The sequence below is a fragment of the Quercus lobata genome, chromosome 2 (genome assembly GCF_001633185.2).
Source record: "Quercus lobata isolate SW786 chromosome 2, ValleyOak3.0 Primary Assembly, whole genome shotgun sequence".
NCBI classification, from domain to species: Eukaryota; Viridiplantae; Streptophyta; class Magnoliopsida; order Fagales; family Fagaceae; genus Quercus; species Quercus lobata.
Genome location: NC_044905.1, coordinates 1994400 through 2064581, shown reverse-complemented (window position 1 = coordinate 2064581; position 70182 = coordinate 1994400). Strand labels below are relative to the sequence as shown.

The window sequence follows — 70182 nt, the reverse complement described above, 5'->3', positions numbered from 1 at the left end:
TGTAATTGTAGCACCCAAATAATCATCCTAGAGAAAATCTCCAATTTATCTTCCTTGTGTATCTTGAACAAAAGAAAAATCACCTTTTCTTTTTTCCCTCAGTGCCGCACAAAGTACTAATATTTTTCCTTTAGTCGGCTTCAAATCTGTATTTCACTTAAGGTGTGCATGGGTCGAGTTGGGTCTGGATAAGGGGATTTTTTGACCTAATCCACCATGGTGGGTCAAAAAAATTCAACCCAACCCAACCCAACCCACATGGGTCGGGTTGAACCCATGGGTTGGACAAATTTTTTATTATTATTATTATTAAATTGAATAAAAAAAAATAAATATAAATATAAATATATTAAAAAAACCCAAAGATTAATATCAATATAACTCCTTAAAAGCAAACAACACTAATGACGAAACAATAATAGTAATTTACTAGGGTTTGTGTGAACTAATTGGTTTTTATATAGGATAAAAAGAGATAGTATTTTAAAAAATTTATTAATTATATAATATATTTTAAATATATATATATATATATATATATATTAAATATATGGGTGGGTCGGATTGGGTTTGGAACTTTATAACCCAAACCCAAACCCAACCTGACCTGCTATCAAAAAATTTTTTGTAACCCAACTCAATCCACTAAGCCCTAAAAACCGACCCAACCCGGTGGGTTGGGTTGGGTCGGATCGGGTCGGTTTTGGTGGGTTGGCTGCACACCCCTAGTTTCACTCTTCAACCTCTCTCTAAATCTCTCTCTATATCTCTATATATGTGAAATACACGTCCCAAGCTTTATATAAAAGCTTTCAAGCCACCTGACACTCCTATTATAATTAGGAATAGGAGTCTTTGACTTCTTGTGCAACACATACACCTATTTCTAATGGAAAATAGGATTCCTTCAATGCTCAAATACAAGTCCTATATGTGCTAGACTTCAAGCTGTCGTGCATCTCTTAACAATCTCCCCCTTTAGCCCTTTGAGGAAAGAGATCTTCATCCCAACTCTTTAGTTAGACTTCATGCCGGCCGTTTCGACACAAAACTCAAGCTTTTCTTTAGTCACAACCAACTCATAAGTCTTATTCTTGTGCAAAGAATTCATCTCTTCTTACATAGCCTTCATCCAGCTCTGCTTGTCCTCATGAGACTCTACTTCTTGAAAGCATTCTGATTCCCCCTCATCAGTAAGCAAAATGTACTCAAAAGAGGGATATTTAGTTAATGGAAGATGCTCCCTAGTGGACCTCCTCACTTGAGGTTCTTCCATCTCTGGTGGAATAGGGTGCTCACCCTGTTCAACATCTTCAATATCTTGAGCATCATTACAATCAACTCTTGCTGTCTCATCACCATCAACTGCTATTGGTTCATCACCAAGATTCTCATCTTGCACCTCTTCCCTAGTTGTGACATGATTGGAGGAAGAATAGGCAGGTGTAAGGTCAGGAACACCTACAATAGCATCCTTTGTCTTTTTAGTTTTCTCAAGGTCTGCCAAATTTTTATTTTCATAAAAAACCACATCTCGACTTCTAATCATCTTCTTTTTCTCAGGATCCCATAACTTATAGCCAAATTCTGCATCTCTATATCCAACAAATATACAAGGAGTGGCTTTGCTATTAAGCTTCAATCTTTGTCCCTTAGGCACATGTGCAAAAGCCTTGCACCCAAATACCTTCAAGTGAGAGTAAGAAACATCTTTCCCACTCCAAACTCTCTCTAGAATATCAAACTCCAATGGAGTTATGGAGACCAATTAATTAGGTAGCACGCAGTTTGAACAGATTCACACTAGAATGACTTAGGCAGATTAGCCATTTTCAGCATACATCTGACTTTCTCAACAATAATGCAGTTCATCTTTTCTGCCACATCATTTTGCTGTGGGGTACTGGGAACTATCTTCTCATGTCTAATACATTTCTCGGAGTAGTAACTCTCGAGCTCATTAGACCTATATTCACCTCTGTTGTCAGTACGGAGACACTTCAAAGGCTTCCCTTTCTCTCTTTCCGCCATGACATGGAATTTCTTGAAGTGCTCATATACCTGGTATTTAGTTTTCAAAAAAATACACCCACACCTTTCGTGAAGCATCATCAATAATAGTAACAAAATATTTATTGCCACCTAAGGACTCCACATCAATGAGACCACATACATCAAAATAAACAAGATCTAACACATTGGACTTTCTAGTAGAAGGAATGCGAAAAGACACTCTATGTTGTTTTCCAAATAAACAATTATCACAAGGTTTAAGTGACATACCTTTGGCAAAAGGAATGAGAAACTTCTTTGCCAAAATCTACAACCCCTTTTCACTCGTGTAAGCTAGCTACCTATGCCATAAGTTAGGCGTAGAATCTTCCTGAGTTGCACTAACAACATCTTTGCACACCTTTACTTGTGTCTTGTAAAGTGTACAACAAATCTTCCCTCTAGCAAGCACCAATGATCTTCTGGAGAGTCTCCATTTACCATCTCCAAAATAGTTTCCATAGCCTTCTTTATCCATAATATGAGTAGAAATTAGATTCAAACGCATATCAGGCACATGTCGCACATCCTTCAATGCCAAGGCATATCCAATGTTAGTCTCAACACAAACATCTCCAATTCCCATAATGTTAGCATAACTGTTATTGCCCATCTTCACTCTCCCAAAGTCTCCTGCTTTGTATGAAGTAAAGAGCTCCTTTCTTGGAGTGACATGGCAGGAAGAGGTTGAGTCAATCACCCATTCAACATAAGGATGTGAAACATTGCAACATTCATCATCTCCTATAGAGAGCACCACATCTTCAATTGTCGAGATAGCAATGGTATTCTATTCCTTCGCCTTATTCTGGTTTTTCTCATCTTTCTGTTTATTCTTCCAAGCCTTGTAGTTTCTTCTTATGTGATCTTCTTTGTCACAGTAGAAACACTTGAATTTTCCTTTTGATTCTGACTGACTTCTGGATTTATCACCTCTCTTAGAATTTCTAGTCTCACTCCTCCCCCTATTCTCTATGACAAGAGCTTGTGCATTAATTATCCTTGCCCATGTATTTTCTTCTTGTTTCTTCATTGAACAAGCTATCCTTGACCATTGCAAGTTGTAGCACACCATTTGGAGCAAAGTTACTAAGTGACACCACCAAAGTCTCCCAACTATTAGGGAAGGAACTCAGAAGTAATAAAACTTGAAGCTCATAATCAATTATCAGCTTCATTGTAACCATCTAATTCACCAAGTCTTGGAACTCACTCAAATGCTCGGCAACAAATCTCCCTTCCTTAAGCTTCAAATTCACAACCTTTCTTGCCATAAAAGCTTTATTTTGATCTGTCTTTCTTTCATAGAGACCCTTCAATTTCTCCCAAAGAGCTTCTGCATTAGTCTCTTGAGATACATGATGAAACACACTCACATCGATGCATTGTCTAATACATCCAATGGTTTTTCTATTTAACTTCGCACACTCTTTATTAGACATCTCGCTTGGCTTAGCAATATCACCCTCAATAGGATCATGCAAATCCTTACAGTAAAGGACATCCTCCATCATCGGCTTCCAAATCGAATAATTTAATACCGAGAGTTTAATCATAGTGCTCATATTCATATTCATATTCATATTTTCCATTAAATTCAACACAAGACAATCACGTCCAACAACCAATGCTCTGATACCACTTGTTGGGATAAATTTTCGTCTATGTGTGAATTAAATTAAATATATCCCAAGCAATAAAGAAAATAGAAATCTACGGAAGCGATAAAAAAATCAACCAACAAGAACACCAAGAAATTACATGAAAAACCCTCTAATGTAGAGGGAAAAACCACAGGGCAAATCCAATCAATCCACTATAATAAAATAGAGATTACAACACTCAAGTTATACCCAAAACCTGAGTTCACAATAAATTGCGAAAATACAATAATACATCTAGGAACAAATACAACCTCACAATAAAACCCGGCAGCAAGATATTCCACTCTGAATAGTTCAATAATACATCAAGGTGCTGTGCACCTCCCAACACCAATTTGAAGGAATATTATATTAGATTCAACATCAACTTATACCAAAAATCCCTGCTGTTGAAACTGCTTTGGCTGTATATGATAGGCTAAAAACATATTGACCCCTAGTGATTAATTAATTGATTAATTATCCAAATTTATTAATTAATCAAATTAACATGCAAAGTGTGTGGTAGCACAAACAAATCACCAATTAAACTAAGTGCAGCAGAAATTAAATTGACACAGTAATTTGTTTACGAATGGGGAAAACCAACACGGCTAAAACCCCATTGGGTAATTTTAAGGCCACCATTCCCGAGAATCCACTATTATCAAAACAAACGGTTACAATTTCTCCTACAGTTGAACCCTTACCCCAATACTCAATTGGACTTGTTTTGTAGTGATAATCTCTCCTTGTAATGCATGGCTCCCAATACGTGACTAACCAACTGCGCAAATCCCAGTACACGACTTCAATCACTAACTAGAGAAGGTTGTTGGCTGCAAAGTTTTTCAGTTCATCACACGATGAAGATCCAGAAGATGCTTAGTCACAAAACCCTACAGTACACAAACACAGCAACTTCTACACAAGAACGATGAACTAGGGCAAATTCTGTCTCCGGTCACAATTTGTTTGAACAAACTTTGCTCAACACTTGTGTCCACATTGACGGCCCTTAAAATAATCCTTTTATATGTCTAGAGTTGTGAGAAAAGACACATAGCCATCTGTCAAGCAGCTGTCGAGCTACGGGGCTGAAATAGCTCTTCAAGCTTGATAGATACTAGATGTCGAGCTGTAATGAGCTTGCACTTTTCAGCTTGAATCTTGGACAGGCTTGCATGGCTTCAACACTTGATCTTGAAGTAAACACATACTAGATCTACCCAAATACAAGTAAAGTTCGTTTTGTCAAGTGATTAACTAATTACATAAAATAGTGACATATGTTCCTAACAAGTAAATCACTTATATCCTAATAGTACGTGTTTTAAAGATTGATTAATTATGAGCGCTTGGAAAATTCCAGAGTGTAGAACTAGAACCATGCATCCTTTTAAGAATCTCTAAAAATCCCATGCCTTTTTTTTCTTATCCTTTGTATTATCTGTCTGTCCAGCATCTTTTTAAAACTAATTCAATTATTATCAGTCATTTTCTCTCTTTCTCTTATTTCTTTTTAATGTTTCAATAATTTCAAGCCAGAGAAGTAATGGAAGTATGACGTATATAGCCAGCGTGCCATTGCGTACACAGTCCATCGATGTTGATGCACAAACTTAGACAAACTCTGATGCTTTTTTGTGAATTGTATTGAGCTTTCTAATTCAGTATTTTTGTGAAGTTCTCTCCATGTGAAGTAGCAGTGACTACTAGTGTTCAAATTTCTTCACCCAAGGAAAAAAAATTTGTTCCGACAATTTTTGTAACTTACGCTAATGTTAAAATCTACATCTCTCCTTCACTTGTTGTAACAATTTATTAAAAAAATAAGTGTATTAGCTTTATATATATATATATATATATATATATATATATATTATTGTATGAATAAACATACTCTAAAAAGATACATTTTTATAATATAATGTTTGATGTATTATATTTGTATAAAAATACTCCAATATTTAACTACAATTTTATCCCATTATAATTATTTATTGTCCAAGTTGTGTCAATACCATTATCACAATATACTTAGTTTATAATTCCGTGTTTTTATTTTTAGTAAACGGATGTTATTTTTCTTGAAAACTCAACCAATAAAATTGAAATATATGTGTTTATATATATATATATATATATATATATATATATATATAGACACACACAACTCACTTAAATTTTTTTTTCAGAGAGTTTCAACCTATGACATCCACTTCTGATGATGCTCTTTATCATCAAACCAAGACACCAATCGGTTTTTGGTGTTGGCAGAGATTGAATACACACTTTTTCAATTCTGTGTTTGATGATTGAACCCCAGATCTCTTATTCATCTATCAAAGACTTTACTAATTGAACTAACTGGAACCCACAACTCACTTAATTAGTGTTCCTAAAGTAGTTGGTTTTTTATAATATCTTATGAAATTACATTAAAATTCTATAACTATGTTACTAAATTGAATACACACTTTTTCAATTCTGTGTTTGATTTTTTTTTTTTTTTTATAGCAATCATATGTTTATTTTGCTTGAAAACTCCACCAAAATTGAAAAAAAAAAAGTAGGTTAAATATATTAAGTAATTTATATATATATATTTTTTATCATTTCTTAAGAAATTATATAATATGCTTCTAAATTGGAACTAGAGAGAGAGAGAGAGAGAGAGAGAGAGAGATTATCTTGCCTATACCTTATTTTAGTCTAGAATAATTGATTGAAAACTCATAATAAACTGGTATGTATTTCTTTCTAAAAAAAAAAAAAGTATGTATTTATATTTCTTTTTTCTTTTCTTCGTTTATGTCATATATATATATATATATATAAAAAAATTAAAACCTTAAATAAAATGAAACTCATATATATTTTGTCCATGAAAGTCATATTTTTGTCCATTTCCCGCTATTTATGATATTGAGAAATCCTTGTCACTTCATGCAATTTCTTTTAAGCTCTACTAAAAACCATTTTCGTTAAATGCAAAAAAGGTTGACTGGATGCCCTTCTGTACTCCACAATGTTTACATAAATTAATTATTTTTAGAAAGAAAAATGGTTTCACTACTGCAGCACTAATGGCTATAAATATCAGTAGGATTTAACCAGTTATGAGATATAAAGTTTTCTTGTTTTAGTAAAGCCATGGCTTTCTTTTCCTCCTCTATTCTCTCCTTTTCTACTTTATTCTTGTTTATGTTGGGAATGGCTTCTGCTCAGCTATCATCCAACTTCTATTCGAGTTCTTGCCCTACGGCTCTCTCTATAATTCAAGGCGCAGTAAACACTGTAGTGTCCAAAGAGAATCCTATGGGGGCCTCGTTACTCCGCCTCCATTTCCATGATTGCTTTGTCAATGCAAGTCTTATATCATTTTTATTTTTAATTCCTATCTTTTAGCTTTCACCATTTAATTTAACCCACAACGTGTTCCAAAAGACAATATATGTATTTAACTAACATATAATAATTTGTCCTTATTTTTCATTTATTATTATTATTATCATTATCATTATTATTTTCTTAATTTAGAAATATTTTCTTTTGAAATGAGGATATCTAGAACTGTTTGAGCACCTAACTATTCCCTCGTCTATGTGTAATTTCCTCTCTCATCTCATACGCACACCCCAAGTTAGTATGAGGTGAAATTCCTTAAAGATAGTCCCAAAATACTAGCTAAAAGTTTTAAATTCAAAACTTTATAAATATCATGAGGCCTTAGGATTAAGAACTACTAAGTCAACTCATTGTATTAATCACATTTGTTGTCACAAGATTTGTACGTCTTTTTAAATAAAATTTGTAATTATTTTACTATTTTCCATTTTAATTTAAATCTACACACATACACATATATAAGGTAGTATTTTCGCTTATTGTATACCATCAATCACTAATTATTCTTTCTTTTGAGAATCCAACTCAAAAGAAAAAAAATATAACCCCATACCTATGTTCTAGACATAGTTATAACTATTTAAATTATCTATCACGTTTTGGCACTAACTTATTTTGAATAACTTTCAAAAAAAAAAAAAAAACTTATTTTGAATAAAAATGATAAATTAATGTTCTTCCAAAAACTTAATTTAGATAATCAGGGTAAATTTAATCATAATTCTAATACATTTTTTTACACATGTGGGATTTTTTTTTTCCTTATTAAATGGAACCTAACACGTGTGATTTTTAACTTTAAATAAAAAGTAGAGTAAAGATTGTGTTCAAACTTAGAACCACCCATTTTTGACACCATGATAAATTACTAATTATCATATATATATATATATATATATATATATAACCGAATATTTTTAAAAAGAAAGTATTTATCTTTAAACACGCATATAGAATTCCATTTCATTCGTTGGTAATTTTTCCACTAATCCATTCCAATGTTTTATAAACTAGTACTATATATATATATATATATATATATATATATATATATTAATAACATTATGATGTTGTAAACAGGGTTGTGATACATCTGTGCTGTTGGATGACACCGCCAATTTCACAGGAGAGAAGACCGCAGTGCCCAATGCCAACTCATTGAGAGGATATGAGGTGATTGACACCATTAAATCTCAACTTGAAAAGCAATGCCCAGGAGTTGTGTCTTGTGCTGATATTTTAGCTGTTGCAGCTCGTGATTCTGTTGTTAAGGTAAGCTATATATCATCAAAATTTCTTACTACTATCATATATTTTCATTCAAAAATGAGAAAAACTATCATTAGTAAAAACTAGTATATCATAGCTAAGATATAGCTATTAGAAATGTTAGTTTAATTATCATTTTTAATGGCCAGTTTGGATGGAGGGGGAGGGAGGAAAAGTAGAGTAGAGTTGGTCGAAAATAATTTATGGCCAACTCTACTCTAAGTTCCCACCAACCAAACTGGCCATAACTGTCCCATATAACTTCCGTTCTATTATCTTTTTGTTTGGACCGTGCAATTTCTACCCTTGAGGTAACCCTAGCAAAGATATAGATATTATATATATATATATATATATATATATATATATATATATATGGTTAAAATATAAAACTAACCCTCTAAGTTTCTTCATATTTCATTTTAGTCTTCTAATATATATATATATGTTTAAAATATAAAACTAACCCTCTAAGTTTCTTCATACTTCATTTTAGTCTTCTAACTTTGTTTTTGTTCATTTCAGTCCTCTAAGTTTCAAAATTATTCAATTAAGGCCTTTTCGTCATCTTTTGTTAAACTTTTTTGAAAAAAAAAAATTGGAAAATATTTTTCAATCATTAATTGAATTTTTTTAATTTAAAAATTTTGAAGAAAAATTTTTAAAATTTGAAAAAAAAAAATAACCACAACATATAACAAAAATTTATGGAAAAAGCCTTAATTGAATAAACTTGAAAGTTAGAGGACTGAAATGAATGAAAACAAAATTAGAGGACTGAAATGAAATCTGAAAAAACTTAAAGGGTCAAAAGATATTTATAATAGAACAGACACCATAAATTCATATTTATCATATTTATAAAATAAAAAAAATGATAAAGAATAAAAAAAAATAAAAAGATTGGCAAGCAGCTTTACATTCAAAAAAAGAAAAAAAAAATTGTAATTCTTCGTATTAAAAATTGTGACTAAAGAAATTTTTAATATTGTTAATGACTAGGCCATACCGATTAATTGGTCTATGATATATATTTTTTCCCCTTAGTTATTTACCTTTCTTATTGTTATCTTTTCTTTTGTTGGGTATGATTACTTCAGTTGGGTGGCACTACATGGACCGTTCCATTAGGCAGAAGAGATGCAGCCACAGCCAGTTCTGATGATGCCCAAAATAACCTCCCTTCCCCCTTTTCAGATCTTAGTGCTCTTAAATCTGCATTCAGCAACAAGGGTTTTACTGCTCCAGAAATGGTGACTCTCTCAGGTACCAACAAATTTAGACTTTTTTTTTTTTTTCATAATTGTTGATATAATATGTTTTAATTAGTCCATAATAAAAGTGTTGTCGAGAGTGAGTCAATCCATCCATGTAAAGTGACACTGTTGTATTTCTAGCATTGTCCCATAGTTAAAAAATAACTTTTGGGTGTGTGAATTTTCATCAAATTGTAATAAATGTACTTTTTTTTTAACTTATCTTTTGTTTTTTCCTTGTAGGAGCGCACACCATAGGTCAAGTACGATGCACTTTAATTCGGACTCGTATCTATAATGAGACTAATATAGATTCAAACTTTGCGACATCATTAAAGAAAAACTGCCCCAGTACAGGCGGAGATTCTAATTTATCTCCTCTTGACCAAACTGCTGGAGCTTTTGATAACACTTATTTCAAGGATTTAGTGAACAAAAAGGGCCTTATGCACTCAGATCAACAGCTCTTCAATGGTGGCTCCACAGATTCCCAAGTGAACACCTATAGCCAGAAATCAGCAAAGTTCTTCTCTGATTTTGGGAGTTCCATGATAAAAATGGGAAACCTCAGCCCACTTACTGGCTCAAAAGGAGAGATCAGAACCAATTGCAGGAAGACTAATTGATATTAAGAAACTTTTTTATTTATATAGTTACAATTAATTATTACACGTGGTTAAAAAATACATGTTATTGATCATGATTAGTCTCCATACTTGACCTCACAATTTTGGTTGGGACTAAAGATTAACTGTAATTGGTTGTTCTATACATGTGTTTAAAACTAAGTCCACTTTTAACTTTATAAAAGGATAAAGTTACCCAAAAAAGAATAAATAAAGTAAATTGCTCCATAATTGTCTTCTATATATGTTGGGTTTTTTTATTGCTATTTTTTTTTTCTTACAAGTGAATTTTGACTCAAAGAGATGGGGAAATGAAAATTATGGTTCAAATTAAATTTAAAATGATTCAGATTAACTGTTACAAATTTCAAGATATATTCAATCTTACACCATTTAAAATTTTGAATTACATAACATCTTGTATATTATTGAATTTATAAAATAAAATATATATACTAAAAAATGTAGAGGATCCTTTCCCAAAAAATATATTTGTTAACAAGTAATGACACATGCATTATCTATATTTAAAATAAAATTTCACATAAGTTCACTTGAGTCTAAGAGTAATAATTATACGAATGAAAATGCAATTGACTCATCTAGAGAAGATGAGTTTGGGAGGTAGCACATTGAAACTTCAAAATTATAACATATACGTACAATTTAACTGAGCCCATCCCATTCCCTTAACTCCCAAATGGACCCTTAGTGATGGCTAATTTTATGATAAATTTATTTTTGATTCAAATATGTTCAATTCTAATTGTGTGGTGTAATAAAGGTTGAAAACTAAAAAGATTATTGTGGAAGGTGTTGGTATGAAGTTTTCAGTGGAGCAAATTTGCTTGATCACTCGACCGAATTGATAGTTTGGACAGTTTCAGTAGACATTTTCGCAACTTTCAGTCTAGCTAACCTATAAAGGAAAATCATTGACTCGGGCTTTCACAACTTTTCTGTAACCAACCAACCCTAGAAACCTACACCAATTTTAATTTTAAAATACAATACGGGTGGAGCAAAAAAATTTTGTTTGGGGGCCAAGTTGTGGCACTATTATATATTTATCAAGACAACTTCCTTCTCACACACACACACACACACACACTTTTTTATTATATAAACACACACACACACACACATTTTTTATCTGTTAAATTATATATATACACACACCCAAAAAAAAAAAAAAGAGTTTAATATTTTCAATTAAAATTTTGTTTAATGGTGATCTTTCATAAAATAAAATTCATTTTTACCATTTTTATAATGAAATTCTTAAAAAGTTTCATTTTCAATACAAATTATCAAATTTTATACTAAAGTAAGTAAAAAATCTTTCAATTGAACTAATGAAAATTTCAAAAACAAGAATGATCTAAAACTTGGATGAATAAGTTAGGTTTCAAATGTATTTGAAGTTACCTTGCTCCAACCCATTATGTTGCAACTAAATAGACATTTCATATGTAGTTTTAGTGACAAGATTTTTTTAATAAGGGCAATGACTTGTTAATCATCACATAACAGGTTAAAAAAATAGATTCAAACATGTTGGTGTCAAACTTTATCAAATATTTAACAGATATAAGAGCAAATTTACAATAAAAAATAAAATTGCAAAAAATAAAGTTATATCTCTATAACTATTAGACCTTTTTTTTTTTTAAGAGCATCATTGGACTAATTTAAATATTTGAGGGGGCACACTCTTATTTTTATAGACTAAATTTTGAAAACATTAAAATAATTTTATATATATATAATTTTCAAATGGGGGGGGGGGACCATTGTACGTAGCTCTGCCTTACACAACTTTAATGATTTAGAGAGGAAGACGACTACACAAAACTAATAAAAACCTAGAGAAAGCCTTGTAGTTCTTCCTCTCTCATTGATATACCTTAGAGAGGTTTATACTTCCAAACACATAGATCACCATACTAGTGTTGGAGTTGTTTGAAATCAAAAGAGATGATATCAAATCTTCAAGAAGCCTTAAAGTGATCGAGATATCGATTTTGCTGTCAGTAAGTCAATATGTGGCAACAAGTAACTTTGAAGGCACAATGCATTATCTGCAATTGCAAGCAGAAGAGGAGAGCTTGGGTACTAAGCTTAACTATATGAATGGGAAGTCACATGAATATTGTACGTACCACAACAACCTTCAATAGTGGACTTGTTGAGTTGGATTTAGGTTTTACCCCAGAATGTTTTTACCATTTGGATTTTCACTCCGTGAATATATATATATATATATATATATGTTTGTCACTGTGTGCATGTGTTTATATATAATTGGCGTGCCTTTTCTATTTATCCATAATATAATGTGATTTAAAATTGATTAATTAACTATCAAGTTAATATGTGAATTAAGTGATTAAATTTGGTAGTTTAGCCTTGGTAGGGGTCTAAATGTGTTTTTCACTATGTATTATCAAAGAAGATGGTGGAAAATCCATTACCAAAAGTAATAGATTTAGAAATTTTCAAGGGACACGTCCCTTCTATAGATATTATTAAATGATGAGTATAAATATCTTTGTCTAATTGTAAGTTGGACTCAACATTATTAGCTTAGACTTTTGGGTTCATGAGTACTCCTAACAAATTGGTATTGGAGGAATGGTTCAACTTTTTTTTGAATGGGCATTTGGTGATTGCTGCATTTGTTGCAAATCTTGCATGCATGACACATGTTCATGTGTTAAGAGTAGATTTTTACATGTTCATGCATTGTTCATCATATATGTATAGTGTGTGCATACAAGGTGTTTGATAAAATGCCTCCATGGTATTTTTTTTAATCCATATGAGTACCAAACTTTGGGGTTTTTCATGTTTCCTCATTAAGAACATGTTTGGTTTATTGGTTGTGCATTTTACACACCTTATCCCGTATGTGCATTCCTCATGCTTTGTTCATGCATTGCATATAGCCACCTTTTGCACACACCTTTGCAACCCTTGTCATGCCTTGCTCTATATCTTATTTCCTCATCCTTAGCATATCATGTTTTACTTTATGCTTTGTAGCATTTTGTTTTTAAGGTGTTTTGCCTTTTGTTTGAGCTTCATTTTCTCATTCATCTTGTACCCCTCATGCATCTTATTCTTGTTTATATTTTCTTTTCTTTTCCTCCTTCCTCTTTGTCCATTTGTCTATTTGTGATAAAAAGGGGGAGAGTATACCGGAGTGTATCGTCATTTTTATATGACTCGTGCACATTCTCAGGGGGAGAAATTCTATCTCGGGTACATTCATAGAGGAGAAATTCCATAAGGGAGATGCATGTATCAAGGGGGGAGAAGACATCTTTTATGAGAAAACCTTGTTTTGTTTGTTTTACATTATGTTTGTTTTCTTGTTTGCTTTATGATGCTTTGAGTTATATTTTGTATCTATGCTTTGTTATTCTCATCGCGTTGTGTTTATATGTTGGACATGCATACATCCTTATGCTATTATGCTTTATTGATTGCATGTTCAGATGATCATTTGCTTTGCTATGTGATCATTGTAGTCATTTCCATATGACTGTCATGTGTTTGATGTCTAATGCGTTTTGTGCAAGTGTTTCAGGATACAGGTATTGTGTTCCAAGTTCATCACAGGTTTTAGATTTAGGTGTGAGTGAGTTTTGCCATTGTTCCCAAATTCTTGTTTAAGTTTAGAGTCTATTATAGAGTTTTTTGTCACGGAATAGCCAAAGGGGGAGATTGTTAAGTTATGGTTTTTCACATAACATTTGTGTTGTTTCACATAACATTTGTGTTGGCTTTATTCCATGACAAAAAGTGTTGTAATTGCATTATATTTTTTTTCCTTGTATTTTATGGGATTTATTGTAAGGGATGAGTGTGAAAGACTGGTGAAGAATCAAGCATGCAATGAAGATCAATACAGTTTCGCGACTAACTTGCAAAAAGCTCGTGAGTAAAAGTACCCGCGTAAAGGTCACATGTGAAGCACATGATTAGAAGCTGAAAAGTCATGCTAACCCGTCATTTTGCGAGTACTTCACGAGAAAAGCCATCTCGTAAGGTACTCGTAAAACTCTCTATTCGGCATAAATTAAGTGTGACTTCCCTACCCTTCATCCATACTATATATACTCTCATTACCTACAACATTGTGAGGAAACTATTCAAAAGAAAACCCTAGAGAGGTTTCCACAACACACCCACCCTTGCTAGAGAGAGCTATTCATACTCAATAGAGAAATTATTGTAGTCTCTTTTCCTTCCCCTCTCCTATTGTTATAATTTGAGAGGAGATTTGTACCCAAACACAACTCACTCCTATTCAGAATGTAGATAGTGATTTGGAGCTTGGGAAGCAATTGAGATTTGCCAAAAGAAGCCGATGAGGCTTAGCGGATGCAATTGGGCGGTGTTGCGAGATCCAGATAACTAGTGAAGACAAGATTTTGAGAAATTCGTTAGTAACTGAAGCTTGGAGAGCTCAAGTACATTGGATAGATTAGGTTAGAAGGTATTCTTGATATTCGTGTACTCTAACTTATTCACTAGTAGATCAATTTTGATTTGGAGGGCCGTAGAGAGGTTTTTTGCCAAGTCTTCAATTTCCTTTTCGATAACACGTTTTTGTGTTATTTTGTGTTTGCATCTCTCTTTCCTTACTCTTTGTGCTTTACATTTATTGTTTATTGTTCATGTATATGCACTAGAATAGTTCCGATTTATTGCACTTCATTTACTCTTGTTCCGCACTTAGATAAGTTAGAGTAAAATCAATTAAGCTGTAAATTAAAATTGGGGGTCTAAACAAATTAGTGTTTCACACTAATTGTGCTTTCAAAAACACTACTTAAAGCTTATGTCATAGAAGCTAACACTAGGCTATTGGAATATTATCTGCATCTTCCCAACCAAGACCCAAAATGAGTTCACTTTATTTGGGATGAACTCGCAAAGACACAAACTCAAAGACTCCCCTCCTAGACTAGCAATGCCGCCTAGGTGGGGAAGCTAATTAAGCTATGCTTTGGCAACCATTAACATATATACGTCTGCATGGTTACAATGAAGAGGTAAAGATAAGTTTCCACCAATCATCAGTAGTGAAATTTTCTAAGGTCTTACGAAGCTAATGATTCTGATAATCTCATATTCAAATGCTTTAACCTCTTGGTTGGCTTTCAACACAAAAAGATAAAATTTAAAAGAACTCCCTCCACTCCAAAAATTACTCAGTAATTACTAGAGATGCTACGAAGAGAATCCAAGATATAAAAATGGAGCATTTATTTGAACCCATCACATCCATTAATGATGTTAAAAGATGCTGGGAAGATGTTATTAAATTAAAACTCTAATAATTGACATTTAGCTCACAGAAAAGACCATCGGGTTTTATCTTGTCAACTAATTAGATTTTCTCTATTGAAACTCTCTTTCAAGAACCTCGAACCTTAACATATTGTTTGCCTTTAACAATTAAAGCAAACGGGTAAATTAAGCCAGAAGCATTTTAAGAAAAGATGATATTATATCATTGCGGAACTGCACATCACAAGAACTGCCTTAATTAGTTCACACACTCAAAAAAAAAAGAAAAAAGTCTGTAAATGTACTTCTTATAGACATCATTACATGGGGCAAGAAACAGTATGATTTCCACACTTGGGAAGATAAAGCTTAACATAATGATCAAACTTATGTTTTAGTGGGAATGGGGATAGCATTGGGCAAGTGAAATGATGATGCTGGGGACATATAGGACTTCTTAATCTGTAACTCTTGAACCTCATATCTTGCTTCTCACATATTATCCACATTTTCACTGTTCTAATTGCATGTTTTATTCCTATTCTACCATACACATTATGTTTTACTATAAAGAAGAGCGGAAACAAGACTTAGAACCAGCAACGTACCCAGCGGCAGCCAGAAATCCGAGAGGAATCATCGACTCCCAGCCAAAGATAGTTATGCTGCCAAAACAGAGCTAGTAAGAAACTAGAAAACAAGAACCCGAGATATAAGCAAGAACCCGAGTCTTCACTTGCCTCTGCAAGAACCTCTGCAATGTGAACTGAAATGGGAAACTCAGGTGCATGGGAATCAACCACATTGCCACCAAACCGGACTGCTCCGCCCCCACATCGGTTTGGCCCATAAGCTTTAGTATTGGCGTTGCAAACAAGAACAAGGGAAGTAATAAAATCGAACACGAAAACAAAACTATCCAAGAATGTTGCAAGTAAATGCCTAACATGTGGTACTGGCCCCGTATGCTTGGCCACATAGCGTTTCAAGAGCACTCGCCATACCCAACTACATCAAAATGGCCATCATGCGTTAAAATAATGGTTAAATGATTAAATTCATTGCCACAATTTGAGCTTTTCTAAAGTATTGTAGTGAGAGGAAGTGTTAGTTTTTGGGACAAGTGGTAGTTATGGCGATGAAAGTGAAAGATTAGAAAGGAAGAAAAGGGAAATGTGAGTACCAAGAAATCATAAGTGATGGCGATGATGACGGTGGAGGCGATAGAAATGGCAGCGAGGTCGAGGTCACTGAGGTGGTCGGAGAAGGATTGGGTTATGACAGTCATGGAGAACATGGCTAGCCTGCTGAAAATGGAGGGTCCAGCGATTGCCCACAATTTCTTCGACTCTAACCATGTTTGTCTAAGCAAACTACTTGCATTTAATTCTTCTTGTTGCTTTTGTTCTAAGGCTGATGTTAATAGAGGTTGTTGTTGTTGTTATTCTTCTTCTTCTCTCACACTCATGTTAATTCTGGTGACAAAATATTTGGAGCCAAAGACGTGTGTGTTTCAGGTTTCAACAAACATCAGCCCATAAGGGCTTTAGCAAGGCCAGGGTCAATACAATCAACGAAACCTTACCTTGAGGCCCATTAAGCTAATACATGGGTTGTGTTATTAGGACTCCCTGCTTACCCATTTAAACTTTCAAGACACACACACCCATTCCTCAACACCTTAGCAATTAGCATATTCTATTATTACAGCCAAAATGAAGTTTGAGTTTTGAGTGATAATAGTAACAATATATACTATTAGAGGTGGCCATTCATGTTCACGTGTTAGATTTGTGTCGTTTCAGCTAATGAATATTCAATTATATGGGTCAACACTAACTAGACACATTTATTAAACAGGTCAAGATTCCTCAACATTAATACAACTTGTTTATTAAACGGGTTAGTTGTGTCGACTCATTTATATGATTTTATTGAAGTGAAACAAAAATATACAAATTTTAGCACTAAATTATGAAAACCAAAAAAAAAAAAAAAATTTATATATAAAATTCAGAACTAATGAATAAATGCATCACAAATAATCATTTAAAATTAAAACATATCTCAATATCACAAATGATAAATTATAATATGTTAAAGAAAATAAACCACAACAACTAATAAGTTTATATACCTAGTGTAATACCCCACATACTTTTATTTGAAGTTATTATTAAATTTCTTTTAAATATAATTGATGGGCCATAGGTATTCTTTTTATTAGTAACTGTAGCCCGCTACCTCACTAATCTAACACGAACTACGGGTAAAGGAAGAGATAATCAAGGTTTTCATAGGAAGGGTTTTATCAAAGAGGTTAAGAGGTATTTTTTCTTGGAGTTTAGAGTACATACAATTGAAGAGGTAATCAGATTGTTCAAGGTATGATTTCTCACCGTTAGATATAAAGAATTAAAGAGTTAGAATTTTATCATGGAAAACTTTAATGAGGTGTAGATTGTTGAATTGGTAATTTCTTAGATTACAATTTTACACTATTTCGATTATTCTAGAATCTTAGGTTGCCACTGTTCGGACCCTAGAACAAAAGCCGAAATTGTTAAATCCATGTATAAGGCTATCGTCACTTTAGTAGGTCTATAAGAACTTTTGGGCTGTTGACTCATATAGTAACATTAATTCTAACTTGGTGGAGAAATTGCACCCGACCCCACCCATGTGCACTATTTAGCTCTCACTTTTTGTCAAAATCCAGGTTCTCTAATGGATGGAGGGATAGCTTTAATAGTCTATTGCCTAGGTGTTGACTATTTTCCAAACACAATGAACCATTTAAGGGTTCAACACGTCTACAAATATTTTTTTAAAGGATAAGAACAGATTTTAGATTTTCATACCAAAATTCTCATATTAAATCCGTAGGTCAATGAATGTTAAATTCATGAGCAGGATCATATTGGTTTTGGCTCACTGTTTGCATTGGGGTTATATATTAAATCCTAAAGTGTTGCTACTGCATTACTCATGGCAATATGAGTTTTGATTAATGCAATGGAATATTATTGGTTAGAATATCATTAGAGAAACTTTAATTTAGTGTCAAAAGTGTTATTAGTTCAGCAAAGTATAATTCTAGTGAGTCCATTTGTATAGTTCTCTAAGCTTTATATTTTGTAGAAGATATTAAGTATATTTACATGATTGATTATAGGTCCTATTTAAGAGTATTTTGAGACTATTTGGAGGGTGTTTCAGTTGGACTTTTAGAGTGATTCAAGTGCTGTAAGTAATTATGCATAATATGCACAAGTTTTATTCTTTAGGTTCTTAGAAGTTAAAGATTTTCAAAAGATATGTTTTTAAAGCTTACGTTTTCTAAAGTTTATCGAAGGCATTATTTTTACATCGTTTTAAAGAGAAACTTCAAATTTTAAATAATGTTTTGAATGTCCAAATCTCATTTAAAAGATGATTTCTAAACTAAACTATTTTCCAAAAATAATTGAGTTTTAAAGTAAGTTTTCTAAAAAGGTTCTTGTTCTTTAAGTTTGTTTAAAACCAAGTGATTTCAAAGTCATATTCTTATTTTTCAAATGGTATTTAAGACGTTTCTTTTAGCAAATTGGGTTTTCAAACTTACTCGAGAATTGTAAAAATATATATATAAACTCTTCAGGTCTTATTCATTCCCTAAGAGAGTCAAGCATCCTTTGATTTATGTTCAATTCGATATTGTGATATTCGCTATGCCTTTATATTTGAAATAATTGTTAATGTTAAGAAAATTATTTTATTTTGTTTTGTGATATGTGACTCAAAATGAATGATTTTAGAATTGATAAGATAAATGTGTAAATCTGCTCACAGGATTGTATGTGAGAATATGTGTTGATCCCTCATCAATAGGGGTTAGATGTTGGTATCCGCTCACAGAATTGTATGTGAGAATATGTGATGTGTATATGTGACACTGTGCTCTGATCAATTATGTGTATGTGTTTTCTAATGATTTTAAGATGTGATTACATATGTATTAAGTGATTCATTATATGTTTTAGAATAATTATTTTTGATATCATTGAATGAGTTTGTGAAAAATCAAAATACTCGTGCTTTGCTTGACTCTATTCCATTGTGTATTTTGTATAATTACTTACTAGATGTGTGGTTCACCCCATCAATTACTATTTTTAGATTAAAGTGTAGTTAGGAATATAGAACCTTTGGATCACTTTGTAAGGTGCAAGGCAAAGCGTGAAAGTTATAGGCGACTTCAGTATTTACTTGAAGACATATAGAATTTTAGTTACCTTTATTTTGTAATTCATGTTTTATATTTTGGAGATTATTTCCAATTTGTGGAGTTTAGACTTTTGTAAGAGGTTATTTATTAAGAGCATTGTTTCTTTGGAGTTTTAATTTATTTTAGATCAATTATGTTCATTTGACTTATATAAGTTCAGTAGGTTAGTCATGCATCCAAATCCATGTTCCATGGATTTGGGTCGTGACACTTGGGGTTTGAATGATATATTAGTAAAATATTATTTAATTAAACAGGTTAGACGGGACAAACGGGTTCCATAGGTTAGACACTAAACGGACCAGTCATGTCAACCCGAATATGACACAAACTCTTTAAGCCTCAACCCATAATCTGCTAATTTCGTGTCGAGTCGTGTCGTGTTCGCGGGTCATGTCAAATTTTGCCACCCCAATATACTAGTTTCATATTCAATTTTTAAAAAAATTATTTTCATACCGTTTTGAAATTTAAAAAACAAAAAAAAAAAAAAAAAAAAACAAAAACTTACTACAAAACAAGCCCTAAAACTCTTGATTTTTTTTTTTTTTTTTTTTTTACAACTCTCATGTAGAGGTATTGAAATTCAAATAGGAGAAGTAATCTTTTTAAAAAAAACACATAATATATATATATATATATATATATATATATTTATATATATATATGTATATATGTAAGGACAGAACTTAGGTACAGTACCTTAGGTGCTGTTCCTTAGATTCTCTTCTTAAGATTCAGCAATGTGGCTACTTAACTAAAAAACACACTTCCATGACAAAACTTAAGTACAGTACCTTAGGTACTGTTCCTTAGATTCTCTTCTTAAGATTTAGCAATGTAGCTACTTAACTAAAAAACACACTTCCATCCCATGAGAAAAAATCCATATGGCAGAATCTTGAGAGGAGAACCTAAGTAACAGCACCTAAGTATTGTACCTACGTCTTGCCCTATATATAAACCCATTTGTGTTTTTTCATTTAAAATTAATTCATTAAAAGATAGGGGTATTTGAGAGAGTTTTAGAATTTGTGTGCGGATATTTTGTTATGCAAAATGGTGCAACCCAAATATAGATTATATATTTCAAGGCTATTGATTTAATTTGTTTTGATTGGAATGTCACTTTTATTGGGATATACTACTTATACCATTTTAATTATGCACTAATTGTAATAGAAGTTGTAAAATTGTTGTGTTATATACTTCTTGGCCAGTTTTTTTTTTTTAGTAAGTTCTAGTCTTAGGGAAAGGAAAGTTCAAATTAATAACCAATGTATTATGAGGTATATATGGTTCCAAACTAATTAGTGATAATTAGAAGATTGATGTGTCCAATTTAAAGTCAAATATGGCCAAAAAAGAGTCCAATTCAAATTCTAATACTTGCCAAACATAAATCAGCCAATATCACTCCCGTGATTCTCTCATTCATAGCACATCCTTTGACTTTAGCTAATTTTTTGTAATTGTAATTTGCTGTAATTGTAATCTCTACAATTTAGGGAAGTTTGTCTATAATCTTTTAGTATTAATATAAAACAATATATGCCTTACTGGGTGTGGTTTTTCAACATAACGTAAACTTTGTATTCTCTATTCCTTTATGGTATCAGAGCTATATGTCCAATGACCTTTAAAAAAAAAACACACAATTTTTTTTTAGCTTTTCTATTTTCTTTGCTTTAGCTAATTTCAATCGAATACACCAATTCTTCAACTGGTGTCGTGGTACCCAATCATTCAAGGTTCATGTCAATTAAACTAGATGGAACCAATTATCCTCTTTGGCTTGATCAGATTGTTCCTATTTTGAAGAGCAAGAGTTTGATGGGATTTGTAGATGGTACAAATCAATGTCCTCCATAATTTAAATGTGACAAAGATGGTAAGGAGACCACCGAAGTGGATCAATCTTATATTACTTGGCATCAACAGAACCAAATAATCCTCAGTTGGATCAATAATTCTCTCTCCCCACCAATGCTATTCACAGTGGCTTGTTTCATATCAGCATATGCAACCTAGTCCTCATTGCAATGTATTTGATTAATAGACTTCTAACTCGTGTCTTAAATTATCTCATTCCATATGAAAAGCTATTTCAAAAATCTCCCACTTATGATAGTCTTCGAGTTTTTGGTTGTGCATACTTTCCTTATTTGCGACCCTATAATACAAATAAGCTGCAATTTCATTCTAAACAATATGTGTTTTTGGGTAACTCTCTTAATCATCAAGGATATCGATGTCTTGATTCAAGCACTGGTCATGTCTATTTACCCTATCATGTTATTTTTTATCAGTCTTCATTACCATTTGAAAAGACTATTAACTCTATTTCTGCAGAGAAATGCTCCCTGGAATCTTTGGTACCTACACTAGAAATGATTCAACTAACTCAGCTACATACACCACCTTCTTGTTCTAGACCTCCACCCACTTCCCCTCCTATACGTCAAACTCCTTAAATGCCTACCCCACTAGATTCTGTTTCCCTCACACAAAGCTCTCCTCCTCATATTTCTAGCAACCATCTTGTAGGTTCTTCTCCTATGGCTTCTCATCTCAGCCCCACTATACCACCTACTTCATCCCTTACAACTTCTACTCCAAATGCATCTTCCATGCCAAATCTATTTCCACCTAATCCCACATCACAAACTCTCCTAGAAAATTCCTCCCACTCCATGGACACTATAAGAAAAGATGGAATTTGAAAGCCCAATCCAAAATATGCAATGAATGTGGTATATGGTTCTCATTTGATTGAACTCACCTATTATAGCCAAGCAGTTAAACATGCGGAACGGCGTCATGCTATGGGGGTTGAATTTAATGCCTTGCAACGGAATGGCACTTGGCCATTAGTCCCTCCTCGTTCAAATATGAACATATTGCCTAATAAGTGGGTGTTTAAAATCAAGAAAAAATTTGATGGTATTATTGAGCATTATAAAGCTTATATTGTAGCAAATGGTTTTCATCAACAATAAGGTCTTGATTAAACAAATACTTTTAGTCCGATTGTGAAACACTGCACTATTTGCATTGTTCTTGTTTTAGCCATTCATAAAGATTGGCCTATCCAACAATTGGATGTTCAGAATGCATTTCTCCATGGCCTATTATATGAGGAGGTGTATATACGTCAACCTTCTGGGTTCATTGATCCTAATTATCCACACCATGTCTGCAAGCTTCATAAGTCCTTCTATGGTTTAAAACAAGCTCCTCGACAATGCTTTTAGAGATTTTTTGATTATTTAGAGGAGCTTGGTTTTTGTGAGTCTAAGGCTAATTACTCCTTCACATTCTGTAAGGGTGCTTTGATCAGTATTTTACTTATTTATGCTGATGATATTTTGATCACAGAGAATAGTTCATCTCATATTTTCAAGCTTATATAGAACCTTGGGAAACTGTTGTCTATGAAAGATTTAGGTCCTTTGCATTTTTTCCTTGTTCTTGAGGCAATATACAGCTTTGGTGGTTTGTACCTAACTCAAACAAAATATATCATGGATTTATTACATCGCACAAAGTTTCAGGATGTTAATCCTATTTCTTCTCCTGCTCACACTGAACAATAATTGAGTCTTTATGATGTAATCCCCTTCCTAACCCTATTCAATATCGAAGTGTTGTTGGGGTGTTACAATATTTGACACTCACTTGTCCGGATATCTCTTTTGCAGTAAATCAAGTGTGTCAATTCATGCATCAGCCTACAACAACTCACTGGATTGCTATGAAAAGAATATTGCGTTATTTGAAGAACACTCCTGCTCATGGTCTCTTTTATCAACCTGGTTCTTTACGTTTAGAAGCCTATTCCGATGTTGATTATGTTGAAAACCCCGATGATCATCGCTCTACTAGTGGCTATTGTATTTATCTTGTATTTAATCCCATATCTTGGAGTGCCAAGAAACACCATACTGTATCTCCCTCAAGCACTAAAGCAGAATACCGTCAATTGGCATATACTACAACTGAGATTTCATGGTTTTGATCATTGTTCAAAGATTTGGGTGTCTCTCTATCAACACTGCTTATTTGGTGTGACAATATTAGTTCTATCTCTTTAGCTTCAAACTCGGTGTTTCATGCTTGCACCAAACATTTGGAAGTAGATTACCATTATGTGCGTGATAAGGTTGTTCGCAAGGAGCTTGATGTTAGCTACATTTGTACTATAGATTAGGTGGCAGACGTTTCACCAAAGGGCTTTCTTTTGCCCGCTTCAAATTATTGACAAACAAGCTTATAATCTCTTGTCCCATTAGCTTGCGGGGGTGTGATAATTAGAAGATTGATGTGTCCAATTCAAAGTCAAATACTACTAGCAAAGAGTCCAAACATATTGATATAAAAGAGTCCAATTCAAATTCTAATACTTGCCAAACATATGTCAACCAATATCACTCCCGTGATTATCTCCTCCCTAGCACATCCCTTGACTTTAGCTTTTATATAATTGTAATTTGCTGTAATTATAATCTCTACAATTTAGGAAAGTTTGTCTATAATGTTTTAGTATTAATACAAAATGGTATACGCCTTACTAGGTGTGGTTTTTCAACCCAACATAAACTTTGTATTCTCTATTCCTTTAGTTAGTACTAACCACAACACTTTCCTTCACCTATATCTTTTGTTTCCTGTGACATTTTCTTTTTATGATATCTTTGGCCAACCATGCCACTCTCTTATGGTCATCAGAATTGTTGCCGACAATCCACTATTCGTCATTGTCAATGTTTGTCTTACATGCATATGCAATCCTTGAGCCACCGTTCTTCTATTGGTATCCTCTAGTCATTGGTGCATTGTCCTCCACCCACAATAGTCATGTTTTGGCTTCCACCATCATTAATTAATAGTTGTCATTTACTATGATCTTTCTTTTGGTATCCTCTAGTCATTGGTGCATTGTCCTCCACCCACAATAGTCATCTTTTGGCTTCCACCATCATTAATTAATAATTGTTATTTACTATGATCTTGGGCATTTCAATTCATGTCAAGCTCAACCCATTCTACATCTAATTTGGTCATTTATGGCCATTGGTTAATTTCTTTCAGGAACTTACATTCCAAACTCATGACATCTTCAAACTTTCATCTTGAATTTGAGAAGGGATATTCGAATATATTAGGATGTTATTATAACTATGTAGTCAATAGGTTTGTAGAATCCTATAAGCTACCATGGTTTTTAGGATTATCATTCTAAGGGTCTGCTTGAATACCGCTTATTGCTGAAAACTGAAAACACTGTAGTAAAATAATTTTTAAATGTATGAATAATATTGTAGGACCCAATTTTAAAGTTGTTTTTCTAGAAAAAAGCACTTGCGGGTGCCCTAAATAGTACACGGGACCCACAAAAAACGCTGGACATGACCGCTATCCAAACATACACTAAGTCTATTGTATTTCTATATGTATACCTTACATTCAATTTATTGTAAGCTACAATTCAAAATAGTTATAATGTAGCTATTGGTTTTTTATTTTATTTTTTATTATATGAACGTCGGTCATCAGACCAAGACACTTTTACTCTCTTATTTATGCCTTGTCTCTACATTATTTTATTTTCTTCTTTTTATATTAAAAAATAACTTCATATTACATAAGCCATTATTAGAAGTTCAAAGAAGTTTCTTTTCTTTCTATATCATTTTATTTTCTTCCTTTTGTTTTAACAAAAAACTTAATATTACACCACCCGCTATTAAGGCATCCAAGAAGTCAGGCATATCCTCCAGCCAAATACTTTCATTGTTTATGTTTCCCACCAATCTAGCCAATCCGCTTGCAATTCTATTACTGTTTGGCAGTGGGTTGGTGATAGCTCATTTCCTAAGTATTCATTAGTCTATTTTTTTATTTTTTATTTTTTATTTTTTTGAGGAGGCCAAAATGCTTGACAAATCTTGCAGCAGGTCTAGTTGTACTTGTACCGCCCCATCCTATAACCCTATTTATCTGTGTGGTTAAATGAGAGGGGACCATTTTCCTACTAAAATTGAGAAAAATTTTAGAAAAAGAAAGAATGAATAAATAGCACACCACCAACAAATAGATTAAATGGATGACATATACACATTTATAAACATACTTTTTTATTATTACAGCACACACATTATTATACATCATCATGCACATCATTCATTTCATGTGTTAAACGTGAATATACTTTAAAAATGTGAATATCACATATGAAATTATAGATATTGTATATATGTGCGGAGTGTATATTAACAAATGTGTAAAAATATTTTTCATTTCATTTTTGGTAAAAAAAAAAGAAATTCATTATAACTCAAGCAAATTTGTTATAATCAGAAGTATCATTTTCTCTCCCATTTGGGATTAGCCATTTGTTTCTTATTTGGTATCAAAATTGTTCACTCCTGTAATCCACTTTATCTATTTGTTACGGATGAAAAGTTTGTTGTTTGTAAGTTGAGCTGAAATAATGAAACATTTACAAAGATTTTGTTGCTTATCATTATGTAATAGTAGCCTCATCACATGCGTTTTGCATTTGCAATGACAATGAGACTCTTTTTTTTTTTTGGTCTAATGCACGTGAGATTAGGAATTAAGCAAACCGAAAATTTAAAAATAAATAAATAAATAAAAGAAATCGATGAGTCTTTAATTTTTTTTTTTTTTTAAGTTGGAACGTGGTCTTGAGGTTGAGGGAAATATCAAAGTGGATTGAAAAGTTTTTTTTTTTTTTTTTTCTTTCTTAATTTTAATTTTTGGATAAGTTTGTTTTGAAAACGTGGATTATTAAGAGAGTGTTCTATTTTGTACGCATTTTATATAAGTTGTAGATATATTTTTACCGGGTTGTCCTCAAGTTTTGTTCCTATTAAACGTAAGTTCTAAGTGTATTTCTGAACCACATAAAAGTCCACTGCAAAGAGGGAAATCCTGTTATAAATAGTGTAGATAGATAAAGAAAAAAACCTAAACCCCCAAATGGAAAACATTTTTGTTGTTGTTGTTGGTTTATTTGCTGGGCTACATATAAATGACACGAGGGCTTGACTGAATTTTCTCAAAAATAATACTTAATAACACGTACGAGGGCTTTTCCTTTTTATTTTTTTAAGAGAAAAGATGAACTTTTTATTCATTTTTGACTGGGTTATCTACTGCTAGTACACTTAGCAAGAAAATGTTTACTTCCCCAATCCATACTTCTTCTTCATCTCAATCCATTGTGCATGTCTCGCCAACTCATGTGCTGATGCCATGTTCTCTTTTCGACCTATGTGCGATAAATGCCAAAAACGAGGGCAATTTGATATAATTTATTGAGAAAATTCAATCTCGTGGGGGTTCAATAATCAACATTGCACCAACTTTTTATTTATTTATTAAATTTTAAATGGCAAGAGACAATTGCATGGCTTAGATTCAATGCATTAGCCTTATGAAGTTGAAATTTCTAGGCATGAGATCGAATAGTCTTTTAGAAAACTACAAATCACCCACTAGGCCATCGATGCAGACCTAAGATTTCAAACTAGGAGGCTGAAGTATAAGAAGAAAAAAAAATCCAAATAGATATCCATATAATACTAACAAATTATATATTAACCAAGATCAATACAAAAAATCATTATTTCTTAATACATTAAGATGCAATTATTTACTAACAAAGACAAAAAAACACAAAATAATATTGTTTCTTAAAATTTTCAACTGTGCAAAAAAAATTTATTTTCACAAACCAAAACTTATTTTTGCTACTTTAATATAGTATTTGAAATGTCTCATATAGTAGTGTTTTTGGTATTTGGCGTTCTAAATACTAAATATTTACCATTTAGAACACCTAATACTAGTACTCTAATACTGGGCTGACTGGGAATTTTTATTTTTTATTTCAAAATTTTGTTTTTGTTAAGTTTTTGAATTGGGCGGTTGCTAGTTGGGCTAGACTAATTAAAAGGGAGGGAGTCTAAGTTTTTAGAAGAATGAGGCACAACTATAGAAAAAAAAAAATATATATATATATATATATATATATAACTTTAAAAAAAAAAAATTGTTTACTTTTTTCTTTGGGTTAGGGGGGCCCAAAATTTTTTTTTTCTTTGGACCAGAGGGGGCCCGGGCCCCCTTGGCCCCCCTTGTAGGTCTGTCCTTGGATAGTAGGTGGTAAGGTTTGACAATTTGGAACGTTAACAGATTCCTACAAGCTAATTTGAAGGAATATTATCGTAGATTCAACATCATCAGCTTATACCAAAAATCCCTGTTGTTGAAGGCTGTTTTGGCTGTGCATGTTTTAAGGCGGTTGTTTTAGTGTAAAATATTTTTCGGGTGTAAAATATTTTCAGGTGTTTGACTACATTATGAAAATTATTTTTGAAAATATTTTCAAGTGTTTGTTGCATTTTGAAAATGTCATTTTTCTAGTAGTTTCTCACTTTTTCTCAGCCATTTTCTCAGCTTTCAAAAAAATTTCATAATAGAAAATTTCAATATATAAACTTAAAAGAAACAAAAATCAAAACAAAACATTCGTTAAACTCAAAAATTCAGTCAAACGGAGAGAGGGAGGAAGAGAGAGTGATCGACAATTGAGGGAAAGAGAGAGGTAGATCGAGAAAGAGAGAGATCGGACATGGGTGGGTCATGGGTGCGATCTCGGTGGTGCCTTACGCGGTGCGATCTCAGTGGTGCTTCAGGCGACGCGATCTCATCGATGCTGCGATGCAATGAGACCGGTGCAATCTGGGGTTGGGGGCGATGGTGCGATCTGGGGTTGTGTGATTCTAGCTCACTCGCTCTACTCTCTCTTCTTGCTCTTCCTCTCTCTCTCTTCTATTTTCCAAGTCTAGAAATCATTTGAAGGTAAAATAAAAACTGAAATGGTTTTACGGGTGAGAAGGCTTATTTTACAGTCAATGGGTAAAATAATTTCCGTTTGATCCAATTTTCTGTAGGTACCAAACACACAGGCTGGTGTAAAATAATCTCCTAAAATCCTTTTCAAGTGAAACAAACGCAGCCTTAGAGATTGATTAATTATGAGCTTGGAAAATTCCAGTGTAGAACTAGAACCATGCATCCTTTTAAGAATCTCTAAAAATCCCATGCCTTTTTTTTCTTATCCTTTGTATTTTCTGTCTGTCCAGCATCTTTTTAAAACTAATTCAATTGTTATCAGTCATTTTCTCTCTTTCTCTTATTTCTTTTTAATGTATCAATAATTTCAAGCCAGAGAAGTAATGGAAGTATGACGTATATAGCTAGCGTGCCATTGCGTACAGTCCATCGATGTTGATGCACAAACTTTGACATTCTCTGAAGCTGTTTTGTGAATTGTATTGAGCTTTCTAATTCAGTATCTTTGTGAAGTTCTCTCCATGTGAAGTAGCAGTGACCACTAGTGTTCAAATTTCCTCACCCAAGGAAAAAAAAAAAATTTGTGCCGACAATTTTTGTAACTTACACTAGTGTTAAAATCTACATCTCTCCTTCACTTATTGTAACAATTTATTAAAAAAATAGGTGTATTAGCTTTATATATATATACAAGACATGGCAAAGAGGTTGCGGGTCAAAAACTGGTCATTTTAAGCGAGTTAAAAAGGGGTTTGGGTCAAGCGGGTTTTGGGTTGGGTCAGGTTGATCCGTATTTTTCACATGATTTTTTTTAAAGAAAACAACATGTATTTGCTATTTAGAAAGTCATGCAACAAATTACTTGATGTAAAATGTATTACTTTGAATTCACCTCTTATATTAAGAATGAATTACACTTATTAATACTTACTCAATAATTTTAAAATTATACAAATCTTAACATTGCTATCTAAAACAAAATAATACAAAGATAAGTAAAACAAATACACAAGTTTTATTTTTACACAATATCAACATTTCAAAATATAAAACAAAATTACAAATGACTTATTGGATAATTCATTTGACAAAAAATAAAAACATATAAGAAATTGACAATCTTGAAAATTAATTTTATAATCTATTGTTAATTGTGGTTGACATTCTATTTCAATTTGAGATATATATTAAAGGTTGATTGTTTACTTATTTATACATGGTTTTTTTTTTTTTTTTTTTTTTTTTTTTTTTATGAATATCATATCATTGTCAAGCAACACACACTCTAGGAAATATCATAATTTATTTTGAAAAGCCGTTTATTTTGGACATAAATTGTTAAAATATAGGTCTAAGCATTCATAATTTATGTTAATTTGATACTTTGGCTTTACTATTTTCACACTTATGAATGTTTCTCACACATGTCTATAATTTTAAATCTATGTTTTTAACTGTACTGTAACCAAATTATCTTGGCATGTATTTTACTATTTGATATCTAAAAATCTTTACTCATTACAGAATGTTCAATCATTCATCTTTCAATTAATTTGCATATAGTTATGTAAATGTCTTAATTGTTTCCTTAAAACTCACAACAAACAATTAAACCAATATTGTCTTAATTTTTTTTTTTACCAAAAAAAAAGTTTTAAAAAATGGTTCGGGTTTAGGTTGGATCACAGGTCGGGTTGGGTTGACCCGCAAAAAACACGAGTCAGGTCACGAATCAACCCGTTTTTGCTTCGAGTCAAAAGAATCGAGTTCGAGTCAGGTATTTTTCGGGTTGGATCAAAAAATTCTGACCCATTTTCCCATGTACTCTAAAAAGATATATTTTTATAACAAAAATATAATGTTTGATGTATTATATTTGTATAAAATTAAATACTCCAATATTTAACTACAATTTTATCCCATTATAATTATTTATTGTCCAAGTTGTGTCAATACCATTATCACTATATATATATATATATATATATATAGAGTTTATAATTCCATGCTTTTATTTATAGCAAACGGAAGTTATTTTTCTTGAAAATTCAACCAAAATTGAAAATATATATATATACACACACATAACTCACTTAATTTGTGTCCCTAAGGTAGTTTTTTTTTTTTTTAATATCCTATGAAATTAAATTAAAATTCTATAATTATGTTACTAAATTGAATACGCACCTTTTCAATTTTGTGTTTGATTTTATTATTATTATAGCAATCATATGTTTATTTTGCTTGAAAACTCAACCAAAATTGAAAAAAAAAAAAAGTATGTTAAATATATTAAGTAATTTATATATATTTTTTATAATTTCTTACAAAATTATATAATATGCTACTAAATTGGACCTAATATGAGAGAGAGAGATTATCTAACTTATACTTTATTCTAGAATAATTGATTGAAAACTCACAATAAACTGGTATGTATTTATGTTGGGGGCTAGGGACCACAATTTGACTTCCTACAACCACTGTAAAAACTGGCCCGTGTGGTGTGATGTTGAAGGCCATAAAAAATTTGAGTGTGTCTTCCTCATCACCAATTGATTTTAAGATGAAATGACACAGCTCACAGTTTGACAAATAGTATCAGAGCCAAGTCATGGGTTCGAGTCATGGGAGTGTCACTGTGAAGGAGGGATTGTTAGGAAGACCACAATTTGACTCCTTACAAGCCCACGTGGTGTAATGTCAAAGGCCATAAAAGATTTGAGTGTATCTTCCTCATCACCAATTAGTTTTAAGGTAAAATGATATAGCTCCCGGTCCAACAATTTATATTTCTATTATCTTTTCTTCGTTTATGTCTTTTATATATTATTTTGGAGAAATTACACTTTACCACCCTAAACTATACACCAAATTACACTTTGCACCCTAAACTATTCGAATGCACATTTTGCACTCTAAACTATGACCCTTATTATACTTTGCACCATAATGTTAATTTTAGGGTTAAGTTAGACAAAAATTGATAGCACATGGCTTGCACATGATTTTTGTTTAGATGGTACAATGTTAAAGACCAAAACACCCTTTTTCACAAACAATTAAAAAAAAGTTTTTTTTTTTTTTTTTTTTTTTTTCAACTCTTCATCTCTCGCGTGTGTACAGGTTCAGATTTCTCTCTTTCCCCAAATCAAAACCCTTAGTCTGTAACCCTAAATCCCCAAATCAAAAATATTTTCAGCTCCACCGCAACAACACTGCTCCACCACCTCGACGAAAGCCCCAAATCTTTGCCCATACTAGCTTGGACATGATAATGGTTGGGATTTTTTATGGGTGTATTATTGTCAAAAGGTGAGTTGGGTAGGTAGAGCTTTATTGTTTTGTAGCTTTTTGGAATTGTTAAATTATGACTGTTTGTGGAATATTGTACAGAATAGTATTTTTTTTTTGTTTGAATTGTTGTATTAAATGTTGTGTCATCAATTAGTCTCCAAATTCTTGGGCTGGAGGCGCGAGAACTTCAACTGTTCCTGCAAGTTCTCTGCTGTAAGAACTTCAACTGCTGCAATAGGATATGGTGGCGGTGATAACAGTCAATGTGTGGTGGTGCTTGGAAAAAGCCATTCAAAGGGTGCAGTCCAAAAAGAGGAAAAAACCTTGGGAAAGAGAGAGAGCTGTGTACCTGGACGCTCTAGGAAGAGATAAAAAAACTGGAAAAAAAAAATTTTTTTGTTTTTAATTGTTTGTGAAAAGGGTGTTTTGGTCTTTAAATATTGTGCCACTTAAGTAAAAATCATGTGCAAGTTATGTGTTATTAATTTCTGTCTAATTTAACAGTAAAACTAACAACAGGGTGCAAAGCGTAACAATAGTCATAGTTTAGGGATGTAAAGCGTGCATTCGAATAGTTTATGGTATAAAGTGTAATCTAGTATATAGTTTAGAGTGATAAAGTGTAATTTTCTCTATTATTTTTTTATAAATTAAAACCTTAAATAAAATGAAACTCAAATATATTTTGCCCATTTCCCGCTATTTATGACATTGAGAAATCCTTGTCACTTCATGCACTTTCTTTTAACCTCCGCCGGGGCAGAACTACCCTTGGACTAGGTGGGGCAATGGCCCCTAATTTTTTTTAAAAAAAATATTATTATATATATATATATGTGTGTGTATTAATTTGATCAATTTTGTTTTATAAAATTACATTTTATTTCCTTTTAACAATATCATTTATTCTTTTAAGAGTAATGCTATACTTACAAATTTTTTTATAACATTTTTACAAACATTTTTGGTAGCAAATTCTTATTGGTTCACATATGGGTACACCACTCATATCATTTTTTTTTTTACTTACCAATAACCACTTATTACATAAGTAATTTATAAAAAATTTGCATCTCTAGCATTTTCCTTATTTTAGTGACCATAAAAAAATTATAGATCTAATATCTAAAACAAAATATACAAGCCAAAAGAAAAAAAAAAAAAAAAAAAAAGCTCAACAACAAAAATTACCAGTAAAACTGAAACAAAATTAAGCTCAATTAACTAATTTTATCCAAAATAAATAATCTTGCCCTTTAAAAAATTCTAAACAAAAATAATTTTGTTCTTACCTACAAAAGTAGCAGAATCAAAAGTTGAAATCACTGCACATAACCAACAGTAAAATTATCCCCCTTAATTCAAAGTTCTGGCTCTATCCCTGACCTCTATGAAAAACCATTTTCGTAAAATGCAAAAGAAGTTGACTGGATGCCCTTCTGTACTCCACAATATTTACATAAATTAATTATTTTTAGAAAGAAAAATGGTTTCACTACTGCAGCACTAATGGCTATAAATATCAGTAGGATTTAGCCAGATATGAGGTGTAAAGTTTTCTGTTTTGGTAAAGTCATGGCTTTCTTTTCCTCCTCTATTCTCTCCTTAGTTTCTCCTTTCTTCTTGTTCATGTTTGGAATAGCTTCTGCTCAGCTATCATCCAACTTCTATTCGAGTTCATGCCCTACGGCTCTCTCTATAATTCAAGGTGCAGTAAGCACCGCAGTGTCCAAAGAGATTCGTATGGGGGCCTCGTTACTCCGCCTCCATTTCCATGATTGCTTTGTCAATGCAAGTCTTATATCATTTTTATTTTTAATTCCTATCTTTTAAGCTTTCATCTTTAACCCGCCACAACGTGTTCCAAAAGACAATATATGTATTTAACTTACATATAATAAATTAATAATTTGTCCTTTTTTTAAATTATTTTCTTAATTTAGAAATATTTTTCTTTTGAAATGAGGATATTTAAAATTGTTCGAGCACCTAACTATTCTCTCGAGTACGTGTAATTCCCTCCCCTTATTTCACACACCCTAAGTTATTACGAGGTGAAACTCCTTGAGAATAGTCCCAAAATACTAGCTAAAAGTTTTTTTTTTTTATTTTATTTTTTTTACAATATAGAATTTCTACTCTAATTTAATTTAAGTGTATATGTATGTGAAGGTCCCTCCTAGAAACTTGAACCCCACCATTTCCCCCACACCTCACAAGTATTTATACTTGTAGAGTGACTACCGCACCAAGGATGTGCGAGGGTCTAGCTAAATGTTTTGAATTCAAGATTTTATAAATATCATGAAGCCTTAGGATTAGAAACTACTAAGTCAATTCATTGTATTAATCACATTTATTGTCACATCATTTGTAATTTAAATCTACACCCCACAAGTATTTATACTTGTGGAGTGACTACCGCACCAAGGGTGTACAAGGGTCTAGCTAAATGATTTGAAATTCAAGATTTTATAAATATCATGAAGCCTTAGGATTAGAAACTACTAAGTCAATTCATTGTATTAATCACATTTATTGTCACATCATTTGTATGTCTTTTTAAATAAAATTTGTAATTATTTTACTATTTTCCTTTTTAATTTAAATCTACACACATACACATATATAAGGTAGTATTTCACTTATTGTATACCATCAATCACTAATTATTCTTTCGATTTAGAATCCAACTCAAAAGAAAAAAAATATAACTCCATACCTATGTTTTATACATAGTTATAACTATTTATATTCTCTTTCACGTTTTGACACTAACTTATTTAATTTGAATAAAAATGATAAATTATCATTCTTCCAGAAACTTAATTTAGGGTTGGGGGAATTTAATCATAATTCTAATACATTTCCTCACATGTAGTTTTATTTATTTATTATTATTAAAGCTTTGTTTGGATAGCTTTTTTTTGCCAGCTTATTTTATTATTCTGCTTATTTTTGCTACTATTCATAGGTCCCAATGCACTTTTTGATATTATTCATGAGTTTCACTGTAATATTTCAACTAACTTTTACTTTTATTTACAGTATTTTCAATAAAAAGTTTTCAGTTTCAACAAAATAAACGGTTTCCAAACAGATCCTAAATGGAGCTTAATTAACACGTGATTTTTAACTTAAAATGAAAAGTAGAGTAAAGATTGTGTTAAAACTTAGAACCACCTTTTTTTGATACCATGATAAATTATTAATTGTCACATATATATAACATAATGTTTTTTAAAAGAAAGTATTTATCATTAAATACTTGAACTTCGGCCTTTATCCCCCACACCTCACAAGTACTTATACTTGTGGAGTGTTTAAACTTATATTAGGTTATAATAAAATTTCTATCTTATATAAAAAAAAAATGTATATAGAATTCCATTTCATTCGTTGGTAATTTTTCCATAAATCTATTCCATTGTTTTATAAACTAGTACTACATATATATTAAAAATATTATGATATGTAAACAGGGCTGTGATGCGTCTGTGTTGTTGGATGACACCACCAGTTTCAAAGGAGAGAAGACGGCGGGGCCCAATGCCAACTCATTGAGAGGATATGAGGTGATTGACACCATTAAATCTCAACTTGAAAGCCAATGCCCTGGAGTTGTGTCTTGTGCTGATATTTTAGCTGTTGCAGCTCGTGATTCTGTTGTTAAGGTAAGCTATCCTCAAATTCTCTTACTACTATCACATATTTTCATTCAAAAATGAGAAAAACTATCATTAGTAAAAACTAGTATATCATAGCTAAGATATAGCAATTAGAGATTTAAGATTAATTATTCCTTTTGATGGACAGTTTGGATGGAGGGGAAAGAAGGAGGAGTAGAGTAGAGTTGGCCAAAAATAATTTATGGCCAACTATACTCTAAACTCCCTCCATCCAAATTGGCCATAACTGTCCAATTATAAGTTCTGTTCTATTGTCTTTTAGTTTGGACCGTGCAATTTTTGTTTTTGAGGTACCCTAACAAAGATATGGATATGAATATCTATAAATAATAATAATATATATATATATATATATATCAAAAGATATTTATTATGGAACAAACATCATAAATTCAAATTTATTGTGTTTATAAAATAAAATAAAATAAAGTTTAAAGAATAAAAAATAAATAAAAAGATTGGCAAGCAGCTTTACATTCAAAAAAAGAAAAAGAAAATTGTAATTCTTCGTATTAAAAATTGTGAGTAAAGAAAATTTTAATATTGTTAATGAGTAGGCCATATTGGTCTATGATATATATTATTGCCCCTTAATTATTTACCTTTCTTATTGTTATCTTTTCTTTTCTTTTGTATGATTACTACAGTTGGGTGGCACTACATGGACCGTTCAATTAGGCAGAAGAGATGCAACCACAGCCAGTTTTAATGATGCCCAAAGTAACCTCCCTTCCCCCTTCTCAGATCTTAGCGGTCTTATATCTGCATTCAGCAAAAAGGGTTTTACTGCGCCAGAAATGGTGACTCTCTCAGGTAACAACAAATTTAAATACACAAAATTTTTTCACAATTGTTGATACGATCTGTTATTTTGGTTCATAATCAAAATGTTGTTGATAGTCAGTCAATCCGTCCATGTAAAAGTAATATTGTTGTGTTTTTAACATTGTCCCTTAGTTAAAACATAAAACATAACTTTTTATCCCACCTCTCTCATTACAATTGCTTTTTTGGGTGCATGAATTTTCACCAAATTATAACAAATGTACTCTTTTTTTTAACTTCTCTATTGTGTTTTTTCTTCGTAGGAGGGCACACCATAGGTCAAGTAAAATGCAGTATAATTCGGACTCGTATCTATAATGAGACTAATATAGATTCAAACTTTGCGGCATCAATAAAGAAAAACTGCCCGAGTATAGGTGGAGATACTAATTTATCTCCTCTTGACCAAACTGCTGGAGTTTTTGATAACACTTATTTCAAGGATTTAGTGAACAAAAAGGGCCTTATGCACTCAGATCAACAGCTCTTCAATGGTGGCTCCACAGATTCCCAAGTGAACACCTATAGCCAGAACTCCGCAAAGTTCTTCTCTGATTTTGGGAGTGTCATGATAAAAATGGGAAACCTCAGCCCACTTACTGGCTCAAAAGGAGAGATCAGAACCAATTGCCGAAAGACTAATTGATATTAAGAAACTTTTTTATTTATATAATTACTTTTAGTTACTACACGTGGTTAAAAAATACATGTGACTGATCATGATTAGTCTCTTGAGACTAAGGATTGACTGTTACTGGCTGTTCTATACATGTGTTTGAAACTAAGTCCACTTGTAACTTTATAAAAGTATAAAGTTACCCAAAAAAGAATTAATAAAGTGGATTGCTCCATATTTTCTTCTATATATGTTGGTATTTTTTATTGCTATTTTTTTTTCTTACAAGTGAATTTTGACTCGAACAGAAGGGGAAATGAAAATTATGGTTCAAATTAAATTTAAATTGAATCAATTCATGATTCAAATTAACTATTACAAATCAAAATTAAGGTATATTCAATCTTAATTACATAACATTTTGTATATTTTTGGATCTATAAAATAAAATATATAAACTAAAAAATGGAAAGGATCCTTTCCCAAAAAGTATGTTGGTCAACAAGTAATGACACATGCATTATCTCTATTTAAAATAAAAGTTACATAAGTTCACTTGAGTCTGAGAGTAATTTTTTTTTTTTGTTGAGAGAGTAGGATCCGTTTGGATACAGCTTATTTTGTTGAAAACTGAAAACACTGTAGCAAAATAATTTTTAAATGTGTGAATAGTACCGTGTGAGACCCATTTTTAATTTTTTTTTGAATAAAATGGTTGTGGGTCCCTTGAACAGTATAGAAACAGTGCTTAACAATGCACTTTGTCGAGTAAAAGCTGAAACACTTGCAAAAAAAAAAAAAGGGCTAGACGCCAGATTTTGAAACACAAAACCCCAGATCCAAACACATACTAAGGGTCTGTTTGGATACCACTTATTTTACTAAAACTGAAAACTTATTGGTGAAAGTACTGTAGATAAAGGTAAGAGTTAGTTGAAATAGTACAGCAGGGCCAATAAATAATCAAAAAGTGTAATGGTAAATAATCAAAAAGTGTAATGGGACTCATAAATAGTAGCAAAAATAAACTAAATAGTAAAATAATTTTAATTTTTCATTGGTATCCAAACACACACTAAGTGTTTGGATACCAATGAAAAATTAAAATTATTTTACTATTCAGTTTATTTTTACTACTATTCATAGATCTCACTGTACTTTTTGGTACTATTCATGAGTCCCACTGTACTATTTCAATTAATATTTATCTTTATCTACAGTACTTTTCGCAAAAAGTTTTCAGTTTCTACAAAATAAACGAATCCCAAACAAACTCTAAGAGTAATAATTATACTAATGACCATGCAATTGACTCATCTAACTGAGAAGATGAGGGTTGAAATTCAAAATTATAACATCTACGTGCAATTTAACTGAGCCTATTTGAGGCAATTTTTTTTTCTTTTTAGATTATATATTAGGATTTTTAGCGATGGCTAATTCCATGATAAATTTATTTTTAATTTTTTTAAACATTTGCAATTGTAATTGTGTGGTGTAAGCATTTGCACTGGCATTTGGATATACCAAATGTAAGCTTTAATTTACAATTTAGCCCAAAAGCAGCCCACAGCTAGATTAGTAAATATGCCAAATTTTTTTGGCATAGTGCTACAATGCCATTGCAAATATAGGACGGCACTGTAGCAACTTTTCTATATTACAAATTATTATTTAATGGTACTATAGCTACTTTTTAAAAATATATGATGGTACTGTAGCAACATTATATTATTTTAATGTATAAATATATTATTTTAATAAGTAGAATAGGAAAATAAAAGTTGGGATGTTAGGTATATTGTAAAATGGTATGGGATAATTGATAAAGTAACTTTTTTAGATGATAAAATAAAATAGTCTGAAAATACCAGATGTGAATGATCTAATCAAGTTGAAAGCTAAAAGGATTATTGTTGAAGGTGTTGGAATCTAGTTTTCACTGGACCAAATTTGCTTGATCAATCGACTGAATTGACAGTTTGGACAGTTTTAGTAGACATTTTCGCAACTTTCAGTCTACCTAACCTATAAAGGAAAATCATTGACCCGGGCTTTCATAGCTTTTCTTTAATCAACCAACCCTAGAAACCTACACCAATTTTAATTTTAAACTACAATACAACTTTAATGATTTAGAGAGGAAGACAACCACACCAAACTAATAAAAACCTAGAGAAAGCCTTCTAGTTCTTCCTTGCTTTCTCTCTCATTGATACACCTTAGAGAGCTTTATACTTCCAAACACATAGATGACCATACTATTGTTGGAGTTATTGTTTGAAATCAAAAGAGATGATATCAAATCTTCAAGAAGCCTTAAAGTGATTGAGATATTGGTTTTTTTGCAAATAGATCAGCATGGCAACAAGTAACATTGAAGGCACAACGCATTATCTACACTTTCTAGTAGAAAAGGAGAGCTTAGGTTCTAAGCCTAACTATATGTATGGGAAGTCATGTGAGTATTGTATGTACTATAACAACCTTCAATAGTGGACTTACTGAGTTGGAATTGGGTTTTACTCCAAAATGTTTTTACCATTTGGATTTTCATTCCGTGAATATATGCTTGTCACTACATGCATGTGTTTATATATGGTTAGTGTGCTTTTCTATTTATCCATATTAATAATGTGATTTAATATTGGTAGGGGTCTAAATGTATTTTTCATTATATATCATCAAAAAAGATGGTGGAAAATCCATTACCAAAAGTAATAGATTTAGAAATTTTCAAGGGACATGTCCCTTCTATAGGTATTATTAAATGATGAGTATAAATATCTTGGTTTAATTTCAAGTAATTAGTATACGTAGTTGGATTCATCCTTGTTGGCTTAAACTTTTGGGTTCACGGGTGCTCCTCTTAATAAATTGGTATTGGAGGAATGGTTCAACTTTTGCTTGAATTAGCATTTGGTGATCTCTTCATTTGGTGCAACTCTTGCATACATGACACACTAGGATTTGCAAAGGCTCGCATGCTAGGAAGGTCAATGTGATAGAGACTCACATGTGGGTATATTTGATGCATTTGCAAAGGCTCACATGTGAGGGGAAGTTAAGGTCGATGCGATAGAGGAGCACATATGACGGGGAGATTTGTTGCCAAAATACTTTTTGCTCCTTAATTTGTCATGGTACGAATCAATGCTAAACACCAAACATATTCAATTTTGGATATATAGATTGTGATTTATGAAATTGGTTTATTTTTACAAATTCTGTTCCAAAGAGCAACAATTTTGACAATATTTTGGTATGGTAATGTGGTGAATAAAGAGCTCACTATTCTATTTCTACTATCCATCCCATCTTATCCTCAATCAAACCCGTTTTTATTCCTACAAGGGTTGAGGATAGTTCCTGGGACACAGTCTAAGCACCCATTTTAAATTTAATCCTGCATATAAATAAGTTACATAAGTTAGATATTGGCAGTATTAATATAAATTCTGCAACAATTATGATCAATAATCAGAGGGATGCACCCTGAAGGTACTCATATGTTTTCAAAAGGCTCTTTCTTATTCTATCACACTATGGTGTGTTTGCGAATAGATTTTTCTTTTAACTTTTTAGCTTATTTCTTTATTAAAAGTTTTTCAGAACTTCAATTTTTCTAGTCATAACTATACTTTAACCATAACTATACTTTAACCATCTTTCAGTAAATAAACAAATAAGCAATATACTGTTAATTACCTTTTACCTTCATATGTAGTGCTACCTACAGAAGCGACACCAACAGCAGTTCCTGTGCAGAAAACTTCATCGGCATCAATCAATTCATCAATAGGAATAACACGTTCCTCGACCTGGCATCAAATTACAAACGATATTAGAATAATGGTTAAATAATTAAACTAACCATTTCCTAACAGTTTAAACATTTGAAACAAGTAGTAATTAATTATTTTTAGAAGAAAATAGAATGAATTCCATGACAAAGACTCTACAGAGTAAAGAGTTAACATCTTGGCAACAAAGAGAAACATCTAAAATAGAAACAGCAAGTTCCTAGTCATTCATAAGTCTCACATGTACAATGGGAAGAGTGGCCTTAATTTTTTAATGAAGCCCTTCTCAGTTGGTATTACTTCAAAAATTAATTAAGAAGATCAGGTTCAAGCTGTCATTTAGTGGTACATGAATATCACCTGGTAACCATGATCGCGAGCAATCTCAACGATGCTTCTACGGGTGACTCCTGGAAGAATGGTCCCATTTACTGCAGGAGTTGAAATAGCATTGCCCTAGAAAATTGGAAAATGCATGCTTGAGGATTAGAGTGTACCAATTATAAGAATACAAAGGGAGATAATATAATTTAGGACCGTAAAAATTTCAATGGAGTAAATGTGAACAAGTATTAAATACAGGTTGCTTAAACTTAATGGGGGAAATTGAATGGTTCAGTTTATGATGCCTAAGTGATAACTGATAAGTTGTCATCAACATCTTATTTGTATCAATATGGTTTATTATATTACAAATAGCTTTTCTTATCAAATCTCAAGCTTCATTACTTGCCTACTGTTTTCATTCATCTCCATATACTAACGATAATTCCAAAAATCAATTTGTTTCTCAGTAATCAGCGATCCTTGGAAATTATGCCATATATTTTATTTACTTTCAAGGCTTATCCAATGAGTTTTATAGTTTCCCTTTCCTTGAATTCCATCAAGACAAAAACTTGCTAACATATTAGATTGAACGTAAAATATTCTAAAAAAAGAAAAACCTTCACAATAAAAATGTTACAGGAGGAGACCTCCTCAATATTTTTCCTATTCACTGAGTCCAGATATAAGACATCAGAAAATCCTCTGCTCTTTGCTTTAGTCAATGCTTCAAACCCTACAATTTCAAACACGATGATGTGTTATACAATAATGCTTAATGCAGCAAAAACTTAAGTTACATGAGAGAATAAATTCCTTATCGGGGAGAGGCATGATCCAAATCTTTCTCAACATACAAGTTCAAGAGTGCAAAACCCTCCTGATTACCAAGTTAACATAAATAATAAATCATTCTACACTTGGGGTAGGATCCAATGGAATAAAAATCATTGTCCCATTTTTAGTATTCTAGACAATCTAGAAGATCTTCGTTCAAAGCAAAAGTAAAGCTTCAATTGGAAAACAGAAAATGCCCTCACCTTGAAATAGTTGCCAACAGGGGAAACATATACTAGGAAAGTGTATTCAGGTGCTGCACCCAAACCCAATATTTGACCACTTCCCATGAGCAGAGGCCTAATGTACAGAGACCCTTTTCCTGGAGGAGGAACCTGATCATCATAATCATCCACATATATTATACTAAAAAGATAGTATAAATTTAAAGAAATAATAATCTCATAAAGAATTAATGGTTCAGCATTTTCTTCAAGATAGAAGAGGATTACCCAACGCTTGTTGGCTAGGACAGTCTGCTTCACAGCATCTACAAATTGATCAATGGAGGGTGATGGCATGCACATTCTCTCTGCTCCAAATTTCATGCGAATCGCATTCTGCTCTGGACGGAAGAGAAGAAGCCGCCCATCTTCTTTCCTATGTACTTTTGTGCCTTCATACACTTCCTGTTCAAATTTTTGACATGATTATAAGTTTCTTTATAGTCTTCACAATGAAGGATAAAATAGGCTGCATTTTAATAGGGATGGCCTTGTTTTGAGTTACTTGTTCTTTTCATTTTTCTCCTTTCCACCTCTTATTTGCTATCCAGCTCTAAGTAAAAGTCCATACTACATATTAATTCATTGGACATGTCTTCCTTCAAAAACAGTGACTGCTTCATGCATTTAAGGCATGATTAAGGTGACACTGACCCAAACTTATTCAAATTTTCCATATATGAAACTTCACCAATGGGTTGGACCAATGTTTTAGTGATAATATAATCGAGACTGGAAACTCGAGCATGTTGACTTTCATTACTTCAAAGTGGTCATGTCACCATATTCGGTTGGAAACAAATTTTATTTTCTCAATCTAACAGTATATAGAGTGCTATGTCATTTAAAATTTTAAATGACATGACATTGGATACCCATTAAGACTTGTAAGTACAAAGCTTCCTATTCAGACAATTAAAACCAAGTGATTCAACTTCAAGTTACTCAGAATTTGTATTAGATAATAGAGTTCCATCCAAAGTATTGTAGCTAGCATGCAAAGATTTGAATATTGTAACAAAGAGATCACTTGCAGCTTACCTGCCCATAATTCAGAACTCCAGCAGCAGGGCCCAACTCAATGTGTCCATAACGATTAAGTTGACCTTGTTCAAAATCCTCTCCGTTAGAACATTTCATAAGGTACATGTAATCAGTTGGCATTATACCAAATCCAAGATTATCCCAGTCCAAATCAGCGTAGTCATCATCTCTGAAATTGCCAATTCTCAATAAGAAAAGCAGAAACCAGAAAAAAGGGTCAAAAACATTAACAAGAGTTCCATTTTTTTTTTTTTTTCTCACTTGGTAGAAAATTCCGGACGAAACCACAGGACGTGTGTATTTGTATGTGTATTTGAATGAGGATAAATGTACCTACTAAAGCATTTGCATAATGTTGTAACACAAAGGGACTAATTCAGTTTAATGCAATTACCGATAAATAGATGGTTCGCACATTTGTTGCAGAGAAGATGAAGCCTGAGATGAAAATCCATAGTAACATCCAATCTACAAAATGTACACATTAACACGTCAGTTCTCCTTATGTATGTTCTTTCACATTTCTATCCCTGCTTTAGCTTTGAACTTTGAATTCAAATCTGTTTGGATTAGCTTTTCACTTAATTGTTTATTTATATTTTCTCAAAAGGCAACCAAAAAAATAATAATAATAATAATGAAGGGGATAGACTTTCCCTCAAAAAAAGAAAAAAAAAAAGACTTAAATTTTAAAAAATTATATTGTACAACAGTATTATCTCCTCTTAGCAGGTTTCATAAGCAGGATCTCTAGATAGGACTCACTTTTATGTGAGAGGATGTTTCAAATTGATGTGCCAAATTTTAAATAAAAAAAGAGTAACAAAAGAAATTTTTTTTATTATGGTATCAATGTGACACCAATTAAATTAATTGTTAGTTAGTATTTGTTTTTGTGATAGAACCTCATTTTCTCTCCTTTGTGTGTGTTTATTTCTAAAAAAAATTGACATGAGCATTTTTCTTAATGAATATCCCACATCATCTTATTAATGGTTCTCTTGTTATCAATAATCATTGTTTTAGTTCCTTTCCACAATTTTTTTTTTCAGGCTCAATAGTAACACTAATATATATATTGGGATTTTTTTTTTTTTTTTGGAGAGGGAGTTCAATTTATGGCGTCAATTTCTAATAATAGTTCTTTATTATTAGACCAAGACACTAATTAATTTTTGGTGTAAGTGAGGATTGAATCCCAAATTTCTTATTCAACAATCAGAAACTTTACCGATTAATATTAGGAAGTGGTACTAGTATCTCATGGGAGTATTAAACAACACAAACCTACACCCAACCCAATCAATAAGCAAACCATATTCATCACACCCAGCCCATTCTTGTAAGTCGAACCTATCCCGGTCCAGATTACATATTGGCCCCTAAGAACACGTTTTGTACCATTCTCTCTCTCTCTTTTTTTTTTTTTTTTTTTTTTCCTTTTCTTTTTGGAGAAACGTTTGGACCATTCTTTGAATCGAACAAAGAGAGAATGACTTTTTTTTTTGAGATACTTTTGACCGGTCTTTGAATCGAGCAAAGAGATAATAACGTGTGTATTATGTTTTCATCAAAACCAAAAAATAAAACGTGTATGTTATGTAAGAAAATATAATTGATACTAGATTATCTAATGTACGAACTAAGAACTAAATAACCTATTATTAGCGCGCGCGCACAAAAAATAATAATAATAATAAATAAATAAATAAAAGGATAACCTATGTAATTAATATATCCAAGATAAGGATAATTTTATGGTAACTCTATGAATTTTTTTTTTTTTTTTGGGGAGTATGATACGTACAATGATCATGGTCATTTAATTTAATTGTTATAATCTCAGACATTTAACTAGTTGAAGGGTTTCTATTCTGATGGAGGAAATGGATAGTTAGAATTACTTAGACAATATGCTCCCCAAAATAGAAAATACTACAGGTGCTAGATAAGATAATTAATCAATCACCAAAACATGAAAATTGAACGATAGGATAGCTTATATATGACAGTGGCGGCTCCAAGATTTTTTTTCTAGGGGGGTTAGTAGTGGTGGAGTTAGGAATTTGTCACGGGGTGATTAAAAAATAAAATGATTAATTATATATATATATATATATATATATATACAACTTCCATATTATATACAATAATCCAAAATAAATACAATTTAGTATACAATACAGCTATATCATACGTATCATACTCCCAATTTACTTATAAAATACTATGAACGATTAGACCCCCAATTTATAAATTACCAATTCAAGCTTAATGTCAAACAATTAATATGTGGAATATGAACATAAACTTAATACAGAATTGATAAACAATCTAAATCAAATAAAATCACATCCATAGCAGAAATTAAATGGAAAAGATTAAGGGAAGAGAGATGCAAACACAAGGACAACACACGATGTGTTATCAAAGAGGAAACCGAAGCCCTCGGCGTAAAACCTCTCCGCCGCCCTCCAAGTGGTAAACAATCCACTAAAGAATGTAGTTGGGATACATGAACAGCAGAAGACCCTCCAAGCCTAATCTACCCAATGTACCTAAGCCCTCCAAGCTCCTACTCCAACGAGGTTACGCTGAACCTATTTCTTCTTTAGCTTACCAGATTCCCCTACTTGACCATAGCATCAACCAATATGAAATTGATCACTTCTTAACTGCTTCCCAAACACCAAATGACCTTCTCACAGATATGGGTATGGTGAGAAAAGGTTTTGGTAATGTACCTCTCAAGGATTTGACAATGGAGAGAAAAAGAGTAGAGAAATTTGAAAAGTCTCTATGTGAAGATTGGGGATGAATCAATCTTGTTTTTCTCTAGGGTTTCTTTCTCAAAATTCTCTCTCGAAGCTTCATATTTCGTGGGTATAAGGGTCTATATATAGTGGGGTGAGAAAGGAATGCAAAGAGTTAGTTTTTTCCAAACAGGGTGGTCTGGCGACTTGGCCTCTCGACTGGACTGAATCGCGAGTTCAAGTTGCGAGCTAACGGCCTGGTCAGCCTGAGACTTTTGTCCTATAGTGCAACAGCTGGCATGACTCTTCATCTCCCCTGCATGCTTCACACGTGTGCCAGCTTTGGCGGCTTGCCAGTCGTGAGTCCAAGCTACGAGTCTCTGTATCTTTGCACAATCTTGAGCATATCTTCACACTCTCTCACTCACTACCCTTACATGATTCCCACCTAAATACAGGGTTACTAATTGCTAAGATACAAGCAAATTTGGCACGGAATAAAGCTAACAAGATGGTTGATAAAATTCAACTTTACAATTCTGCCAAGGTCAGACAGAGAATCAAGGCCTAACATTCATGAGGGTCACCTGGTTTTCTTCATCAACAGTGAGTAGAAAATAGTTTTTATTGATCTGTCTCTAGAGGATATTGTCTGCAAATGAACAACCCTATATTTCAATAGGAAACTCAAACAATTCAAGGACAAACGAATTCACAAAAACATTTTACTACAATCGAGGCCTATTTTTTTGAATTGTACTACAACAGCATACATTAAGTTCGACTAATATCTATATTAATGAAGCTATACATTTAAGCTATTACACTATAACTAGGGATTTCGTAACGACATGACAAAATCTTGACTTTTATCCAAGGAAAATATATCTATTAAGCAACATATCCCCACTTATATTTTAAAAAGAAAGTTCGACTAATGTATATATTAATTAAGCTACACATTTAAGATATTACACTATAACTAGGGATAGGGCTGTCCATGGGTCGGGCAGGTCGGGTTTGTGCCCAACCCGCAACCGACCCGCCGGAGATCGGGTAGGGAAGTTCCGGACCCGCAACCGACCCGTATTAGGGTCGGGTTTTACGGGTCAGTTTCCCGTCAGGTGAGCGGCTGTTTCGAGTGAGGCCGAAACCCGCCGGAGAGGACGAAAAACATAGAAAATCGGCAAGATCTCTCCCAATCCGTCCAAGATCCGGTGCGATCTAGCCGGATTTGGCAGAGATCTCACCAAATCCGATGCTTTTTCCCCCAAATCGTGCTAAGAATTGCCGGATCTGGTGTTTAGGTTGCCAAAATCTGCCAAATCGTGCTGGAAAACTCACTGGAAAGCTTGAAATCGCAGCTCGTCGTTCTATCTTCGGGCGGGTCGGGTTGAACAGGTTTTGAAGGAAGGGAACCGAAACCGAACCGCCGACATCGGGTTTTGAAGCTCGGGACCCGCGTCCGACCATCAGAGCTGTCGGATCGGGTTGTAGCGGGTCGGGTACGGGCGGGTTGGACGGGTTGGGCGGGTCAGCGGGTGAGATGGACAGCCCTAACTAGGGATTATGTAACGACATGACAAAATCTTGACTTTTATCCAAGAAAAATATATCTATTAAGCAGCATATCCCCACTTATATTTTAAAAAGAAGTCGTATTTGCCATTTCGGTATCATATCATATTAAGGCTTCATACACATACATCTAGACAGGCCTTAGATAGGTGAAGAGATCACTCACACTATGGATAGAGAAACATCACATGGCCACATAAATTGTGCACTTGTTGAGATGAGATTAGTGTCTGGAAGCTGCCTCCTTTGTTATAAGTATTTGAGCTTTTTGTGCCTGCGAATGATAATTTAACCCCAAAAGCATTCAAATCATATTTTTGAAAAAAAAATGCCAAATGAAATGGTTTTCAGAGTATCCCTATTTTGACCATTACCTCTTTTTCCCATTCACATCTCAGTGTGATTATAGTTAATATCAATGTCTAAACCACAGTTCCACTAATCATTCCAGTCCAAATACCCTGCTCATTCAAATTCAATTATGAACATGTAAAATCAACAAATCATACTGGAAGAAATGCATCATTCGATAGAAGTGATGAATATTGAATACGCTGTCTTTATAACTTTGGAGTGACTTTTTTTCTATTCGTGTCTTTGTGGCATAGTCAATGTTGGCTTCTAAATTTTATATCATGGAAGATTCAAGAAATCAAGGCGTAGTTCTATTTACCATGCCAGAATATTTGTATCCTAACACATTGAAGTATTGGCAACAATGCAACGCACGTGCCGTAATTCCAAAATGAAGTGACCATCCCAAGAGAACCCCAACTAAGTAGTAGCTACCTATGTTTATAAAATCCACTTTAGCTTGCCAACCAGATCCAATAACCGCACCTGAAAAGCAACACATCACACCAAATCATTACACGATACTTGCATTTGCAATTTCCATGACTGGGTGCTATTTCTGTATCTTACCCGAAAGAACAGGTTGAATACAATTGAAAAGAATAATGAACGCCAACAAGACTGCTAAATCATTGACCATTTCAATAACAGAAGCGCTGGAGGTAAAGATCATTGCAAGATTCTCAGGAAAGGCTATGAATATTGACCAAAATAGGAGTCCAACCATTAAGGTGGACAACACTGAGATTGTAGTAGCAAATTTTGCACCTTTTGCATTGCCTGCACCAAGCTCATTTGCTACACGTACCCTGAATTAAGAGAACATAACATGGTTAAAAAAGATGGGTGGAAAAAGTGACTTTTGTTCACTAGCATGGCTATAGTGTGAAGGGATGGATTGTTTTTTAGATTGACTACCATACTTTTACCAAATTTCAAACTTCAACTTTCCTGCCAATGTTGGGTGGTTAATTTTTGTGTGCCTGGTTAGAAATTAGGACTTTGCCTCCCTTTTTACATCCTCCCATTTCACTGCCCTTTTTCATCCTCCCCCTTTCCATCGTTCCTATTCTTACTCCTACCAAAACACTACCTAAAGCTTATATCATATAAGCTAACACTAGACTATTGGAATATTATCTGCATCTTCCCAACCAAGACCCAAAATGAGTTCACTTTATTTGGGATGAACTCGCAAAGACACAAACTCAAAGACTTCCCTCCTAGACTAGCAATGCCCCCGGATGTAGGGGGGGGGGGTGGGGGGGTGGGTAAGCTAATAAAGTTTTGCTTTGGCAACCATTAACATATATACATCTGCATGGTTACATTGAAAAGGTAAAGATAGGTTTCCACCAATCATCAGTAGTGAAATTTTCTAAGGTCTTATGAAGCTAATGATTTTGATAATCTCATATTCAAATGCTTTAACCTCTTGGTTGGTTTCAATACAAAAAAGATAAAATTTAAAAGAACTCCCTCCACTCCAAAAATTACTCGATAATTACCAGAGATGCTACGAAGAGAATCCAAGATATAAAAATGGGGCATTTATTTGAACCTATCACGTCCACTAATGATGTTAAATGATGCTGGAAAGATGTTATTAAATTAAAACACTAATAATTGACATTTAGCTCATAGAAAAGACCATCGGGTTTTATCTTGTCAAATAATTAGATATTCTCTATTGAAACTCTCTTTCAAGAACCTTAACATATTGTTTGCCTTTAACAATTAAAGCAAGCGAGTAAATTAAGCCAGAAGCATTTTAAGAAATGATGATATTATATCATTGTGGAACTACATGTCACAAGAACTGCGTTAATTAGTTCACACACTCAAAAAAAAAAAAAAAAAAAAGTATGTAAATGTACTGCTTACAGACATACATGGGGCAATAAGCAGTATGATTTCCACACTTGGGAAGATAAAGCTTAACATAATGATCAAACTTATGTTTTAGTGGGAATGGGGATAGCATTGGGCAAGTGAAATGATGATGCTGGTCACATATAGGACTTATTAATCTATAACTCTTGAACCTCAAATCTTGCTTCTCACATATTATCCACATTTTCACTGTTCTAATTGCATGTTATATTCCTATTCTACCATACACATTATGTTCTACTATAAAGAAGAGCGGAAACAAGACTTAGAACCAGCAACGTGCCCAGCAGCAGCCAGAAATCCAAGAGGAATCATCACTGTCTGGCCCCGTATGCTTGGCCACATAGCGTTTCAAGAGCACTCGCCATACCCAACTACATCAAAATGGTCATCACGCGTTAAAATAATGGTTAAATGATTAAATTCATCGTGACAATTTGAGATTTTCCGAAGTATTATAGTGAGAGGAAGTGTTAGTTTTTGGGACAAGTAGTAGTTATCATGATGAAAGTGAAAGATTAGAAAGAAAGAGAAGGGAAATGGAAGTACCAAGAAACCGAAAGTGATAGCGATGATGACGGTGGAGGCGATGGAAATGGTGGCGAGGTCGAGGTCACTGAGGTGGCCGGAGAAGGACTGGGTTATGAAAGTCATAGAGAACGTGGCGAGCCTGCTGAAAAAGGAAGGTCCAGCAATTGCCCACAATTTCTTTGACTCTAACCATGTTTTTCTAAGCAAACTACTTGCATTTAATTCTTCTTCTTGGTTTTGTACTGAGGTTGATGTTAACAAAGGTTGTTGTTGTTGTTGTTGCTGTTGTTGTTCTCTCACACCCATGTTAATTCTGGTGACAAAATATTTGGAGCCAAAGTTTAGAACTAGAAGTGCGTAAAGTACTGCTTGTTTTTGTTTTTGTTTTCTAAAATGGGAAGTAATTTTGTTTTTGTTTCAAACAATTATTTTTCCTATTGTGGGACTGTGAGTTGGACTAGGAAAGTAGGAATCATCAATAACATAAGTGAAGTTGCTTTCTTGGGCCCCGACACGCCGAACGTCTATTATCACAAGACGTGTTGTTTCAAGTTTCAACAAACCTCATCCCATAAGGGCTTTAGCCAGGCCAGGGCCGAAACAATCAACGAAACCTTACCTTAAGGCCCATTAAGCTAATACATGGGCCTCCCTGCTTACCCATTTAAACTTTCAAGACTCACACACACCCCCATTCCTCAACACCTTAGCATATTCTATTATTGCAGCCAAAATGAAGTTCGAGTTTTGAGTAATAATAGTAACAATATATACTAGTTTCATATTCAATTTTTTAAAAATTATTTTCATACCGTTTTGAAAAAAAAAAAAAAAAAACAAAACAAAACAAAAATCTTACTACCAAATAGGTCCTAAAACTCTTGATTTTTTTATATTATTTTTTTATAACTCGCACGTAGAGGTATTGAAATTCAAATAGAAGAAGTAATCTTTCTAAAAAAAACACATATTATATATATATAAACCTGTTTGTGTTTTTTCTCATTTAAAATTAATTAATTAAAAATAGAGGTATTTGAGAGAGTTTTAGAACTTGTGTGCAGATATTTTGTTATGCAAAATGGTGAAACCCAAATATAGATTATATATTTCAAGGCTATTGATTTAATTTGTTTTGATTGGAACGTCACTTTTATTGGGATATACTACTTATACCATTTTAATTATGCACTAATTGTAACAAAAGTTGTAAAATTGTTGCGTTATATACTTTTTGGCAAGTTTTTTTTTTTTTTTAATAAGTTCTAGTCTTAGGGAAAGGAAAGTTCGAATTAATAACCAATGTATTATGAGGTATATATGGAGAAATTATTATTTACACTGGGAGGACTGCTAATGCAGTCCTCCTTGACCAATGAGATGATGTCATCTATGCAAATGTATATGTGAACTTCTTAATCAGCACAAGAAATAAAAAATAAAAATTACCAGATGATGTCACATTTGCATAAATAACAGTATTTTATTAGTTGAGAGGTCAGGGAGAAACAAGTCAGTAGTCCTCTTAGTGGACCTAATAATTTCTCATGTATATGGTTCCTACTAATTAGTGATAATCAAAAGATTGATGTGTCCAATTCAAAGTCAAATATTGCCAACAAAGAGTCCAAAAATATTGCCATAAAAGAGTCCAATTCAAATTCTAATACTTACCAAACATAAATCAGCCAATATCACTCTCATGATTCTCTCCTCCATAGCACGTCCCTTGACTTTAGCTAATTTTTTGTAATGCTAATTTGTTTTAATTGTAATCTCTACAACTTAGGAAAATTTGTCTATAATCTTTTGGTATTAATATAAAACAGTATACACCTTACTTGGTGTGGTTTTTCAACCCAACATAAACTTTGTATTCTCTATTCCTTTATGGTATCAGAGCTATATGTCCAACGACATTTAAAAAATAAACACAATTTTTTTTCCAGCTTTTCTCTTTTCTTTGCTTTTGCTAATTTCAATGGAATCCACCAATTCTTCAACTGGTGTCGTGGTACCTAGTCATTCAAGGTTCATGTCAATTAAACTAGATAGAACCAATTATCCTCTTTGGCTTGATCAGATTGTTCCTATTTTGAAGAACAAGAGTTTGATGGGATTTGTAGATGGTACAAATCAATGTCCTCCAGAATTTAAATGTGACAAAGATGGTAAGGATACCACCGAAGTGGATCCATCTTATATTACTTGGCATCAATAGAACCAAATGATCCTCAGTTGGATCAATAATTCTCTCTTCCCACCAGTGCTATCCACAGTGGCTTGTTTCACATCAGCATATGCAACGTGGTCCTCATTGTAGTGTATTTGATTAATAGACTTCCAACTCGTGTCTTAAATTATCTCACTCCATATGCAAAGCTATTTCAAAAGTCTCCCACTTATGATAGTCTTCGAGTTTTTGGTTATGCATGCTTTCCTTATTTGAGACCCTATAATACAAATAAGCTGCAATTTCGTTCTAAACGATATGTGTTTTTGGATTACTCTCTTAATCATCAAGGATATCGATGTCTTGATTTAAGCACTGGTCGTGTCTATTTATCCCGTCATGTTATTTTTTATGAGTCTTCATTCCCATTTGAAGAGACTATTTACACTATTTTTGCAGAGAAGGGCTCCTTGGAATCTTTGGTACCTATTCTAGAAATGATTCAACTACATCAACTACATACACCACCTTCTTGTTCTAGACCTCTACCCACTTCCCCTTCTATACCTCAAACTCCTCAAATGCCTACCCCACTAGATTCTATTTCCTTCACACAAAGCTCTCCTCCTCATATTTCTAGCAACCATCTTGTAGGTTCTCCTATGGCTTCTCTTCCCAGCCCCACTATAACACCTACTTCATCCCTCACAACTTCTACTCCAAATGCATCTTCCATTCCAAATCCATTACCACCTAATACCACATCACAAACTCTCCTAGAAAATTCCTCCCACTCCATGGTCACTAGAAGAAAGGATGGAATTTGCAAGCCCAATCCAAAATATGCAATGAATGTGGTATATGATTTTCATTTGATTAAACCCACCTGTTATAGCCAAGCGGTTAAACATGCAAAATGGCGTCATGCTATAGGGGTTGAATTTAATGCCTTGCAACAGAATGGCACTTGGTCATTAGTCCCTCCTTGTTCAAATACGAACATATTGCCTAATAAGTGGGTGTTTAAAATCAAGAAAAAATCTAATGGTATTATTGAGCACTATAAAGCTCATATTGTAGAAAATGTTTTTCATCAACAATAAGGTCTTGATTATACAGAGACTTTTAGTTTGATTGTGAAACACTCCACTATTCGCATTGTTCTTGTTTTAACCTGATATCGCTCCGAATCAGTAAGGTGGATGGCCTGGCTTCGGTGGGCTATCGAAACGGTTGATGGCCTGCAAGGAAGGAAACGCAATCAAAGAGGAGACCGGAGAAGACCGGTCGAACCCCCTCCGATGGAGAAGTTAGTTTCGTAGAGAAGGAAGTTCCAAGTATTTTGGAAAATTGTCTGAGTCAAAATCTTACCTCTGTCGGGTTCAGACTGGTCCCTTATATAGGAGGCCTGGGACGATTACTTGTCCAATAACCGTCCCAGGATTTGTGGAAACCAACAACTCCGGAGTTAACTACCTCAACGGATATAAAATCGTAACCGCTAATGGAAGTTAACTTATTCGAAAGGTTTGTTGAGATAGTTGTGGGTTTAGTTGAAAGTCTAAGTGTTGAGCTTCTGTCCGTCTAGCGTAGGACGGTTTGGTTCGTCCAAGGATATCTAATGATTGTTCATGGACGAACCTAATGGACGATCATGTCTTTCATGGAGGACAGTTTATGGAGTGGTGCTATTATTCATGGACGCTTCTTCTTCTTCTTCTGGATAAACTCTGGGATCGACCTGCGTTGTAGGCTCTGGACGATCCTTTTGGACGAGCTGGAGATGGAATTATTTTCCGCTTCTCTATCAGTTGCCCCTTTGTTCAAAGGGTCGTCCAGGACATTGTCGTGATTTCAACAAAATTTCGCTTTTACGTACGCCACGTGTCACGAAACCGTTGGTTGGCCAGTCGCGTCGATCTCGTTTCCCAAAGGGATCGCCACGTGTCAATCTCTGAGTGGTGAGTGTCGCTTCGTTGACCCTGTTGCTGGGGCCTATAAATAGCGCATTCTCTTTCATGCCCCTCACTTTTTCCTCATTCTCTCTTCTGCCAACTCGTCCAAGATTCTCGTCTAGCTCTCGTCCTAGTTTCAGCAGGTATTTCCTCTTTCTTTTTTTCTTTTTAGGCTCTCATTTTAAGTCCTCTACATTTCAACCATGCCTTCATCTTCTAGTCTAGAGAGAGAGATAGACGACTACCAGGACGGTTCTTCTGAGAGTGACGGTAGTGTAGATAGTTCGTCCTGTAGTGACTCCTCAGACGAGCATTACTCGTCTGGGGTTCCTGGCATTCCCTTAGAGGAATTTCAGGAACAACGACGTAGGGCGGCTTCTGGATCTGGGGCTAGCTCGTCCAGACAGCCATAAAGTCCCCCTCAAGACGAGGAAGAGGACGAAGATGTAATATATAGTTGTGCCCCAGAGGTAGCATCCACCTTAGACGGTGCTAAGTTAAAAACTCTTGTAGATAGATACCAAATCCCTAAAGAGCTTAACCCTCGTCTACCCCAGCCTGGAGAATGGTGTTGTTCCCCTTCCTCTGGCTTAGGGGTATACGCTTCTTACCTATTAGCTGGCCTTAGGTTTCCCTTAAACTCTTTCTGCAGAGACCTCTTCCAAAGGTTGGGTATTGGGCCAAACCAGCTCAACCCCAATGGTTGGAGGACGATAGTTGCCATGCAAATATTATGGCGTGAGGCGTTGGAAGGGAACCGTCCAATTACAGTGGACGAGTTCCTTTACTGTTATAAGCCCTCAGAGATCAAAAAATCTGCTGGGTTCTACCAGTTCTCGTCCAGAGGTTCATATTACAGTTTAATAACGGGCTGTAGTTCGTCTGACCGGCTTTGGAAAAAAGAATTTTTTATTATTTCTGGAAATTGGGCTGGGGACCCAGCTGATGTGGGTGTTCCCCTCTTCCCTCCTTTTACCAGCCCTCTAGGTCGTCTTCGTCCTGAGGGTATGTTTTTCTTTCCATTTTATCTTGTTTGTCCTTCAAAAAATTTTTATCTGTCACTCGTCTAACCTTTTATCTTGGTGATGCAGCTGTCGTTCGTCCACGTTTGGATAAGCTTCTCTTGGATCAGATAGAAGTGGTTCGCACTTTTCCAGGAAGGACTTTCCACGACTTGGTTACTTTTTCTCGTCTAGCAACTTGGGGACTCGGTCCAACTCCTACTGCTGAGAATTTAAGTCACGAGGAGCTCACTCGTCGAAGTAAGTGATCGTCCACTGTTTCAGCTTTCCTTTCCCTTCTTTTTTTATTTTTATTTTTTATTATATATATATATATTAAATTTCCTCACCATAGGAATAAGCACGATGAGGGAAAACAAGGAGAAAACAGTGGCTAGCGGGGACGAGGATGTTGCTGCCCCTACTGCTAAAGTGGCTTCTGTCCAGGCTGGGAAGAGGAAGTCTAAATCAATCTCGAGTACTGTGGATCTGGACGACCTCCCCAGTCGTCGTGGCCACAAAAAACAAAAACCAAGGACTTCCCTTCCAAAGGTTCCCAAGTTCGTGCCACCAACAGTGAACTTGGACGAGCCTGTGGTGGACGTGGAGCCCGTCCAAACGGTTCATCCTGTTCCGTCTGATCCTCCCCCTGCTCCCAAAACTTCTCAAAAGCTTGGCCTGTCTGAGTCTTCTGATCGTCCCTCTAATTTGGTTCTGGACGAGGGTTATGCATGGAGGACGTTCAAAGGGATCGTCACTGATTATGAGGTTAACGAATGTTACAACATGTCAGTGAAGGAGTTTGAGCGTTCTGGCATCCATGACCTTTTCAAGGTAAGTTTCTTCCTCGTCCTAGTGTGTAGACATTTAATTTTGAATGAAATGTCTAACTCCTTTTCGTCCAAATGCAGGCTATGTCAAAGTTTTATACAGCGACCTGCCAGGCCAAGGAACTTGCTTCAGAGGCCAAGACAGCCAAGGATAAGGCTAAGGAGCTGGGCCATGAGGTTCTGCTCAAGAAGGGGGAGGTCATTAGGTTGACAGAGGATTTTAATCGTCTGCTCGGAAGCGAGACGAAGTTGAAGAACGAAGTGGAGGAGCTCAAAGCTGACAACTTAGAGAAGGATACCCGCATCGTCCATCTCGAGGGACAAGTTTCAGAGCTTACCTCGTCCTTGGAGAAGGCACGTGAGGAAGCAGTTGCTGCCTTTAAGAAATCTGACGAGTATAAGAATCGTCTAGACAGTCATTATGCAGCTGGGTATGAAGACTTCCGTGCTGATGCCAAAGAGGCGTATCCTGATTTGGACTTCAACTCGTTCAAGCTTCCTCTTGCTACAGAGAGTTCCGTGTTGCAGACGAGTTCCGAGGACGTCAACATCATGGACGATGCTAACACTGAAGTTATTCAGGACGACCCCAAGACGAGCTCGCCCAAGTGAAATCTATTTCCTTAGAAAATTTACTTTTATTTGCCTTTTCATAGAAGTGCCTGTTGTTTTGGGCTTTTTACTTCTTTTTCTTTTTTAAAGTTCATGCAAGTACAATCATCTCGTCCAGGATTATGGACGAGTTTTATATACATTTTCATATTCAAAACTGAAGGGGTTTTTGGACGTTGGTCGTCCACCCTTTGAATTTCATGAAAGAAATGAATACTTCTATTTTTACTTCCATTGTGTTTGAATATACATGTTTCCTGCTTTATGTATGAAATTTTTATTTTCATCAGTAGTGTAAATTTTTATTTTCATCAGCAGTGTGGTTCGTCCATCTAGGAATTCAGTTCACCTCGTCTTGGGCATGTGGGTGAATTTTATTACATCACCAAGATACAGTAAATTGATTCCTTTTGGCTAAATTTTTCATCATTCCAAAATTATGGACGATCATTTTGCCGTCCTTGATGATTAGGCTTTTTAGCGTTTTCTCGTCCAATGTAATGGATTGTTAAGCTAGTTTTGAGGTCTTTGCTCGTCCGTGTCTCGGACGAACACTTTTGGGAATTCACCTCGTCTTGAGGTCTAGACGAGTATGCCCTTTTCATCTCGTCCCATGTTCTGGACGGATGGACCTTTGTTTCATTTTCAGGTTAGGTTTCATCTCGTCCTATGTTCTGGACGGACGGACCTTGGCTTAATTTTCAGTTTAGGTTTTACCTCATCCTGAATTATGGACGGATGTACCTTTGCTTAATTTTCAGTTTAGGTTTCATCTCGTCCAGGATTATGGACGGATGTACCTTTTCATCTTTCCTTTGGAGGAAGGCTTATGGACGATATATCCTTGCGTTCAAGGATTTCATTCGTCCATGCTTGCTTTCTTTTTGCGGATCAATCTGAATGAACATTTAAGGATTCCAATAATATACTTGAAAACAATATATATATATTTGAAAATCCAAACTTATGTAATCATTCGTCCACAGGCATGGCACATGCTCATGAGCTAGTGCCTTATTGAATTAAAAATACAAACCAACTCATCCATGAATAGCACAAAAAGTGAAAACACTAATGTACTTTCTAGAGGATTATTAAAATACTTAAAAACACTTAATAGTAGTACGCTTCTGCTCGTCCAGATATCTCGTCCAAGGACACTGGTGAAGAGTCAGCACTTATTGATGGTACTTCCTGAGGTGTTCAACATTCCAAGGGTGTTCCAGCCTCCGCCCATCCAAAGCTTCCAAATAGTAGGATCCTTGCCTTTTGCAGTTGATAACCCTATAAGGTCCTTCCCAATTTGGGCCAAGTTTCCCGTAGGCCGGGTTTCTTGTTGCCAAGGTAACCTTCTTCAAGACGAGATCCCCGATGTTGAAACGCCTAGGCTTTACCATAGCGTCATATTGTCTTGCCATGAGATTTTTGTACCTTGCTGTCCTTTGTTCTGCATCCATCCTGACCTCGTCCATAAGGTCAAGGTTAAGACGGAGTTGTTCCTCGTTTTCTTCAGTTTAATACTTCCTCACCCTGTGGCTCGTCATGTGTACTTCTGCTGGTATAACCGCCTCACTTCCGTAGGCTAGTTTAAAAGGAGTTTCTCCTGTTGGAGTTCTCGCTGTCGTTCTATAAGCCCATAAAACACCTGGTAATTCATCCGGCCATATTCCCTTTGCCCCTTCGAGCCGAGTCTTGATGATCTTCAACAAGGATCGGTTCGCTACTTCTACCTGGCCATTGGCCTGTGGGTGGGAAGGTGAGGAGTAATGGTTCTTCATTCCAAGCTGTTCACAAAATTTCCTGAAAGGTGTGTTGTCAAATTGTCGTCCATTGTCAGACACTAGTACTCTAGGTACTCCGAATCTGCATACAATGTTCTTCCAGACGAAGTTCTTGACATTCTGCTGCGTAATTTTGGCTAAGGGTTCGGCTTCCACCCATTTTGTGAAATAATCTATTCCCACCACCAGAAACTTCATTTGCCAAGTTCCAGTCGGAAAGGGCCCCAAAATGTCTAGTCCCCATTGCGCGAAAGGCCAAGGGGCCATCATTGGCGTGAGATATTCTGCTGGTTGTCTGGGAATATTGCTGAAGCGTTGACATTGATCACATACTTTGACATATGCTTTAGCATCAGCTTGTATGGTTGGCCAATAGAATCCGCTACGGATGACTTTATGGACGAGTGATCTGGCTCCCGAATGGTTCCCGCATGCTCCTTCGTGAACCTCCCTCAACATGTAATTTGCTTCGTCCGGAGCCAAACATCTTAAGAGAGGCTGGGAAAAACCTCTCTTGTATAACACCTCGTCCATAAGCACATACCTGGTTGACTTGACTTTGAGCTTCCTTGCTTCGTCCTTCTCTTCTGGAAGCCTTCCGTCCTTTAAGTAGGACACTATTGGGGTCATCCAATTTCCTTCTCCCTCTATCTGCATCAGTTCTGGAAGGTCTATACTTGGCATGTAGTATACACCATCTATATCGTTCAACGCCTCATTCGCAGATGCTTCCTTCGCCAGAGTATCTGCCTCCACATTCTCTTCCCTTGGGATTTGAACAAAATCTGCTTTTTTGAATTTCTTCACAAGGCGTACTACCTTCCTTAGGTATTTCTTCATTCTGTCTTCCTTGGCTTCACACGTTCCATTGACTTGGCCTATGACCAGTTGAGAGTCTCCCATGACAAGTACTGAGTCTGCTTCTACAGATTTGGCCAGTTCCAACCCCTTCAAAAGGGCTTCATACTCCACTTCATTGTTAGTAGTCTGGTATTGCAGACGGGCCTTGTATTTCAATTTGTCCCCTTCCGGCGACTGCAAAACAACTCCTATTCCTCCAGCATATAATGTGGATGACCCATCTACATGGACGACCCATTTGTTGTACTCTCCTTCCCCCAAGTCTTCGTAACTTGGAGTGAACTCTGCAATGAAATCTACTAGGGCTTGAGCCTTTATTGCATTTCTCGGTTGGTACCGAATGTCGAATTCACTAAGTTCAACTGCCCACTGAATCAGTCATCCTGCGGTTTCCAGCTTGTTCATTGCCTTCTTAAGCGGATGGTCCGTCATGACATTGATGACATGAACTTGGAAGTAATGTCTCAACTTCCTAGAAGCCGTTATCAGTGCAAAAGCCAATTTCTCCATGAGCGGATATCTTCCCTCTGCTCCTCTGAGTGCCCGGCTAGTGTAGTACACCGGTTTTTGTATTTTCCCCTCTTCTCTGATTAAAGCTGAACTTACGGCGTGTGGGGACACCGCTAAGTATAAGTACAGTTCTTCTCCTTGTACGGATGGACTTAATAATGGGGCAGTTGTGAGATAGTCCTTCAGGTCTTGGAAGGCCCTTTGGCATTCGTCCGTCCACTCAAATGCCTTCCTGAGGACTTTAAAGAAAGGTAAACACTTATCTGTGGCTTTCGAAACAAACCTGTTCAAAGCAGCAACTCGCCCTGTGAGGGATTGGACTTCCTTAATATTCTTCGGTGGCTCCATGTTCAATATAGCTTGGATCTTGTCCGGATTTGCCTCAATTCCTCTTGGCGAGACCATGAACCCCAGAAACTTTCCCGACGATACTCCGAATGCACACTTGCTTGGGTTCAACTTCATCTTATATCGCCGAAGTGTTTCAAAGGTTTCCTGTAGGTCGTCTAGATGGCTTCCCTCGTCTATGCTCTTCACAAACATGTCGTCGACATAAACCTCCACATTCCGTCCTATTTGTGGACGAAACATATGATTCACTAACCTTTGATAAGTTGCCCCTGCGTTCTTCAAGCCGAAGGGCATCACTTTGTAGCAAAACAAGCCTTGGCTGGTAATGAAGGAAGTTTTTTCCTGATCGGCTTCATCCATCTTGATCTGATTATATCCTGAAAAGGCATCCATGAAGCTCAGCAACTGATGGCCAGCAGTAGAGTCCACCAATTGATCAATGCGTGGCAGAGGATAACTATCCTTGGGACATGCTTTGTTCAAGTCAGTGAAGTCTACACACATTCTCCACTTTCCATTAGCTTTCTTCACCATCACCACATTGGCTAACCAATCCGGGTAATAGACTTCCTTAATGAACTTCGCCGTGGTCAGTTTTTGAACTTCTTCCTTGATTGCCTTGTCCCTCTCGGGAGCGAATACCCTCTTCTTCTGACGGATAGGCTTAAAAAAGGGGTATACATTCAATCGATGAGTGATCACACTTGGGTCGATTCCTGGCATGTCGTCATGACTCCATGCAAAAACGTCAATACTTTTTCTCAGGAACTGGATGAGGTCTTGTCTTGCCTTCTCCTTCATACCTGTTCCAATTCTGGTAAATTTCTCAGGATCATCTTCTTGCAAAAGAACATCTTCCAACACTTCCATGGGCTCTGCAATAACTCTTCTTTCCTCGATGCTCATTGTCTGCACCTGTTCGTCCAAAGCCATCATGGCTAAGTAGCATTCTCTAGCTGCCAACTGATCTCCTTGTGCTTGCCCTATCCCGTACTCCGTAGGGAATTTGACTGATAGATGGTAGGTCGAGGTTATCGCCTTCCAACTATTAAGAGTGGGTCTTCCAATGATGGCATTGTATGAAGAAGTACAGTCTACCACGAGGAAATTGACTTCCTTGGTTATCTGTTGCGGGTATGACCCTACCACCACTGGTAATGTAATGGTACCCACGGGCTGCACCTTCATTCCTTTAAATCCTATCAGCGGCGAGCATACTGGACGAAGTTGATCTCGTCCAAGCCTCATCTGTTGGAAGGTGGGGTAGTACAATATGTCTGCTGAACTTCCATTGTCAACTAACACTCTTCTGGTTGTATAATCTGCAATGAGCAGTGTAATGACGATCGCATCGTCGTGCGGGTGATGGATCCTCTCAGCATCTTCATCGGTGAAGGAAATGGTTGGCTCGTCCATAAATCTCGTCCTTGGTGGTCGTCCAGAGAGCTGGACATTTTGTACCGCTTTGAGATACGTCTTCTTCGATTTGGAAGATTGCCCCATCGGGTTCCCTCCAACGATAATCCTTATCTCTCCAAGTGGGGGCCGGGATGATTCCTCCATTTTGCCTTTCAGCTTCTCATCTGTACGATCCCTTCCAACGAAGTGCTTCAACTTTCCTTGCCTGATAAGGTTCTCAATTTGCTGTTTTAGGTCATAACATTCATCCGTGTCATGCCCATGGTCCCTGTGAAAGCGACAATATTTGTTCTTATTGCGCTTGTTGGGATCCCCTTTCATCTTCTCTGGCCATTTTAAAGAAGGATCGTCTTTGATTTGCATGAGCACCTGATTAAGTGGAGCGTTCAGGGGCGTATAGTTCTGGCTTCTTCCCAAGGGACCTGTCTTCCTGCCATCTCGTTCCTTCCTATCTTCCGTCCGTCCCTTCTTTGGACGAGGGGCTTGTTCTGAGTGTCGAACTGGGTGCGCTTCCATCCTCTCAGCTCTTTTCCTCTTCTTGGCTATGATTGCATCTTCTGCATTCATGAAGTTCTGAGCCGAATGGACGAGCTCAGCCATGGTTTGAGGCTCCTTCTCGTATAGCTTGTGGATAAATAAATCCGAATTAATCCCATTGTGGAAGGCTGCCAGTAGAAGCTTGTCGTCCACCTCGTCCACGCTAAGGGCTTCTCTGTTGAAGCGAGTGATGAATGACCGCAGGCTTTCGTTCTCCCCTTGTTCTATGGTCAGTAAGCTGGACGAAGAGCGCTTGTGCCTCTGTCCCCCTATGAAATTGTTAACAAACAATTTGCTTAATTCTTCGAAAGAACTTACGGAACTTGGGGGAATTTTACTGAACCAAACTCGTGCCGGGCCTTTAAGGGTAGTAGGGAAGGCTCGACACATGATTTCATCAGGGACCCCTTGGAGGTGCATTGTCGTCTTGAATGTTGCAATGTGATCGAAGGGGTCACGTGTCCCATCATACGAGTCCAGGGAAGGTAGTTTGAACTTTGATGGTAGAGGGTGGCCATTGATGGAAGCCGTAAAAGGAGAGTCAGTCCTGTGGACCAAATCCTCTATAGGATTCGTTCTCCTCATGTTCTCCTTCATCTCCTCCATGACTTTCTTCATTTGGTCCATTTCCTCTTTTAAGTGTGGCACTGTCCGTGAGGTGGTGCCTCTAAACTGACTTCCAATCTCAGTATTCTGTGTATCACCATGGCCTTGTGTCTACCCTGCGTGTTCCTCTCGTGTCTGTCTTCTCTGAGTAATCTCCATCCTTAACTCCTGGTTTTGGCGAGTCAATTCCGCCATTGCAGCCGCCATGGATTGCATATTCTGAACGGATGACGTCTGCATGACTGGTGCAGATTGGCGATCATGCTGGGGATCACTTGAAGCGCCTCTGCTTCCCTGACGGCCAGGGCTAGTAGCCCTCGACCTGGTCCTGACCATCCTAACCCTTTGTCGCGGAAAAGAAAGTCGCAAAACAACCTTCGCTTCCCACAGACGGCGCCAACTGATATCGCTCCGAATCAGTAAGGTGGATGGCCTGCAAGGAAGGAAACGCAATCAAAGAGGAGACCGGAGAAGACCGGTCGAACCCCCTCCGATGGAGAAGTTAGTTTCGTAGAGAAGGAAGTTCCAAGTATTTTGGAAAATTGTCTGAGTCAAAATCTTACCTCTGTCGGGTTCAGACCGGTCCCTTATATAGGAGGCCTGGGACGGTTACTTGTCCAATAACCGTCCCAGGATTTGTGGAAACCAACAACTCCGGAGTTAACTACCTCAACGGATATAAAATTGCAACCGCTAATGGAAGTTAATTTATTCGAAGGGTTTGTTGAGATAGTGGTGGGTTTAGTTGAAAGTCTAAGTGTTGAGCTTCCGTCCGTCTAGCGTAGGACGGTTTGGTTCGTCCAAGGATATCTAATGATTGATCATGGACGAACGTAATGGACGATCATGTCTTTCATGGAGGACAGTATATGGAGTGGTGCTATTATTCATGGACGCTTCTTCTTCTTCTTCTGGATAAACTCTGGGATCGACCTGCGTTGTAGGCTCTGGACGAGCCTTTTGGACGAGCTGGAGATGGAATTATTTTCCGCTTCTCTATCATAACCATTCATAAAAAATGGCCTATCCAACAATTGAATGTTCAGAATCCATTTCTCCATGGCCTATTATTTGAGGAGGTGTATATGCATCAACCTTTTAAGTTCATCGATCCTAATTATCCACACCATGTTTGCAAGCTTCATAAGTCCCTCGATGGTTTAAAACAAGCTCCTCAACAATGGTTTTTGAGATTTTCTTATTATTTAGAGGAGCTCGGTTTTTGTGAGTCTAAGGTTGATTACTCCTTCACATTTCGTAAGGGTGCTTTGATCATATTCTACTTATTTATGTTGATGATATTTTGATCACAGGGAATAGTTCATCTCATATTTTCAAGCTTATATAGAACCTTGGGAAACTTTTTTCTATGAAGGAGTTAGGTCCTTTGCATTTTTTATTTGGTCTTGAGGCAATATATAGCTCTAGTGGTTTTTACCTAACTCAAACAAAATATACCATGGATCTATTACATTGCACAAAGTTTCAGGATGTCAAGCCTATTTCTTCTCCTGCTCACATTGAACATAAATTGAGTCTTTATGATGGTGATCCTCTTCCTACTCCTATTGAATATCGAAGTGTTGTTAGGGCATTACAATATTTGACACTCACTTGTCCAGATATCTCTTTTGCAATAAACCAAGTGTGTCAATTCATGCATCAACCTACAGCAACTCACTGGATTGCTATCAAAAGAATATTACGTTATTTGAAAAGCACTCATGCTCATGATCTCTTTTATCAATCTGGTTCTCTATGTTTAGAAGCCTATTCAGATGCTAATTATGTTGAAAACCCTAATGATCATCGCTCTACTAGTGGCTATTGTATTTATCTTATATATAATCCCATATTTTAGAGTGCCAAGAAACACCATCCTGTATCTTGCTCAAGCATTGAAGTAGAATATCGTCAATTGGCATATACTATAGCTAAGATTTCATGGCTTTGATCATTGTTCAAAGATTTGGATGTCTCTCTATCAACACCGCTTATTTGGTGTGACAATATTAGCTCTATCTCTTTAGCTTCAAACTTGGTGTTTCATGCTTGCACTAAACATTTGGAAGTAGATTACCATTATGTGTGTGATAAGGTTGTTCCCAAGGAGCTTGACGTTAGCTATATTTGTACTACGATTAGGTGGTAGATGTTTCACTGAAGGGCTTTCTTTTGCCCGCTTCAAATTATTGACAAACAAGCTTATGGTATGCTTTTGTCCCTTTAGCTTGTGGGGGTGTGATAATTAGAAGATCAAAGTCAAATATTGCCAGCAAAGAGTCCAATTCAAATTCTAATACCTGTCAAACATATATCAACTAATATCACTCCCTTGATTATCTCCCCCTAGCACATCCCTTGATTTTAGCTTTTCTATAATTGTAATTTGCTGTAATTATAATCTCTACAATTTAGGGAAGTTTGTCTATAATATTTTAGTATTAATACAAAATAGTATACGCCTTACTGCGTGTGGTTTTTCAACTCAACATAAACTTTGTATTCTCTATTCCTTTAATTAGTACTAACCAGAACACTTTCCTTCATCAATATCTTGTCTCTAGTGCCAGCTCTATATGTGAAGCAACTGATGTGGCGGCCGCCTAAGGCCCCAAATAGAAAAAAGGCCCCCAAATTTTAATCAATAGGGTTTTTTTAATATTATAATAGAATTAATTAAGTCCAAATATTAGCCAATAAATAAAATAATATTTTTTTTATCAAATGAAAAACAAGAAAAAAAATGTTACGCTCTCTACATTTTTCACAACACTTTCAGAATAAAATTCTAAGTGGTAGGTTGTTACAAGGTATTATTGACGATAAAAAATTAATTTCAGTGATGAGTTCAAATTAGAACCAATAACAAATTAACACCTATGATTTATTGTAAAAATATTATGAATGTAGCACATCTAAAATAAAAAAAAAAAAAATTCACACCATTTTTCACAAATGGAGTTAACAAACTTTTACTAGTTTTTATCTAAGTTCACCACTAACATCAATTTTTTTACTTACTACTATCAATCTGTCACATCAACATGTGTGAAAAGTTGTCTATAGAATTTCAAAAAAATCTACATGGTTTATATTAATTAGAAGTAATTTTGCATCTAAAACAAGATAATAGAGTATAAGTAATATTTAATCTTTTAAAAGTCATATTTAAATATATGAAAGGCCTCAATTTCAGCTTTCGCCTTAGGCCTCCAAATACATTAAACCGCCCCTGCTTGTCTCCTGTGACATTTTCTTTTTATGATATCTTCGGCTAACCATGCCACTCTCTTATGGTCATCGGAGTTGTTGCCGACAATCCACTATTTGTCGTTGTCCATTGTTATTGTCAATGTTTGTCTTACATGCATATGCAATCCTTGAGCCATCATTCTTCTGTTGGTATCCTTTAGCCACTAGTGCATTGTCCTCCAGCCACAATAGTCATCTTTTGGCCTCCACCTTCATTAATTAATAATTGTCATTTACTATGATCTTGGGCATTTCAATTCATGTCAAGCTCAACCCATTCTACATCTGATTTGGTCATTTATGGCCATTGGTTAATTTCTTTCAGGAACTTACATTCGAAACTCATGACATCTTCAAACTTTCATCTTGAATTTGAGAGGGGATATTCTAATATATTAGGATGTTATTATAACTATATAGACCGTAGGTTTGTAGAATCCTATGAGCTACCATGGCTTTTAGGGTTATCATTCTAACTCTATTGTATTTCTATATATATATACCTTACATTCAATTGATTGTAAGCTACAATTCAAAATAGTTACAATGTAGAAGTTTCTTTCTATATCATTTTATTTTCTTCTTTTTGTTTTAACAAAAAACTTTATATTACACCACCCGCTATTAAGGCCTCATTTGGTACATAAGTTTAAACATATATTTTCAATTTTTAAATAACATTATAAGTATTTTCACACATTTTTTTTATCCACACATATTTCTAAAAATATTAAAAACTTTTATTTAAACACATATACCAAATAGCCTTAAGGGATCCAAGAAATCAGGCATATCCTCCAGCCAAATACTTTCATTGTTTATATTTCCCACCAGTCTAGCCAATCCACTTGCAATTCTACTACTGTTTTGCAGTGGATTGGTGATATCCCATTTCCTAAGTACTCATTAGTCTATTTTTTAATGTATTTTTTGAGGAGGCCAAAATGCTTGACAAATCTTGCAGCAGGTCTGGTTGTGCTTGTACCGCCTCATCTAATAACCCTCTTTATCTGTGTGGCTGAATGAGAGGGGACCATTTCCTACTAAAATTGAGAAAAATTTTAGAAAAAGAAAGAATGAAAAAATAGCACACCACCAACAAATAGATTAAATAGCAATGAAATCATAATATGACATATACACATTTATAAACATATTTTTTTGGCACTTATTGTTACTGCACACACATTATTATACATGTACATTATTCATTTCATGTGTTAAACGTGAATATACTTTAAAAAAAAAAAAGTGAATATTACATGTGAAATTATAGATATTGTATATATGTACAGAGTGTACATTAACAAATGTGTAAAAATATTTTTTATTTTACTTTTGGTAAAAAAAAAAAAATTCATTATAACTCAAGCAAATTTGTTATAATCAGAAGTATCATTTTCTCTCCCATTTGGGGTTAGCCATTTGTTTCTTATTTGGTACTAAAATTGTTCACTCTTGCAATCCACTTTATCTATTTGTCACATATGAAAAGTTTATTGTTTGTAAGTCAGAGCTAAAATAATGAAACCTTTACAAAAATTTTGTAGCTTATTATTATGTAATAGTAGCCTCATCACACGGCTTTGCGTGTGCAATGAGGCTTCTTTTTTTTGGTCTAATGTACATGAGATTAGGAATTAATTAAAATGAAAATTCAAAAAATAATTATAAATAAATAAAAGAAACCGGTGAGTCTTTATAAAGTTTAAAAAAAAAAAAAAAAAAAAATTGGAACGTGATTTTGAGGGAAATATCAAAGTGGATTGAAAAGTTTTTTTTTTTTTTTTTCTTTCTAAATTTTAATTTTTGGATAAGTTTGTTTTAAAAACATGGATTAGTAGGAGAGTATTTTATTTTGTTGGCATTTTAGTTTGAGATATATTTTTATCGGATTGTCCTCAAGTTTTGCCTTTATTAAACGTAGGATCTAAGGATATTTTTGAGCCACATCAAAGTTTAGTCTAAAGAGGAAAATTCTATTATAGATAGTATAGGTAGATAAAGAAAAGAACCTAAAACCCCCCAAATGGAAAACAATTTTGTTGTTGTTGGTTTTTTTGCATAACACGTGGGCTTGACTGAATTTTCTCAAAATAATATAATAACTCATACGAGGGCTTTTCCTTTTCATTTTTCTGAGAGAAAAGGTGAGCTTTATATTCATTTTTGACTGGGTTATCTACTGCTAGTACATTTAGCAAGAAAGTGTGTACTTCCTCAATCCATCTTCATCTCAATCCATTGTGCATATCTTGACAACTCGTGTTGTTGTCATGTTCTCTTTTCGACCTATATATGTGAGATAAATGCCAAAAACGATGGCAATTTGATATAATTTTTTGAGAAAATTCAATCTCGTGGGGGTTCAATAATCAACATTGCACCAATTTTTTTTTTTTTTTTTAAATTTGTTTTAAATTTTTAAATGGCAAGAGACAATTGCATGGCTTAGATTCAATGCATTAGCCTTATTAAGTTGAAATTTCTAGGCATGAGAATAGACTTTTAGAAACTACAAATCACCCACTAGGCCACCGTTTTGTCTGATAGTAGGTGGTAAGGTTTGGCAATTTGGAACGATAACAGATTCCTACAAGCCAACTTGAAGGAATATTATCGTAGATTCAACATCAGCTTATACCAAAAATCCCTGCTGTTGAAACTGCTTTGGCTGTACGTGGTTTAGAGATTGATTAATTATGAGCTTGGAAAATTCCAGTGTAGAACTAGAACCATGCATCCTTTTAAGAATCTCTAAAAATCCCATGCCTTTTTTTTTTCCTTATCCTTTGAATTATCTGTGTGTCCAGCATCTTTTTACAACTAATTCAATTATTATCAGTCATTTTCTCTCTTTCTCTTATTTCTTTTTAATGTTTCAATAATTTCAAGCCAGAGAAGTAATGCAAGTATGACGTATATAGGCCAGCGTGCCATTGCGTACACAGTCCGTCGATGTTGATGCACAAACTTTGACATTCGCTGAAGATGTTTTATGAATTGTATTGAGCTTTCTATTCAGTATTTTTGTGAAGTTCTCTCCATGTGAAGTAGCAGTGACTATTTCTATTAGTGTTCAAATTTCCTCACCCAAGGGAAAAAAAAAAAAAAATTGTGCCGACAAATTTTGTAACTTACCCTAGTGTTAAAATCTACATCTCTCCTTCACTTGTTGTAACTATTTATTAAAAAAATAGGTGTATTAGCTTTATATATATATATATATATATATTATTGTATGAAATAAACCTACTCTAAAAAGATACATTTTTATAACAAAAATATAATGTTTAACGTATTATATTTGTATAAAAATACTCCAATATTTAACTACAATTTTATCCGTTATAATTATTTATTGTCCAAGTTGTGTCAATACCATCATCACAATATATATATATATATATATATATATAGTTAATAATTCCGTGTTTTAATTTATAGCAAACGGATGTTATTTTTTCTTGAAAATTCAATCAAAATTGAAATATACATACATACATACATATATATATATATATATATATATATAGACACACACACAACTCACTTAATTAATGTCCCTAAAGTAGTTGGTTTTTATAATATCTTATGAAATTACATTAAAATTCTATAATTATGTTACTAAATTGAATACACACTTTTTCAATTCTGTGTTTTTTTATTTATTTTAATTATAGCAATCATATGTTTATTTTGCTTGAAAACTCGACCAAAATTGAAAAAAAAAATGTATATTAAATATATTAAGTAATTTATATTTTTTTTTAAATTTCTTACGAAATTATATAATATGCTACTAAATT

The 70182-nt window shown here is 34.5% G+C and overlaps 3 protein-coding genes and 3 pseudogenes across 3 annotated transcripts; 2 read left to right on the top strand and 4 right to left on the bottom strand.

Annotated features, from left to right (window-relative positions):
- Nucleotides 1-6845: 6845 nt before the first annotated feature.
- LOC115973613 (cationic peroxidase 1-like) lies at nucleotides 6846-10276 on the top strand. Its single transcript, XM_031093873.1, has 4 exons — nucleotides 6846-7064; nucleotides 8187-8378; nucleotides 9476-9641; nucleotides 9875-10276. The coding sequence occupies exons 1-4, from the start codon at nucleotides 6852-6854 to the stop codon at nucleotides 10255-10257; spliced, it is 954 nt and encodes a 317-aa protein (XP_030949733.1). The 5' UTR covers nucleotides 6846-6851; the 3' UTR covers nucleotides 10258-10276.
- A 5735-nt stretch (nucleotides 10277-16011) lies between these two features.
- Nucleotides 16012-16999, bottom strand: LOC115977846 (annotated as a pseudogene).
- A 16576-nt stretch (nucleotides 17000-33575) lies between these two features.
- LOC115973601 (cationic peroxidase 1-like) lies at nucleotides 33576-37302 on the top strand. The gene is made up of 4 exons (XM_031093863.1): nucleotides 33576-33799; nucleotides 35491-35682; nucleotides 36345-36510; nucleotides 36786-37302. The coding sequence occupies exons 1-4, from the start codon at nucleotides 33584-33586 to the stop codon at nucleotides 37166-37168; spliced, it is 957 nt and encodes a 318-aa protein (XP_030949723.1). The 5' UTR covers nucleotides 33576-33583; the 3' UTR covers nucleotides 37169-37302.
- Nucleotides 37303-40429: 3127 nt separating this feature from the next.
- Nucleotides 40430-43851, bottom strand: LOC115973589 (annotated as a pseudogene).
- Nucleotides 43852-47882: 4031 nt separating this feature from the next.
- LOC115977843 lies at nucleotides 47883-50296 on the bottom strand (annotated as a pseudogene).
- A 7584-nt stretch (nucleotides 50297-57880) lies between these two features.
- LOC115977839 lies at nucleotides 57881-63139 on the bottom strand. Its single transcript, XM_031099864.1, has 6 exons — nucleotides 62564-63139; nucleotides 61088-62512; nucleotides 60146-60961; nucleotides 59697-60064; nucleotides 58784-59600; nucleotides 57881-57949 (listed from the first exon to the last, which is right to left on the bottom strand). Exons 1-6 carry the CDS (start codon nucleotides 63137-63139, stop codon nucleotides 57881-57883), a joined length of 4071 nt encoding a protein of 1356 aa, XP_030955724.1.
- Between the last annotated feature and the right edge of the window lie 7043 nt (nucleotides 63140-70182).

Coding starts and splice junctions, on each gene's coding strand:
- LOC115973601 (XM_031093863.1), top strand. CDS start 33,584: ATGGCTTTCTTTTCCTCCTCTATTCTCTCCTTAGTTTCTCCTTTCTTC. Junction 33,800..35,490: donor TCCATGATTGCTTTGTCAAT/GCAAGTCTTATA, acceptor ATATGTAAACAG/GGCTGTGATGCGTCTGTGTT. Junction 35,683..36,344: donor CTCGTGATTCTGTTGTTAAG/GTAAGCTATCCT, acceptor TGATTACTACAG/TTGGGTGGCACTACATGGAC.
- LOC115973613 (XM_031093873.1), top strand. CDS start 6,852: ATGGCTTTCTTTTCCTCCTCTATTCTCTCCTTTTCTACTTTATTCTTG. Junction 7,065..8,186: donor TCCATGATTGCTTTGTCAAT/GCAAGTCTTATA, acceptor TGTTGTAAACAG/GGTTGTGATACATCTGTGCT. Junction 9,642..9,874: donor AGAAATGGTGACTCTCTCAG/GTACCAACAAAT, acceptor TTTTCCTTGTAG/GAGCGCACACCATAGGTCAA.
- LOC115977839 (XM_031099864.1), bottom strand. CDS start 63,139: ATGGACCAAATGAAGAAAGTCATGGAGGAGATGAAGGAGAACATGAGG. Junction 62,513..62,563: donor CTCAAACCATGGCTGAGCTC/GTCCATTCGGCT, acceptor ATCATAGCCAAG/AAGAGGAAAAGAGCTGAGAG. Junction 60,065..60,145: donor AGTTGAGACATTACTTCCAA/GTTCATGTCATC, acceptor TGACTGATTCAG/TGGGCAGTTGAACTTAGTGA.